The sequence below is a fragment of the Tauraco erythrolophus genome, chromosome Z (assembly GCF_009769465.1).
Source record: "Tauraco erythrolophus isolate bTauEry1 chromosome Z, bTauEry1.pri, whole genome shotgun sequence".
Taxonomy (NCBI): Eukaryota; Metazoa; Chordata; class Aves; order Musophagiformes; family Musophagidae; genus Tauraco; species Tauraco erythrolophus.
Genome location: NC_141496.1, coordinates 50,194,897 through 50,252,213, shown reverse-complemented (window position 1 = coordinate 50,252,213; position 57,317 = coordinate 50,194,897). Strand labels below are relative to the sequence as shown.

The window sequence follows — 57,317 nt, the reverse complement described above, 5'->3', positions numbered from 1 at the left end:
CTGCCTACAACTGCTGGAAGGGCAGCTGATGGAGCCAACATCTTCTTGGTAGTGCCCGATGACAGTATAAAAAGCAACAGGCAAAAACCGCAGTCCTGAGATGTAGATGCCCTGACCAAGCCTTGATGCGCATGAGGTTTGGTCAGTGAGCCCTGGAGGACACTGCAACCAAGAGGACACTTGGTCCTGGGGACAAGCAGCTGTCATTCTCTGGCGCACGCGATGCGTTTCCGTAGGCACCCACCTTGCAAATCTGGTTGTAGCCAACACTCAACTGTGTGGACATCATGAGGACACGTCCTGCAAGCTGCTCCTGGACCAACACCCAGCACAGTCCTGCATGAGGGCTATCATGGGCCTTTACAGTCTTCAACATTTTTACTACCAAAAAACCCACTCAAACACTAATCATAATGTCTCCAGGACCTCCACTGCAGAGAACCATGTTCTGCAGCCAGTCCCAAGCGTGGCCTGGCCACTGCCAGGCCACTGCCTTCACAGAGCAAATTAAAATGACATGCTAAGAGATGACAAAGGGGAAATCACCTCTTGCAAACTGGTTTTGTCTTTTCCTGCTTTTCTCTCAAGCACAGGCTTGCAGCCTCTGATGAAAGTCCTGCCTACCATCCTCCTCGAAGAAAGGCAGGGAAATTCTCTCCTGCCAGCAGCGGTGCAGGAGAGACAGGCTAGGGCTGCGTAGCGAGGGCGTGTTGTGTGCTCCAGATTGCTCTCCTGGGATGGAAGGTGGCAGGAAATGTCTGCATCCCTCTGTGTCAGAGGCAGCAAGTTGTGCGGTGCTGGGGAAAAGCTGTTGGCCCATACGAGGCTTGAACTTCCTCCACCTGGTTCCTCAGTGGTATTCAAATGCCACTGCCTTCACAGAGCAAATTAAAATGACATGCTAAGAGATGACAAAGGGGAAATCACCTCTTGCAAACTGGTTTTGTCTTTTCCTGCTTTTCTCTTGTCTTTTCCTGCTTTTCTCTCAAGCACAGGCTTGCAGCCTCTGATGAAAGTCCTGCCTACCATCCTCCTCGAAGAAAGGCAGGGAAATTCTTCCTTTTCCCTTCTTCCAGATTTTCTGGTGGCTGCTCAGCCTCATGTTGTCCATGCAGCTCCAGCTACGTCTGAGACAGTCATGCACTTAAACCTGGGCTTTCCTCCTCCACGCCACAGGTATCACAAAGAGGGGCACCCTTCTGCTGTCTGCGGTGGGTCCCAGGCTCCCACCAGTACAGCAGCACATGGAGCAGCTGCTCCCTCCCATCCTCTGTATCTGGGGCTGCCCTTAGACTCCTGTTCAGCTTCTCCTGGGGCAGAAGCAAGGGTCCTGGCTCTGCTGCCTCCTCCCTGCACCCCCGTCAGCCACAGCTCTCCAAGAAGGGCAGGAGGGGAAGGTAGGAAGGTGCCAGGCTCTTCTGTGGAGCCAATGAGTTAGTCTTACTGCCAGTGAGGCAGAGAAACTCTGCTGGAGACAGCAATGACAAAGAATGAGACTTCTGCTTCCGAAACCAATCTCACCCTTGTTGCCTTGTGGTGTGGCCCCTGCCTTTGCGCTTGTTCCCACACACTCACCAGCACCCACCCACCCGTGTCCATGCCACCCACCCGGGATTGCTCATCACACCGTGAGCCCTTATCACACCTTCGCCTCCCGGGTGACCGCGGTGCTGTTTGCCGGCTTTCCATTTGGCTGGGCACCGATGTCAAGAGGCCAAGCCGGATTGCATCACATCGCTCTTGCTCCACGTCTGCCTGGTGGCCTTATCTGTGGTGTGGCCTTGGTGTCGTCACCGCTCTACCCAGCACCTGCCGGTTCCTTGCTGTTATCTGTTGCTGTTCCTGGATTTCATGGCTGTTCTTGGCTTGCTGCACTAGCACCGATATTTTAACTCCTGTTCTGCTGTTCCTCCCAGGGCTTTTTCATACTAGGAAACCCCAGGGACCCACAAACACCACAGTGCCTTGGGCACACAGTACCTCATGCAGCCCAAGCCCACAAGTCCATCCTCCCGTTGCACAAGGGGGCAAGTCAAAAAAAGAAGGGCAAGTACCACACTCATTTTCATCCTTAGCTCCCTCCCTGCCTCCAGATGGGTTGTACAGAGGCGATGATAGTCTCCATTCTGCCTCTCCACTCACTTTGACGTCTCCCCACAAGTAGGAGGGGAGGACCGATTTGTTCCTTTCCTTCATACGTGAAAAAAAAAAGAGGTACAGGTGACCAGAGGTTTTCCTTTGGATATACAGGGAAGCCAAAATCTCCCATCTGAGGAGGTCTGCCTGCGTAACTGGGGCAGGGATCACCCATCACCGCTTGCTGGCAGTTTTGCCAGACTTTCTGGATCCAGACCACACCTTCGGCTGCCTCCCTCCTCTCTGTATTTCAGTGGGTAAATACTCCCACATGGCAGTGAGTAATGCTCGTTATTTCTTGGATGATTCAAAAATTTCCCAGTGACATCATCAGCTGCCAGAGGGTAGGACAACATGGTGAGTACACGGCCGAGCCCTCCTGCCTGCTGACGCTCCCAACCAGCAAAGGGGCCAGGGCCAAGGTGGCATTGATCTGGAGAAGATCAGAGCTTCCCACCAATCCAGGCTGTGCGCTGGGCCTGGGAGGTACAGCAGGCTGGGAAGCATCTGTTGCACACCTCTTTCCTCCATTTCAAATTCCAGCTGGAGTCACCACAGCTGGGTATAAGTCGCTGTGGCTTGCCTTGATCCAAGGACACCTGCATCTCCTCTCCCTTGGGTTTGCCTCTGCCTGTTCAGGCCTCAAGACACACTCTGAACGCATCTGTGGTCCTGCAAATGCCCTGCAGCAACTTGGCAGCTTAAGGATGGTGTTGATCTTCCTTTTCCCCGTGTGCTCCCACATGAGGGAGAGGTGTCCAAATCCTCAGTGCAGCAGATAAAACAACAGGAAACCGTGGATTTGCTTTTTCCCCAGTAAATGCTCAGCATGGAGTAAACCAAGCTGGCATAAGGGAGGGGATAAGGCTGCATGCTGGGGCTGGATGGGCAGAGGTCTGAGCTAGCCGGGCTGGAACCGCTGCGGGACTGTGCCCTCCTACTCTGGGCTGACACAGTTAACCTGGATGCTGGCAGCAGGGGTAGGTCTATCAGCTGTCCCAAGCATACTGATGTTCACTCTTATTTATCTAGAAACTTGCACCCACTGTAATTTACAAAAAATTAGGTTTCAGAGTCTCTTTCTCCCTGGAGTTTGCTTCCAGACAAACAAAGCTGTCCTGGGCTTAGTCTTTCATAACTTCTTCTTTCTCAGCATTGCTGGTTCCACCTTGTGTAGGACTGAATGCCGTCATCATCCTGCATTTAGCACCACGCTGGAGGAAAACGAGTAGCACATATGCCAGCTTTCCCCTTCCAAGTGACAGCTGCTCTCAGCAAGTATTTGTGGAGGAGGTCCCTTGGCTTTTACAGGAAAGGCCTGGTCTTGCCAGCCTGCCAGTTGCTAAAGCCCCCAAAGCTACCCCAGGATGAAATAGTCTATGGAAGGATGCAATGTGAGAGAACCAAGGAAGTCTTTTTGTTTCTTGCTGTGTTGAGGGGATGTTGTTCAGTGACTCTGGATCTGCATGGATCTTCAGCAGCAGGATCACCCGGTCATGCCCAGCCAGCTTTCCACATCACCACTGGAAACATTCACACTTGTCTCCGCTTTCCTCTACGTATCCAGGGATGCAGCATCCATCTGAAGAAAATTCAAGGAATGAGTGTGCAGTTTATGCAGTGAACATGCCGGCATACACAGTGCTCAGCACTTTGCCTTTAGCTACATTGCCAGAGAAGGAAGAAGGAGGTCTTACATATAGATACTAAAAGCAGAACTGTGTCCTTCAGGCTGCCTGCTACTTCTGACTTCAGAGCCCACCTGCTGTGTAGGTATCATTTTTTCCAGATGACCTATTAACTACTTGGGTATGTACAAATTAACACCAGGAGGGAGCCACAACAGATATCATGGAATGGGAGGGCACCGTCACCCCAGTGAAACCCATCCTGTTTCTTCCAGTACATTCCTGCAGCTTTTGATTTCTATTCCTCTTAAAAGTTGCAGAGCGACCTTTACAGTTTGCAGAGCAAAGTTCTGAGACACCTTGTTTGTGTTGAGATGGCAATATCCTCAGTTAACTCACGTCTTTGCTTTATTTTTCACTCTCAGACTATGGCCATCTACCTCTGTCCTGGTGGATCAGAGCAGAACTAGAAGCATTGCAAGCTGTTTTCCTTTGAGTAGCGAGATGCTAATACAAAATTTCTCCTTTGTGAACCTGCCAGGCAAAACGAGCTCCACAGCGGCACCAAACCACATCTGTGTGTGTAACCTTCATCCCAGATTCTGCTCTGGAAAACACACTGTTCAAGAGCCCAGCCAGGTCCTGGCACCCTTGAACAGATGCAATTCTTGTTCCTGTCTGTTCCAGGAGGCAAAGCAGAGCATAAAGAAGAAATGCACTGCAGATAATGACAAGCACAAAGCCTGAGCATCCTTGTAATGGATTGAGGTTAAAATTCTGTTACACATGATTTGGGGTGTATATTACAGGAAGTACTACAGCAGGAACCACCCAAACCAACAGCAGATGAACCTCGCAAGGAACTGGGCAAGTGCAGCATTGACCCAACCTGAGCTGGCTTTGGAGCCAGATTTTGGCAAAGCCTATTTAACCTTATTTTAGTGGCTAGAATGCAATGCGTATGGCACCACACCTTGGGTTGAGCCACGATGCCTAGCTTGAAAAAAATAAACCCAAAACAGATAAAGGAACTATTCAAGTTAAAAATGCCAAAGACTGTAACTAAGAAATGGTGGAAACTTCTCTTCACTTAGATGAATGTAACTGCAGGTAGAATGCAGCTTCTTGCCTTGCGATGGGTTTCTCTGCAGGTGACGTTATTTTTTTCTCTCGTACTCCTCAGCCCACCCAGAACCAAAGCTTTGCAGGCACCTCCCTGTACTCTGACCATGTGCCTCTTGCAGAGGATTATCCTCACTGCTCTGCCAAAATGAGCACACAAAATGGGACCAGAGCCATGTGACATGCTTAGTACCATCCAGTTAAAAAGAGGCACATGTGCATTTGTCACAGGATTGGCTACACCTGAAACAAAAAGGGGAATCAGCCCCGGAGGGCTGGTAGGGAGAAAGAGGCTCATGCTCCTTTCCTGTCACAAGCATGGGATGCCCTCGGTCTGCAGCAGGACCCACCAGCACCACTGAGGAGGTTAGCAGGAGCTGGTCTACATCAGCACCCACTATTTCAGAGCTGCTTGGCACCCTTCTCAAATTACCACGATGTGCAAAACCACCCCACAAAACTGCTTCACTGTTGGCAGCAGAAACTGAAGAGGAACTGTGCAAAAACACCTACAGGTTTGTAAGATGATGTCAAGTGTGAGTCTCGCCCTCTGCCAAGTTCCAAGCCTTTATTTATTTCAAGTTATAAGCATTGCAAATTGTAGACAAAGCTTGTTGTCTGGTCTCTCATGAGACTTCTTTCCACGGAGACAGTGCTGTCCCTGATTTGACTGTTTGGACTTTCAGCAAAGGGCAGCTGGATGTTGCTATTGGATCTCCAGAGCTTTCTGCCTCTCTTTGCTTTTTCCTCTGCTGTCTGCCTGCCTTGCAGGAGGCCCTGCTGGGACACTGAGCCTCATAGATCTGCGGCAGGGTGACCTGTGGGCAGCACAGAGCCATGCCCTTTCCTCTGGCCCCTACCCTGCAGAAATCCGCAGCTCCACACTACTGCCACGATGGCATTGGAAAAAAACAGAGGAATGTGCCTGTCTGGTGCAGCACCACGCACCAGTGATGCTCGCCCATCCACCCGCTCTGCATGCCCCAGAGTGAGAGAGAGACAGCCACTGGGGGTATCGCTGCGGTTTTGCATGCCTTGAAGGGAGCAATGACCTCAAAGAGGGTCCCCCCCATCCCACACTACTGGAGAAGAAGCATATGTCTGTGTCACTGGCACTCCTGGAAGCAGCGTTTCTATTAAGGGAGCTGCACTAAATTAACACGAGAGCACAGCTGCACAGTGCAGTGCACGGGCTGGAGTCCGGAGCGTGCAGGCACAAGCAGGGTTCATCACCAGCACTCAGGGTGCACGGTGCCAGCAGAGGGCACTTGTGAACAGAGGCACCCCAAGCAGAGACCCCCCACATCACGCAGGGTGCATGGCCCTGCTGCCACCCACCACTGTCCACCAGCCCTCTTCTCTGGCCCTTCCCCAAATCATAGAATCAATCATAGATCATAGAATGGTTTGGGTTGGAAGGGACCTTAAAGATCATCTAGTTCCAACCCCCCTGCCATAGGCAGGGACACCTTCCACTAGATCAGGTTGCTCAAAGCCTCATTCAACTGGCCTTGAACACTTCCAGGGATGGGGCATCCACAACTTCTCTGGGCAACCTGTTCCAGTGCCTCACCACCCTCATTGTAAAAATTTCTTCCTTAGATCTAATCTAAATCTACCCTCTTTCAGTTTAAAGCCATTGCCCCTTGTCCTATTGCTACATGCCCTTGTAAAAAATCCCTCTTCACCTTTCCTGTAGGCCCCCTTCAGATACTGGAAGGCTGCTATAAGCCCGTCTTCATAGCAGAGGTGTTCCAACCCTCAGATATCTTCGTGGCCCTGCTCTGGACTCGCTCCCGCAGCTCCATGTCCTTCTTTTGTTGGGGACTTCAGAGCTGAACGCAGTATTCCAGGTGGGGTCTCAGAAGAGCAGAGTAGAGGGGCAGAATCATGTACCTTGACCTGCTGGCCACGCTTCTTTGGATGCAGCCCAGGATACGGTTGGCTTTCTGGGCTGCCAGCGCATATTGCTCATCGAATCCCAACCTTACCTTCCTACCTCTTATCCTACCTGCTTCTTGCCCAAGCCATGCTCACCCCAGGCACTGCTTTCATGCCCTGGGGAGGTGCACTGCGGGGTTTTTGCTCTTGTGAGCAAGCTGGGGCTGTGGGCTTCACCTCAGAGTGATCCGAGGCTGCTTGCACGTGCGGGGCCTGCTGCTGTCCTCAGGGATGCTCAGGACTGCTGCAACCACACCAAAGAGCAGAGTCACAAGCCCAAACTCCCACTTTCCCTGGAGAAGCTGACAGCATGATGTGTGCTGAGCTTGGGATGAGCTTGTGGGAGAGCTCCTGCGAGGCTTGTGCTTCTCTGTGACCTCCCTGGCCAGAAAAGGGCTTGTGAGGCTCGACACATTGGTACTCAGAAGGGCCAGACCAGTTCCTGTAGTCCTGTTGTCCCAGCCACCTTAAACTCCACAAGGCCATGCACTCAGAGGGGCCACTATTTGCTGTGGACAAGGGGACAGGTAATTTCCATGTGGATACATCCCTGCACTGCTGGTGATGATCACACACTGCTCTTCAGGTGAGGAGTGGTTACCCCATGGCAGCTGTTGGTGCTATCCCCTTGGCTAAAACACTGATCTTAGCATGGACCAAAAAGCTAGATGACACTGAAATAAATCCTTTCATGAGCTGCAGGATTCATAAACCCCTATTCACATCCTTTCCTGGATTATGCCATGATCCTTGAGAACTTTACTTTTCATCTAACAGTACGGAGCTTACAACCTCCCTCTTCCCCCTCATACTTTGGTGCCTAGCTACAAATGCCTTGTCACATTACCAGTGAACTTTCACTCTGTTGCACCCTGATGGCTTGTTTCAGCAAGTATTTTGGATGTTTATGATCTCTTCCAACTGTCAAGTTCGATTAAAATCAGACTTACCATTCATTAGGCATGGTGGATGGACAGATATATTCATGTGCAGCAAAGCAGTATAGTCACACAGCAGGTTTTTGTAGGGAGAAAAAGGCTGAAAATTAGCTCCATCAAAAGAAGAACATTACCACCACAAAGAAGACAGGGAGCTAGAATTTGATTCGGGTGTGACTCGTAAAGTGAGGTCTCTGATGACTCTTCACAGATTGGGTTGGGGTGGAGATTGCAATGGTGAAAAGCTGGAGAGGGCTGACGTGCAGTGTGCGCAGCAGGACCTTGCCTAAGAACATACACGTATGCATTTTTCCTTTAAGGCCTATATTTCTACTTCCTCATTCACGAGTTCAACATTCAATAAGACATCTTACCTCTGTACCAAAAATAGGTGTGCTGTTACATGCTTAGGTTTCCATACCCATATTTACCTATACACACATGATTGCACGCTTGCGTCCATGCAAGAGTGCAAATGATCCCCGGCTGCAACAGAGGCTTCTTTCATCACAAAGCTCCCCTCTACTTCCAGAGCTGTGTTGAATGTGGGCAAGGCAATGGTCCCATGGAAAAAATGGCAATATTTTTATGCCCCTTACACAAAACGTAGCTGGCGTTCGTGTAGGGTGCTACAATGGACCTCTGGAAAAATGTTAGACACTTCCTAACCCACTGATGTTTATACTGAATGCTGTGCTGTAAATTCTTCTGCTATTGCTCACTAAATTTGAGACGTGACACACATAACAGTGTCACAGGAAATCAAATTGACTCCACTTGGAGTCAAAATTCGCGTCCAACTCTCAATACACCACAAGGAACTTTCCCTACAAGTGTCTAGTTTGAAGCTGAAAAAAAGGAAAGACAAATTTTACTAGCACAAGTCCAGGTAGCCTGGGAAGAATACAGAGCGATTGTCCGAGCAACCAGAGATCAGGTTAGGAAAGCTAAAGCCCTGATAGAGTTAAATGTGGCCAGGGACATCAAGGGTAACAAGAAAAACTTCTATAGATATGTCAATGATAAAAAAAAAACTAGGGAAGATGTAGGCCCTCTCTGGAAGGAAACGGGGGACCTGGCTACCCGGGATATGGAGAAGGCTGAGGTTCTCAATGACTTCTTTGCCTCAGTCTTCACTGGCAACAGCTCCAGCGGCATGGCCCAAGTCGCAGAAGGCAAAGGCAGGGACTGGGAGAATGAAGAAGCGCCCACTGTAGGAGAAGATCAGGTCCGAGACCATCGTAAGAACCTGAAGGTGGACAAGTCCATGGGACCAGACGAGGTGAATCTGCGGGTTCTGAGGGAACTGGTGGATGAAGTTGCTAAGCCACTATTCATCATATTTCAGAGGTCGTGGCAATCTGGTGAAGTTCCCAATGACTGGAAAAGGGGAAACATAGCCCCCATCTTTAAAAAGAGGAAAAAAGAAGACCCAGGGAACTACAGGCCAGTCAGTCTCACCTCTGTGCCCAGCAAGATCATTGAACAGATCCTCCTGGCGACTATGTTAAGGCACATAGAAAATAAGGAGGTGATCGGTGACAGCCAACATGGCTTCACTAAGGGCAAATCCTGCCTGCCTAATTTGGTGGCCTTCTATGATGAGGTTACAGCATTGATGGATAGGGGGAAGAGCAACTGACATCGTCTGCCTGGACTTATCCAAAGCATTTGATACTGTCCCACATGACATCCTTGTCTCTAACCTGGAAAGACATGGTTTTGATGGATGGACCACTCGGTGGATAAGGAATTGGTTGGATGGTCGCACTCAAAGAGTTGTGGTCAAAGGTTCAATGTCCACGTGGAGGCCTGTGACAAGTGGTGTTCCTCAGAGGTCAGTACTGGGACCAGTGCTATTTAACATCTTTGTTGGAGACATGGACAGTGGGATCGAGTGCACCCTCAGCAAGTTTGCAGATGACACCAAGTTGTGTGGTGTTGTGGACACGCTGGAGGGAAGGGATGCCATCCAGAGGGACCTTGACAGGCTGGAGAGGTGGGCCTGTGAGAACCTCATGGAGTTTAACAAGGCCAAATGCAAGGTCCTGCACATGGGTCGTGGCAATCTCAAGCACAAGCACAGGCTGAGCGGAGAATGGATTGAGAGCAGCCCTGAGGAAAAGGACTTGGGAGTGCTGGTGGATGAGAAGCTCAACATGAGCCGGCAATGTGCGCTGGCAGCCCAGAAAGCCAATCGTATCCTGGGCTGTATCAAAAGAAGTGCGGCCAGCAGATCAAGGGAAGTGATTCTGCCCCTCTACTCAGCTCTTGTGAGACCCCACCTAGAATACTGTGTTCAGCTCTGGAGTCCCCAACATAAGAAGGACATGGAGCTACTGGAAGGAGTCCAGAGGAGGGCCACGAAGATGATCTGAGGGCTGGAGCCCCTCTCCTATGAAGACAGGCTGAGAGAGTTGGGGGCTGTTCAGCCTGGAGAAGAGAAGGCTCCAGGGTGATCTTATAGCAGCTTTCCAGTACCTAAAGGGGGCCTACAGGAAAGCTGGGAAGGGACTTTTTACAAGGGCATGTAGTGATAGGACAAGGAAGGGGCAATGGATTTAAACTGAAGGAGGGGAGATTTAGATTAGATCTAAGGAAGAAATTTTCTACATTGAGGGTGGTGAGGCACTGGAACAGGTTGCCCAGAGAAGTTGTGGATGCCCCATCCCTGGAAGTGTTCAAGGCCAGGTTGGATGAGGCTTTGAGCAATCTGACCTAGTGGAAGGTGTCCCTGCCCATGGCAGGGGGGTTGGAACTAGATGATCTTTAAGGTCCCTTCCAACCCTAACCATTCTATGATTCTATGATTCTATTTGCTGACAGCAGTGAAACTTGGAAACTTTGGGCTGACCTGCAAGTTCTAAGAATGTATTGTCTGCTGAGAGTCACATTGCTGGGTTGCCCTTGCCTAGCTGAACCATAAAAGGTGTAGGGAAAGCCTGGAGGCTTTGAAAGCTGGGTTTGCTCACTGAAGAAGGCAATTTATGAGCTGGTCCTTAGTTAAATGTTGGCTGACAATATCAGCAATGATGGCATTAGTGTCATGGACAAAAGCATTGTCATCGTGATGCTCACAACATCAGGTTTAATCAAAGCAAAAGGTGATTATTGGGCTGACTTGCAGAAGGTGTCAGGAAAAAATGAGAAACGTAAGTGGACAGATAAGAGGAAGCAGACGTCTCTGGTCATCCAGGATAACTCTTTCCCCTTGAGCTTCCTCATGGCAAAAGCAATGCCCATCTTCCAAAGGAACTTTCAGGTGGTTAGTGGGAGCCACTTGGGAAGGGCAAAGAGTCACTGAGACCTGAAGTCATCTCCTTTTCCTGCCAGAAAAAGTGAACTCCTTTGTCCCAGGGCAAGGTAGATTTGTCCAGATTCAGGATTGCTCCTGGAGATCCCTGATTGTTTCAGTTTTTAAAGACAAGTGCAGGCTCTCCCACTGATGGCAACAGCCACGCTTCCTGGGTATCTCTTCCTGTTTCTGCTCTCTCAGCACAGTGTCACAAACCAAGACCAAGCCCTGCTGGTTCTCACCACGGCCAGTACTAAAAAAGCATGTGCACTTGCTTGTGCATAGCACTGAACAGCTGTAGTCTGCAGGATCAAATGACAGACAGAACATCGATCTAGTGAGGTCCACCCGGGCTAAACCTCAACATAAAACAAGAGAAACATCCACGTACAGTGTCTGATCTCACAGAAGAGTGTCAGTCTTGAGACTAAGAAACAGTGGTGTTGTCGGAGGTCAGAGGACGGGACATGGTACTCTTCTCCAAAGACCACAGACGGCGTATTAATCTGGAAGAGTACCTGTAAGCAGTCATTGAATGAACATCAAAGGAGCATCCAAACACGTTGGACGAAAGCCCAGCTCCACAGACCAGCACTTTGGCGGCCCACCAAGTGGCACTGGAGGCCGCTGAAATCAGACCATGAGGGCTGAGGGAAGTGGGAGTGGTGTGTGCATGTGTTGGGAAGTAGTTTTAACCAAAGAGAAGAACGCAGATTCACTTCTCCTTGTAGTGACTTTGCTTTCATGAGACAAAATAAACAGTAGCATTAAATAGCAGCATTAAGGACTACTGGCAGGAGTTACTTATTGCACTTGGAAACCACTCGAGTGTCACCCGGTGTCCCTGAAGCACTCTGAGGCTCGTGGGGCTAACCAGATATGCGCGCGTCTGCCAGACTGCCAGCAGGATTTTGCCTGGTCAGCTGTCGGACTCGCTTACCCCGTGAGTCACTGATGCCCGTGACCCCTCTCCAGTCAGCCGTAAGCAAGGTGCCCGCAGTGCCCAGGGCAACAGCAAGGTTAGTACTGGCTTCCTGACTGTGGCTGCTCTTACCGAAGGACAACACTAAACCCTCCCACCATCACCACTGCTGGCTGAGGCAGGGTTACAGGGCAGCTCCAAGGAGGTTTCTTTCCAGGTTCATGGACTCGCCACTTGCAAGAAACACGTGTAACTGTGCGGGACGTTGGATGGTGCCCAGACCTGTTTGCCTGGGCACTGCTGCTGTCTTGGTGACGGACGTAAGGAAACTCCTTCTTCAGGAATGTGAAACAGCTCTGGTACAGGGCACCAGAAAGGTGGAGATCCCCACACTGGGCAGCTTTCAAGGCTCAGCAGGACAAAACCACAGCTGACTTCACCTACTGCTGGCAATTGTCTTGCTCCGAGAAGCACGTTTGGCCGGAGACCTCCAGAAGGCCCTGCCGCCGGCACTACTGGGCTCCTGTGATTTATTCAATGGAAAAGCGGTCCTGGCCTTTTTGCTCTGCAGAAAACGCGTTGAAACGAGGTCTACCGAGCTGACGGAAACCTACAGTTTACGCCTCGTCCTGCCGTGTGAAAACTGCCCGCGGCCCTCCACGGGGCACGAACGCAAACACAGCCCGCGCTGCCCCGCAGCGGCCTCGTACGCCCCCTGCTAAGGCCGCCGAGCGTCTTACATGACGCTACAGCGACCTGCACGGACCTCACGGTGCCACCGGGTACCGGGCTGCGGAGCCAGCCGCAGGATACGGGTAGAGGGGCGCTGCCCAGGGGCCGGCCCCGCCGCCGGGCTGCCAGCTCCGGTGCAGGGCGGGGAGACGCTGCTTAGGCGTCGCTGGCGGAGGCGGGCGGGATGCTGAGGGGGGGGGAAGGGGCGGGCGGTCCCGCGGCAGGGGGGGATGCCGGGGGGCAGTGCCGCCGGTGCCCCCCGCGGTGGCGGCCGGGGCGGGGCGCGGGGCGGGGGGCCGCCCCCCGGCGGGCGGAGCCGCCGCCGCCCCCGCCCCCACTGGGTCCCCGTCCCCCGTCGGCCGCGCGGCGCGGGGCGGGCGGCGCTCCCCGCCAGCGCAGCGGCATGAAGGAGCCGTCGCTGCCCGGCACCTCGCTGCAGCGGGCCTGCCGCCTCCTCGTCGCCTTCTGCGCCCTCCACCTCTCGGCCACGCTGCTTTACTACCTGGCGGGCAGCGCCCTGGGGCCGCCCGGCAGCCCCGAGCCGCCGCCGCGCCGCCCGCCGCCCGCCAACCTCTCGCTGCCGCTCTCCCGCCCGCCGCCGCCCGCCGCCCGGCCCCGACCCCCGCCCGCCTCGGCGCCGCCGGGCCCCTGCCCGGAGACCTCCCCGCTGCTCGGTGAGTGCCGCCCCGTCGGGGTTTGGGGCGGGGGAGTAGAGAGGCTCCGCTTCCTTCCCTGCTGCCGCCCGCCGGGTGCCCGCGGGAGCCACGGCGGGGCGCGAGCATCGCGGGCGGCCGCCGCCCCGGCCCCGACGGCAGCGCCCGCCGCCGGGTCCCGCCGCCGCGCGCTGGGTCCCCATGTCCCTCGTAGGTGTCTGTCCCCGCGGGGCGGGGGCGGGCGTGACAGCGGCGCGGCTGCCCACGCGTGCCGGCGGCCGGCCGGCGGAGGGGGATTGTGGGAGAATCCCCGGGGAGCCGGCGTTTGGGGGAACCGAGGCGCAGATGCTCTGGCAAGGAAACGGAGCGGCGGGCGGAACGCCGGCGCTTTCGGGGAGCGCACCCTCCCCGTCCGGCTAGGTTTCTTTCTGGTTGCCGGAGAGGTTGGGCAATTTCCTCTGGGAACCTTACCCAAAATACTCCTCTTGCGCAATCTCGCAGGAAGGATCAGACGGGCGGTTTGTGCTGTGAGGGCTTTCACAGTCTTTTGTGCTCGCGGACCTGCCCGGTGAGCGGCATAGGTTTTAAAAAGCGCTGCGAGGCTGGGTCATGAATACAGTTGTTATGCATCCCAGCGGCGCTTCCCACGAATTCGGTCCTGTGATGCAGTATCCTGATACGTGGCAGCCTGGCGTGTGTGTTATCTGCGCTGGAGCTGTGCTCCCCACAGGCCTTTCCCAGGACTGCTTGGGTGCGATGAGGCGGGCAGGCTGCTTGCCGGTGGCCTAATTTTTACATTGGTCACCTGTCGCTGGTTTGACCCACTGGCTTTGTCACAGGGCAGAGGTGAGGGCGAGGTGAATTTCAGCTTTTTTCCTCCCCTTACAGGGCTCTCTCGCCCATCGTGCTGTTTGTAGCTGCTGCTGCTTGGATAGTCCCTCCTATGGTGTAGGTAGAGTTCGTCGCCATGACCTGCTGGCATCCCCGTTGACAGTGACCTGGCTACAACCTGTCCAGGGCCTGGAGCTTGGGGATCATCTCCCTCTTCGTCAGTGTGCCACGTTAGCACGGGCACCTTTAGTACTGGAGATCACAACGGGGGAAGAGACTTTTGAGAAGCTACCTGTGGTTTTCAATTTACGAAACCGACACACAAATTCATAGTTTCTCTCGGTGCTTGCTGGTCAGCTGTTGATGGATCAATGCATCTGAATAACAAATGACTGGTTTGTTATTTTAGGAAGGCGGTTTTGAGGTCACTAAAAGGAACTGTGCTCTTTTATTGTTGCTTTTGACTAGTATCTTTCACTTTTTTTCCCCTAGATCACTTTAAGTTGAAAGTGGCTGTGCAAGGCTGTCCTCATGGAGTGGATGTGGGAGCCCTTTATGAGCATGGCTTTGCTTTAAATGGTCTCCACTTACCCTGATCCTCTCAGGAGTAAGTCATGTGCTTTTGAAATGCCTGGAGTTTAGAGAAATGCTCTTAGTGTCCCCAAGATTCAAAGCGTTATCAGAGTTGCTCAACTGAAGGATCAACTAAAATACTGTATACTGTCTTTGTAACATCTTCAGTCCAGTTTGCGGAATCCACCAAAGACTGAGTGAGGCTGTTGGAAGTGGTTACAGATGTTCAGAGAGCTACAGTGCTATGCAGAAAGTAGCTCTTTACAACGCAGGAGGCAAATGGTTTCTAGCTGCGCTACCTTTAGTACTTGCAGAGCGGTGCAGCCAGATGCAGGCTGGCACCGTCACGACATCAAGATTTGTAGCCAGCGTGTAGGTGAGAAACCTGATGTGTATTTATTTTTCTCCTGCTCTTTCCAGGTTTTGGTAGCAAACAGCATTTGTAAAACAATCCTGTCGTGCCTCAGGTGTTGGTCAGAGCTGAGTCTGCCCTGATCAACATCTCAGGTATCTCTAAGGCCAGTGTGGGGGATGGAGAGGTGTACACTCCTCCACAGGCATTTCTGACACTTAGTTCATCCACCCAGAATTAAAAAAATCCCTTCTTTTTGTGAACAAAGCTCCTTATTGGTATGAACGTAACAAGCAGGTACTGGCAAGGATCTTTCTGTGATTCCTGCCTTCTCAAAGCCACGGAGAAGTGCTCTGATGGGAATAGGTAGCTCCAACTGCCCTTTTCCATCAGTATAAAATTAAATTTATTGAAACATGCCTCATCATTTTTTTTTTCTTTCCTGCCCCGCTCCTCCCACCCGTCGTTGGGAAGCATGTGATGAATCACACAGGATATGTGTGACTGAGCTGCTCCGGCTTTTTGAACAGTCAAATAGCCAAGTACTCGTTACAGAGGCCCAGAGTTTTCTTTCTAGCGATGTTTAAGAGAGAGTAGTTTACGATCCCTGCTGTCTGGCTCGGCAGCAAATGCATTAGCTGAATGAGGTTTAATCTCTACAAGAAGCTGCCAAATTTAAAATGCTTTTATGGTTCACTTGCCTTTATTTATTATTTAAAAGCATAAATCAGGGCTGGGGAAATAATACCATAATTCAACTTTGAATTAAAAGTCCTTAACAACTATGAAATTCTCTAATACAAGGTAATGTAAGCATTTTGGATTTATGTTCCAATTTAGAGCTGCGTGCCAATGAGTATCTTAAATGGAGTATTGAGAAGCAGAGCCTGCTTGCTGCAGTGAAATTTCAGCCTCTGACAAGCCCAAAAGCAAGTAAATCCGGATATATCCTGAAGGTGTCCGTTTCCCAAGCTGTTACATTCTTTAGGAACTGTAGAACAATATTGTTTTTCTTTAAAAAAAAACATTAAAAAGATCCTCTATAGAGGTAGTATATATGTTGGCCTAAGTACTTTCAAAATAGGCTTTTCTTTTACCTTTTCCATGAAGTCTTTGTGTGTTGGTGATGGGGTCAGTGTTGTGCCTGCTGTTTTTAGGAGGGAGTGTGGAAAGTGGCAGGTTCTTTGGTACAAAGGTCCCTCTCCAAAAGAGCTCATCTTAAAGCAGTGCTTACCTTCCAGTGCCAGAAGTCTGCAAAGCAGAGTCTCGTGGACAGGCTTATCTGTATTTCAGGGATGTCATTTTCAAGTCCTGCCCAATCGAAAGCACGGGTTGTTTATGGAGGTTATTTTAGAGTACAGCTGTCTCTTTAGCCATTTTTGACCCTCGTTTAGATACCAGATGTAGCTTGTAAGGGATGGCAGACTGACAAGATGTGTTCTTATCCTCAGCACCATGAGCGTCTCATGGCAAAGGTGACCCAACTGCGCTAAACATGTCACAGTCAAGTGTCTGGCTCAATAGCTTTTCAACCCCAGGTTCAAGTTTAGAAAACTGACAGCCCCAAACCCTGATAATTAATTGACAAAACAAAAAAAACCCAGGTTAATACATGAACCAGTGAAGAGTCCAAAGCACAAACCACTAGAGATGCACTCATTTTCACTAATGTTTAAAAAGGAATACAGTTTTGGAAGGGCTATTTGCTGGGAGATCTTGAGAATGCAAGTAAAACAACTGTTTCTTCAAGATGCCAGATAGTGAGGTATGTTTAAAAAAAATGCAGATTGAGAGAAATAAGCTCCTTTAGCTTGTAGGTGAGCAGCCGTCCTCGGCTGGAGGTGGGAGGACCTGTGGCATGGACTTTCTTTTGGATGCACCACTTCTGATGCCTCTGTAGTCAGTGCAAGCTGTTGCTCTAAACTGTAGATGTTGAAGATGAGTGATGAGGGTATTCTGAGCTTTGTTCAGAGGAGACGGAGGTAGCCTGTCAAATCGGTGGTGATGCTTAGTGCCTATATTAGGGAAGCTTTTACAAGTTATGTGCTGCCTGTGAGGTCGGTGAATCCACAAATAATCTAGTTTGCGGTTCCTCTATATGTGGACATTGCATGGGCGGGGGTAGAGCTCAGCTTAGCACTGGCAGAATCCTAGTGGAGTAATTTGGGGCGAGAAAGGGAAACCTAAGAGGTGCTGAAAACACCATTTCTTAAGAAGACTTCTGGTGGTGACTGCCGGAAGAGTTTGGTAGGTTTGGTAGGTTTGGTGTGCCCGGGGTCTGGTTCCTGCCACATTGCCCACCTGCAGTCATGGTCTCCTGTCTCCCTGTGGGGGGTTTCTGCCCCAGAATCTGGGGATCTCTGAATCTGTGGGGTCACTTACAGTATGAAGTGTTGAAGAAAGCATTTGCTTTACACGCAGCATCTCACTCCCTTCTCTCATCTGAGCTTGTTATTGTCTGCTTTGCTCTTTCATTTTGTTTTGATTTTTTGAACCTTTCCCATACAGAGGCTCTCGTGCCTCCCTCCAACCCGGGTGCTACAGGCATTACATCGTGCACGGCGGCAGGCTGGGGTTGGGCTGTGTCCCTCTGCTGCCTTGTTTTGAAAAAGTAAAACAGAAACTTGAAGAGAAGAGCATGGAGAGGGCTGGGGGAGGGGGAGCTAACACGTGGACCAGTTTGCACAAAGTTAGGCTTTCTTGGCCTCAAAAGAGAGGTTGAGGAACTGTGTTAAACTTCTCCAAAGAATATGTTTAAGATGTTTGGCAGGGAGCAGATGCACGATCCTGGCAACACCACCGCCAGCTCCGCAACTACCCGTGTGGTCGGGAGCACGTTGTATTTGGTGAGCATCCCTAGCATCCTCTTATCTGGTCAAAGTGAAGGTCAAGGGCTATTAATTGGACTTGCAAACAGACTTGGAAAGGTACCGTGCCTTCCTGGAGAGCAGCCGCTTCAGAGACACGGCACAGCAGACGGGATGTGGTGGGGAGAAAAGGAAAGTTTTCCGTCTCGTGTATCTAGTGTTTTATAACGTGCTTGTTTCTCTGCCAGCATTGATCTGAAGCAACAGCTAGTTTATTTGGAAATTGGGCCAAGTTTGTGTTTGGAAAGAGACAGACGCTTGCAGCTTCCCGAACTGCACTTGGATGCAGAATTCGGTTAAGCTCTCAACTTTCCTCCTCTGGTGTGCTGCTTCTCAGTCTGACTTCACTCAGCAGATGGAGAACATTGTCCCTGTGTTGAGGGCCACCCCTCCACCCCAAAGGGTAGTGTGCTAGGGGTGCACGGTTCTCAGCAGGGAGGTGCTCTGGGTCTGGTGGCCTCGCAAACAAGCCCAAGGCGCTGGACTGCTGGACTCCATCGCTCACCTCCTCTCCTTGCTGATGGACCCTCCTCTCTAGCCAGCATCCTGCAGCTACTGCTCCCCACCCTCCCTCCTGCGCTCCCTTTTCCATGGAGCAGGAGGAGTTTTGTTTGCAGGGGTCTGGGAGACAGACCTGGCCAGTCTACAGCAGTGGTGCAGTGGTGGGGCCACAGAGCTGGGGTTATCTCGGATGTGGATGGAGCAGTGTCAATGCCCAGTTCGCCCCTGTCTCTCTGGGATGGAGAATATCTCACCACTCAGCCCGTCCCCACCAGGACAATGTTTTCCTTTGTGCAAATCAGTGCCCAGAGCCCCTGCCTGCATGGAGAGGTGCTTGGTGAGCCAGGCGTGGATGCACCTCTGGAAGGGCAAGCAGTGGCCGTGGCCACCAGTGATGCCGGGACACAGCAAGCAGCCTTTCCAGCTGCCTCCTGACTGCAGCTGAGCTGCAGGAGCTCGGGGCAGTCCCCAAGCCCCTGCAGATGTTTGTCTGAAAGAGGGCTGCTTTTGTCACCTCCGGGACCGCCCGTGCCCAGGCTGGGGTGTCACTTGGCTTGCTTTGAGGGCGCTTATCTGCAAACGTGTCTTTTGCCAAAGCTGGAAGTGTCCGTGTAGAGACTTTACAGGACAAGTTTCCGAAAACCTGTGTGCTCAGGGGTGGTGTGTTTTTGGCAGCCATTTCCCCAGGCATACAATGCCCTGCTCCTGTCCTTGCCTCCCATGCTCCCTGCCACTGGCAGCACCCCTTGCCTTTTGGGGCGCATGAGCCCTGGCTGAGTTTCGGCCAGACAGACGCACCTCTGCCCCACCTGGCACCCAGCGCTCGCCCCTGCTATCTGGGGAGCGTGCCCCAGCCCTGGGGTGGCACTGGGATCCAGGTGCAGCCGCCACTGGCACAATGGGATCGGGCAGAGGGGCTGAGGGCTGCCTGCCATTTGAGGCTGCCCCTGGCAGAGCCACGTCCCTGGGGTGCCCAGGAGAACTCCTGTCACAGAATCACAGAATGTTAGGGATTGAAAGGAACCTCAAAGGATCATCTAGTCCAATCCCCCTGTCCGCCCATCCAGTCCTGCGGCAGGGTGGGGGGTTCCTGGCGGAGGGTAGCTCTGCCTTTTTCTGATCCTAGCCTCTCTGTTTGTTTGTTTTGAGTTTGCTGTTTGAGGGCCTGGAATTTAATTTCACGGCAGCAGCGAGCAGGGCTAATCGCGTGCAGATTGCCCGGCTCAAAGGGAGATGGTTCAAAGCTGCTTCAGTGAGCGTGTGCTGGATTTGTGCCACGGACGAGGACTTTGCTTCTCTCCCAAAAGTACCTTCTCATGGAAACAACAATCTTTTTTTTCTTTCTTTTTTTTTTTCATTTTTGAAAGGCACCATGTGCCAGTGTGAGACTTTGCATTGGAATAGGCAGCTTTGGGGTTGGATTAAGAATTTTTTCTCTCTGGCTGCAGTCGCTCAGTTAATCATGCAAACCTGCCATTGCACAGACCCAGTGTTGCTGGTGCGTGTGATCCATCCTCATTTTTTTGCAGCCAGTTTCCCTTTGGGGTCTACAGTTGCAGATGCCAGACACTATGAGAGGCTGCCCGAGACAGGGCATGTGCTGGTGTAGCAGGCTTGAGCCTTGTGTCGGCATAGCTGACATCTGTAAGGGGATGAAACTTTCCAAGTGCAGACCAGCCAAAGAAAACATATCCTGGTCCTTGGGAAGGCTTTTTTTTTTTTTTCCTCACGGGCCTATTTCTAGCCAAATCCAAGGATTTTTGTTTTTTTTTAAAAATGCTTGTGGGAGAGCGAGAGCTGCGGACAGCAAGGGGCGGCAGCTGCCAGCCAGTTTGCAAGGAGACATGGATGTCCCCGTGGCCGATGTGGCTGGTGAGTCCCGTGCCAGGACAAGAGGTTGCTTGGAGGACCCAGCTGGGCGAGAGGTGCTGGGCTGTCCCTTCCACTGGTCCTGTCCCCCACCACAGGGCTGAACCCCAGTTTGAACCTGGCTGGTGCTGCCTGCGTGGGTGCTGGCACAGCTCCGAAGTTTAGCTGACTTTAATAGGAAATACTTGCTTTGCTGAGCTGTGGGATGCAGCTACCTGCCTGCCCTGGAGCTACCACCTGGGTCTAGGGGCTGGAGCAACCCCTGCTCCACAGCCTGAGGTAGGGGGGACTCGCCCCCGTGTTTTCCGGTGTGGAGCTGGTTTTGTTTTTCCCAGCCAGGGCGGACTTGGTGCGGCTGATGGGCCCTTCCCTTTTCTGCTGTGCCCCTGCAAAGAGAGGTGGGTTTTTTTTCCCTTTCTGTGAGTTCTGCTTCTCTTTTCCAGCTTTCCTTTTGCCTGAGGTTTGTCTGAGTGTGGTGGCCTGGTTGTGCATATGGCTCGGCAGTAGAAAGCAGTGCCCACTGCTCAGCCAGGGTGATGGAAACGTTCTTTTCTGCTCTGGGGAGAGGTCCAACCTCTGTGCTACATGCTTTTGCTTTCATTCTCACCTGACATTTGTGCCTAGATCAAAGCATGCAGGTGAATTTTACCGTTTTTCCTAGTGAAGTGCTTGAGAGGTCAAGTCAGTCTGCTGGATCACCTCTCCAAAGCTTTCCATGAACCCATCTGTGCTCCTTCCCATCTCCTTCTGCTGGAGCTGCACCATGCTCCTGGGGAAAGAGTTCCCCCCTCCAGCCCTGTCCCACCTGAACCCCACCGGGGGCTGCCCTTTGTGGCTGCTGCCCTATGTTGTATCACCCACTACCACCTTCTTGGATGGAGCATGGTGCTGTCCCATTTGCAGCTCCCTTGGGGATGAAAGAGTACAGTTCTGGCTCTGTAGGGCATTGCTGCTTGAGATTTCCCACCACTTCTAGTTTCTGTCATCCAGAGAGGCTGGAGCAGCCTCTAGAGTTGTCATGGCATCAGGCTGAGCAGATTCTGGGCTTTTTGTGTGAGGGTCCTCTTGTTTGGGTCAGCAGGATGAGCACCATGGAGGACATGCGCTGGCAGCCTCACATGGCAAGAGCTATTGTGGCAAGAGTGGCCATTGGGAAGGAGAGGACAGGAAGATCATGAGAGCCACGGGCGTGTTCCTGAGGACTGAGCACTACGCTGCCTCCAGCTTTTTGCGAGTCCCAACTTCTGCTTCATGTGAGAAACAGTTTCCTGTTTGTGTGCACCACCATGGCTCCCCAGCATTTGACCGCACAACGCTCTTCCTGTGCACCTTCCCTTTGAGCAGAAGCGCTTCTGAATGTCAGAGATGGAGGGTGGGAGGGGGTTGGCTTTTTTGTGTGTGTGTGTGTGTGTCTCTCTCTTACCCTACCCTACCCTACCACTGCCAGCTAAAACCTCCTTTTACAATCTCTGAAGTGTTTGTATCTGATGCTGTGCTTTCGTGCCTTTTGCAAGCTTCCGGCAGTTGCTTATTCATGTTTTCTAGGTTTTCTTTTGCTAAAAATGGACAGCGGAGGCTCGTGAAGCTGCTTTTTTGGAGCTTTGTAACTGAACCCAAAAGGTGTCTGCCTACTAATCCCGGGCTCTATGGGTGACCGGAGCTGCAACTCCACATAGCTCTGTCGTGCATGTTTTTTTTTTAGCAGAGGCTCAATGTACAGTGGCTCCTATGTCAGGCAGTTGCCTTGAGCAGGAGCAGAAAAGACGGAAACGGAGTGAATCGGGCTGGAAAGTTTACCTAGTAAACACGGATAGGGATACAGTTATGGTGGGTGGGACAGCACTAGCAGCAAACTTCTCATGCTCTGTTGGCATTGGCAGATCATGTCCTGAGCCAGCATCCTTGGGGGACAACAGTGTTGGGGCTGCTTGCTATCCAGGTAGTCAAATTTCGGTCAAAATTATTTAGAATTAGTAACTGGAACAGTGACTCTGGTCACCAGTTGGAAAGCCTGTGTTTGCAGGTTTGGCTTTAGCCTCATCCCGCTCGGGAAGTGAACAGAAAGCGTCGATTTGCAGTGGGTGGTGTGTTGCCGTTGCCTTTGTCAGCCACATGGCTTTACAAAGTCTAGTTTGTTTTAGCCGTTCTGTATTTGAAAACAGCCTATTCAGGTTTTTTATGTTTTCATATTCTTACCGACACCAGTGAATGTATTAACCAGCTGATTTGCATCAAGCCTGTCTCAGAAGCAGCTGCCTTACTGTAGATGTATGGCACCGGTGCCTGGGCTCTCCTTGCGAAGCTGCTGCATGTTGGCTGCGTCCCTCCAGGCAGGAAGGTGTGCTGCCTTTACAACTGATCTGATTAACCGGAGGGGTTGGAGCAGTTCAGATCATTTCTCACTGGTGTCCTTCAGGACTCTGAAACTGTTAAATCTCTCTCTTCCACAGCTGTTTTTTGTCATTAATGCGTTTTCTTCTCCCATCTTTTCCTTGCTGACGTTCCAGCCTCCTGAAACCAAACGAGCAAGAGCTGGTGGGATGAGAGGTCTGTGTTTGGCCCAGGGGCTGACGGACACCAGCCTGCAAGGAGCCCAGCTCGCAGGGTCCAGGCACTTGTGGCTGTCCTTGCTCAGCCGGACCTCACAAGCCACCAGCGGGAGATTTCCCCCATAAATTCGCCTAAATGGCAAACTTTTGGTCGTGTCCCTCCCACCCTTAATGCTACGCGAGTGTGAGACTTTAAAAGAGCTTTTGTTCGTTAAACCAAAAAGCATCGCCTGGGCTGATGGGGCTCGCAGTTGTTCCTGGGGAGCAGCAACGGGGAGCAGGGAGCGCCGCCCGCCCCCGCCCCAGCAGGAAGGGGCTTGCTTGGTGGGACGGCAGCTGCCCGGCGCCGGGGAGCGGCCCGGGCCCCACGCCGGGATGTGTGGCTTCCGCCCCGCCGCTTCCTGCTGTGTCCCGCCGCGCCGGTGCCGCTGTGGGCGGCGGGCTGTGAGCCCGGGCGCAGATGCCCGGTGCGGTCCCGCTCGCTGGCTGTGACTGCGCCCAGGGCCGCGTCTTTTGCTGTTTTACATGTGCGAAAGTGTAGCGTCATCATGACTGTGGGTGCCGGTCTGCGGTGCCGCTGGGGGCAGAGGGATGGGGACGGAGGGGCAAGCATGGAAGTGGATCGGGGGCAGAGGGATGGCGGGGGGGAAGCAAGCATGGAAGTGGGTCCAGGCCAGAGGCGGTGTTGATAGAGCACTCGCCACCGTGTCGGGGAAGCGATAACCAAATTCAGAGAGGACAACGCACGCTGTCCCCCTGCCGCCCCCGCTGGCCTCGCTGCTCTGGCGCCTGCCCACCGGCTCGACCGTCGATCCTGCCACCACCGAGCCCCGGTCCCGGTCGTGCTGCTATATGTTCCTTCCTGCCGCAGTTCCTCCCATTCTTGCCTCTTCCTCCCGCTGCAGAGCACGCTGCCTGCTCTCCCTGCAAGCCACTTTTCGGGCAGAGAGGCTTTGGCTGCAGCCGTACAGACACAGGACCTGGTGTGTGCCGTGGGGCAGAGAGGGTGGGGAAGCGGGCAGGCACGATGAGGGTGCAGCTGGGAACCGCAGGAGCACTGAGAGTATGGGCAGGCCGGTCCCGGGGCATGGGCTCTAGAAATCACTGCCTTCGCCTTGTGTGAGAAGGAAACATGCAAAATGCCCATTTAACCTGTGCAAAATTGAGAGATCCAGAGATCCCTTTGCGTCATGCCCGTGATGCCGTTTTCTGCAGGGCCTTGCCTCCGCTGTACGGGCAGTGAACCGGGTAGCAGAGCTTCATCGCTGCCCCTGGGAGTACACTGAGCACCTCTGCTTGTTTTGCTGGTCTCCTTCTTGCCACCGCCAGCCTGAGCAAGCACAGGTTTGTGGAACAGCACAACCAAACTAAAATAGCTTCTTCTAGATAAATAGCCAGGGAATGAGCTGTGACCCTGGAGCATTATTTCTGCTTTTTTGTTAATTGTGTTGGGTATGCACAAGGTTGATTATGATGACCAGTGTCTTCTAGAGCTCTAAAAATCACTTGCCCCCTTTTCTCGAGGGGCTCCATAAGTGCGGCGTACCCACCACTGGCGTGTGCACACACAAATATGCACACTGTGTGTGCCTTCAGAGGGGCCTGGGGGTCTTTTCAGCAAACGCAAAGAGGAGGCGGTAGCTCCAAGACGTGTGCGTGAGTGTGTGCATGTGCACACGTGTGTGTGTGTTCACACCCAGATGGAGGAGAGGGGAAGGGTACAGCAGCCAAATCTTTTAAGGAGTGATCCCTATCCTAGTGTTTATGGTGAAGTCCTGCTTTATACACAGGGGCTTCACCATCTCCACCTGCTGCAGAGGTTTCAGTGGGAGCTGAGCGTGCACGCAAAGCCCAGTTTATTAGCTCACCATTGCTGGGGACAGGATGTGGCAGCAAGAGAGGTTCTTCTGTGGGTAGCTACCACGCTCGTTATGTTTTTGGAGCAAGTCTGTTTATCAGGGCTGCAGCAGCTGGAAGCAAATCTTGCAGAAGGGCCAGCCTGGATGTTAAGAGAGGGGATCCACAAAGTGGGGGTTGTCAGCGATACCGTGTTTAGCCCCGCACCCATGTACAGCTGTACGGGAGGGACTGCTTGGGAGCCAGCGTGGCAGAGCAGAGCAGCCCTGGGAAGCAAAGAGCCGCTCATGCAGACACGGCAGCTGAAGTCTTGCAACGGTCTTACCGGCTCTGTGGATGCCTGGGGCTGTCGCTGCCCTCTCTCCAGGTTTGGCCTTCAGCAGCTCAGAGGCTGCCCTCCTCTCTGTGGTGCCAGGGGGCCTTTTCAGTTCTACACACCAGTTTTGGCACAGATTATTTTGGTAGTTTCAAAACCTGTCACTGCTGAAACCCTCTGCAGGAATTGCCAACCTGCATGCAAATCTGGATATGTTTTTTTAGCAATTCTAATACAGGACTTTTAATAAATAATGGGCATGCCTACAGAACACTGAAAGTACCTATAAGAAAAAAAAAAAAAAGAAGAAAGGGGGTTTTGTTCACTTTGCATGTGGCTAGCCTTGGCATAAGTAATTGCGTCAGTAGGAGAGCAGGACTATTTTCGAAGGTCTCAACTCTCACGCTGTGCGAGGTGGGTGAGAGTGCAGAGGACAACGCTCTTCTCTAGGCTGGTTTTATGGTGCACGTGCCAGCGGGAGCACAGCTGTTGGTTTGCCACACAGATAAGAGGACTTTCAAGACTCGTTTGGTGTCAGCGACTTGGTCGAGTGCAATACCAAGAGACTACCGCTTTAGCAGGTTTGCTCTGAATGGTGTTGTGCAGTTGGCTCAGGTACGTCTAGTCCGAGCTTCAACACCTCCGTGCACTGTGGGGATTTTGTTTGGATCCAAAGCTCAGGTTTTAAGAAACAAAACAGAAAGCAAACGTGTAAAGGATGTGAGAAGTAGATTGATGTGTGCTAACTTGCTTTGTGCTTGCCTCTCTTCCAGTTGGTGCACTACGTGTGGAGTTTTCCCAGCCTGTGAACCTGGAAGAAGTGGCGAGAATAAACCCAGAGGTCAAAGCAGGAGGTCGTTTTGCTCCAAAGGACTGTATAGCACTTCAGAAAGTAGCAATAATCATACCGTTCAGGAATCGAGAGGAGCACCTGAAGTACTGGCTCTATTACCTGCACCCAATTCTCCAAAGGCAGCAACTAGATTATGGAGTATATGTTATCAACCAGGTAAGATGCTAAAGACACAGGGCTTTATAATGCTCTCATAACAGTGTCCATGCCCCCTAAAACAGAGGAGTGGTTGCTTTATCCTGAACGGCAGTGGGCTGGCAGGCAGGGATAAGCTTGCTTTAAAAAAAAAAAAAAAAAAAAAAAAAAAAAAAGGCGGTAGCAGCAAACAAAAAGTGAAAATTAACATGAGTAATTTTACTTTGATGATTTTGATGGAAAAGCTGGCGTCCCCTCCTCCGGTCAGGCATGATTCACTCTAAAGAGCTTCTGCTTAAAGAAACCACTTGGTGAGGAGGTAAAAAGTCTCTAATAGCACAACTGAATCTCATTTATCTTCCCAAATGTACCTTTTTCCCAGCTGCTGCAGGAATTGCATACAGGGGTCTTTAAGGTGACAAGGTAGCATTAATGCCTAATCTGGCATTGGGTGTGCCATAAAACTGTTGGATTTCACTTACTTTCTTGAGCAAGTTCTGTTCGTGTTAGTAATAGTGCCCAAAGTGTCAGGATGGAGAATGCAAATCTGTGGCAGTGGAGCAGGTGAATGATTGTCTTTGAGTGAACAGAACAGAAAAGAAAGAAGTAGTGACAGGGAGGGGGATGTGTGTTGGTTTTTTTTCTCAATATCTGATGGCGTTAGAACTCTCTAAAAAAAATAAAAGGCATGTTTCACTCCAAACAAACTGTCTTAACTTATACCATAATGGTGGTTAAATAAGTGGTTGCTGTTCACACTTGAGAAAGCTTAAAACGTGTAGGCATTTGCATGGGCTGCAGTGTGAAAGGGCAGATGTTGTTCGGAGAGCCCCAGCAGAGACTGCCGGCTGGACAACCTCACAGCACGGTTTCTCTCTAGGATATGTATTTATATCCTGTTTTCTCAGCTCTATTAAAAACTGAGATGAAATAACGTGCTTCTTTAGACGTAACCCCTTAAATTTGCAGGCAAGCTGATGTGTTCGGGCATATCAAACACCATGAATATTTAGAATGGTTGCCCGAGCGATAAACTTCCTCACAGAATTGAAAGTAAGGGGAGACCGTTTTCTAGAGAGAAAACCAATACCCCGTTACTACTGTTTCTCTTAACTTTGCTCACTTCCAGAGTGCCAGAGATCTGGGCAAAAGCGATTTGTGGGGAATTAGCGATAGCTCCCAAGCACAGCAGCCGGGATGCTCCAGTGTCCACCACTGACTGTGCTTGTGGCCTGGCGGCCACGTTGCTGAGGACACAAGCCGTTTCCATGTGTGCCCTAAAATTAAGGAGACCCTTCTTGTGTAATGCAACAACATTTGTCTGTGCGAGGTACTGGTGCCACAAAGTTGCCTGAGCCACGGTCCCCACTGGTCACCAGGTGCAGGTGGGTGAAGGTGGCAGAGCAGCATGCCCCAGTTTTCTGAGCGTGGCTCGAAAGCGAGCGTGTGTTGCGGCGTCCAGCAGCGATCCTGCGATGGGGGATGCTGCTTTCCTGGCCAGGTATAGCTCTCCGTCCGGCTCCGCGCAGGAGCAGGGAGAGCTGCCTGCCCGTGGTCTGGGGGCACCGCTTGTGGGCAGGTGGCCGTCTCCATTGCAAAGAGCCGGCAGTGCAGCTGGGGCTGGTGTTTCCCCACTGGTGGTGTTCGAGGGTAACAAAAGCGAGGGGCCCGATCCCATGGAGCTGCGCCGGCGCCCATAAAGGCAGGCGGTGTCCAGAGCCCGGTTGGAGTTCCTGCTGCGGCTGCAATGGTGCATGCTGGCTTGCATTGCCCTGCGTTGCTGGCTCCTCCTCTTCTCTGGTCCTGTCCTGCAGTGCAAGGGCTGTGGGGCTGTCTGTGTGCTCTGAGTCAACCCTCACAAATGTTTTCTTCAGATGCATCCCTGGAGCAAAGTTGGATTGGGAATGACGTCAAGTGCACAGGGTGTATGTGTCCTAGGCACATCCAGCAGCCAGACGTAGGGTAGCGAGTAGGACGACTCGATTTGTAAAATAAACATGCTCCTTCTGCATGCCTCTAACAAGCTGCGTCTGGAAGAGGCAGAGTGATCAGTGGTGGGAAACCCACTGGATGCATCTCTTGAGGGTGAGTGGGAACATTCAATAGAGAGAGTTGCAGAAAATTTGTTAATTCTGCCAGAAGTGCAGTAGAAAAACGGTCTTATTTCTCTGCTGTCTTGACAATTGCTTTTCTCTTTTTCTTGTCTGTCCTTCCCTTTGCATCTGCCCTCCTTTTTTTTTATTTATTTTATTTTTCCTTCTAGTGGGGAAATATTACCTTTACTTGTTAAACCTGTCTATAGCAAAGCAATCACTGAAGCAAGGAGAATTACTGTGTGATCTGGTTCTCACACGCTGCCTACGTGCTCTTCTGTGCTCTGCATCTCATAGAAAGAAAGAGGAGCGCTGAGCCCTGCTACTGCTGCACTGGTAATGTCAAACTTCTTCCTTTCAGCGCAATGTGTTTCCGTCACGAGTCCGTTGTGTCTCCACCATGCTGTTCTTGTGTGCCTGAATGCCTCCAAGTAGGGCTTGGGTGAAGTCAGGGGGTTGATGTTCATAAAATGTCCGGTGTGTAACTGGAGCCAGTGGAAAATATACATTTATGCTTCACCCTCCGCACCCCACCCCCAGCAAAACCCAAACATGACACATGGAGTAGCAGTCATAGGATCTTTCGGATAGATCTGAGGTGAGGATGTGCAGCTGGGCACACTTTTTGTAGCACCCATGCCATGCTGTGCAAGCTTGGCTTCATCAAATGAGAAGGCAGCAGCGAATTTGTGGCCTCCCCATCAGTCCCACTCGCTCCCGCTGTTCCTTATGTGCTCGCCAGTGCCTTCAGCCATTGCCACGTGGGTGCTCAGGTCTAGAAATAAGTTTTCTTGCTGCAGCTGAGCCTGTGCAAATGCACATGCAGCCAGACTGCAGTTTGGGGACAGGGAGACTTGGCAAATTCCCTGAAAACCGTGCAGTTGTTCAACAGTTTTCCACTGGCCCCTGGCGTTACCTGCAAAGTCCTCGGTAGCGATTTTCCAGAGTTCATGTGTGTGTGTGTGTGTGTGAGTGCGGAGCGGTTGGGGCATCGCACTTATCCATGTCATTCTGCAGGGGGTATCCAGACCCCCCCAGGTACACAGGCAAAGGAGGAGGGGGTTGTGCTTTGCTCCCGCTTACCCTCGCAGCGGTGGGGGAGGACAGCTTCCCCTGCGGCTGCTTCTTCCGGCTGCCCCATATAACAGTGCTGAGGCCTCAAAACACTCGGACAGAGAAACAGCAAAGTGTCTCCTGGTGTCTCTGTATGGCCCTAGAAGTTTGTTTCTACCTCCTCGAGTCTGCTGGAGCATGGACTTTCACATGGACGTGGTGCGTGTGGCTCAGGCTGTCTCAGGGAGTCCCTGATCTAGCTACCAACCTCCTGTTGGAGGTGATGGCTCTCTCCAAGCTGGCCAGAAACACATATCCTCATTGTTACCTCTCTGAGATCCGGCGAGTTTAGGATCCAGGTGAGAGCGATGCAGCCACAGGTCCTCTGTGCTGCCATGCTGTCTGCAGGAAGAATTGCAGAGCTGCCTCCTACATGGAAGTGGGAGGCAGGACAAAATTGAGACAGATGGCTTCTTGCTGGTTTGCAAGCCCTTTAGCTTGAGTGACAGTTCCAAAAACGTCAAATTTTATCTGTCTGGCACTGAAAAAAGGTAGCATCCTTTGGTAGGTCTGGCTGAGCAAATCAGATACAGCAAAGGTAAGGGATGGGAAGTCAAAAAGGATGGATGTTCTTTTGCTCGGGCTGATTGTCTCCAGGTGTGAGAAGGAGTCGGTGTCAGAACCTGCAAGACTGAGGCAGCAGTCACCCTTCAGCCAGTTTCTTGTGGAGAAGGGAATGGAGATGGACTTGGGACGTGCTGAGAGAGACACAGGGAATAAAATCAGGAGCCAGAAATAGGTGCTGGGCACCAGCACTGAACTCAGACATGAGTTAAGTTTCAGGACAGGAGAACATAGGGGAAAAAATTGTCAGGGGAAAAAAAAAATAGCAAAAAAGTGTTGAACTACATCTTTTCTGGTTAAAAGCCTAGGAAATAAGCGTGGTTGCAAAGCAGCAGTCCCCTGTGCACTGCCTAGCTCTTCAGGATGATGCTTCTCTGTCCAAGCAAGTCCAAACTGATCCATTTCCTTGTGGCAAATAACAGGGAGCCTCCATGGCATGTGGAGCTGCCAAGCAGAGGCGAGGGCTGGAGGTTTCTTCAGTTGTGCTTTATCTGCTCTCTCAAGGGTCACCTGTGGTACTGTGCCTTGTGTCCCTGGAAGGGCCAGCAGCAAGGAGATTTCCCAACTCTGCTTTTTTTTTTTCTTTTCCTTTCAAAAAGTTGGGGATCAGTTAAAGATGGAAGCCTGCAGCACATTTCTGAGTTTTGAGAGATTCAAATCTCAGATACTGTGCCAAGCCAGTGCTTCCACATTGCCTTAGGTAAAGAAACAGAGCTTTCTGCAAAAAGCAAAAACACTTGTCAGTCTTTTTTTGCTCCCATACATGCTTTAAAGCCCCGCATACCTGCTGGGACAGAAAAACAGACTCCTGACCTCAAAGGAGTCGCGACTGATAACAGCATTGCAAGGTTTGCTGCATAAGGTACCTGATTGCTGAAAAGTTACTAAAAAACGTCTTGGAGAGGGGTTTTTGATTTCCTTTTTGGTTGTGATTCCCCCCAGCCCCCCGAGCCTTTTGGATCCCGTAGGGTGATGATCTGTGGCCACTGGGGAGGAGAGTGGCAGTGCCCACGTGAGGCGTGTGTCTTGTCCCTCTCCACTCGCCGGGCTCCCGCATGGGCTCTGCTGGGGTGTAGGGGAGGGGGGTCCCGCATGCTCTTGGTCCAGTCACTGCTCTGTGCTTTGGGGATTTTCAGGGAGAGGTTTAAAACACAGCTCCTGGTAGCATTGTTAATCCCTAAGTGTCACTTGGAGGAGTTAGAGGCTACCCGGTGTGAAGTGCCCTTTCCCTTGAAATTTGATTATGAAAAGAGCAGCCAAAGAGTGTGAAACAAGGACACTCTCCTAGACTGGACCCAGCAGGTGCTTTGAGGTGTGAGCAAATTGCGCTTTGCACCAGCACTGGAAAAAGTCCCTCTTGGGACTACAGAGCCAGCCCTAGGTTTGGCGCCGTGGGACCTGAGGAGCACTCCACAGCTGGGGCTGGGCAGCCCCCTTTGCCAGGGGAAGAAAATCCTCCCATTCTGCAGCCTCAGCCACTCCCTCTCCCCAGCCTCTTTGTTCAACTTGCCTTCGTTTTCTGCACTCAAATTTTCCCTACTTTTGCTTATGCATGATAGCGATTGTCTTCCCACCACCTTAGTTATTGTGTGAACCCTTTTGTTTTGGGGGAGGATGCTGAGAATTTGCTCAGATCCTCCTCCACGAAAGCTCACTCCTCCCTGTGAAGTCATTTATGCCCGAGGCAAGTGATGAATGCTTTTGAAAACCTTGCTTTGACACTTGCCCGTTAAAACCTTCCTTTGAAAGATATTTGTGGCTGTTTCAAGAACCTGCCTTGACTCACCAGCCTCAGGTCCATTAACCAGTCTGGATTAAACAGTTTCCAAACTCAATATTTATTAACCAGGCAAAGCCATTTGGGAGGTGGTGATGTTTTAAGCTGCTGCTCCTAGGGCATGGTATTTTATCCGTCCCACGCCAGGTGTTGGCACTGCAGGGTGGGGGGATGGCTTGCGTGGCGGGGGAGTCTTTTGGCTCGACACTGCTCCAAGAGTGTGGAGGGGGAAAGGTGGGATGCGGTAGAAGACAAAGGATTTGGCAGTCTTGGTTTTCAGGCTGCCAAAAAACTTGAGCCTCCTTCAGCAAGGCCCTGTGTGTTCTCTTCTCCCCACTCCTGCACAGGGCTTGGGTTTGAAGCTGCTGCTGCAAAGTTGGGTCCTGGGTTGGAAATCCTTACTTTCAAACCACGGGTATTCTGAAGTTTGTGGGTATGGTCCTGTTGTTTCTTGAAAGTACTCAAGCAATTTGCGAGCCTGTACTTGCACTCAAAGCCACATGTGCTTTTGAAATGTTTCTGCCTGAGAGAGGCCAGACCGATTTCTCCTCCGGCGCCCCATTGCTCCAGGAGGAGGGTGGAGGGTTTCCTGCCCCCTTCTCTGCAGATCCCTTCATTAACTGCATCTGCCCTGGTATAAACATTGCCTGCTGTGGTGCCAGCTCTTTTCAGGTCCTTCCCATCATGGTGACAGCCCTCCTGGTTTCGTTTTCCTGGCAAAGCTCCGGGGACAGGTGGTGGGTCGTGCTGTGCTCCAGCTGGCAGAGGAGCAGTGAAGAAGGGGCTGCACACCACAGCCGACAGCGATGTCTGGCTCGCGAGACAGCTGGCACCGGCCTGCCATCTGGCAAACAAGGCTGCGTGTCACAGCCTCATGCCGAACCAGCAGTTCCCTTTCCGGGGCCTGGGGAGCGTCCTGGCTCCCACGCGTGCACAACTGCCCGGGGCTTGGCACGGAAGCAAGCACTGGAGCATCAGACCCTAGCTTCTGGTGCCACCCTGTGCTTTGCTGATGAGGTCTGGTGTGTCCCACAGCCATCATGTGGCAGAGCTTAGGAAGAGGGTGCTGAAATCCTGGCCATAGGAAGGTTTCGGTCTGCGGTCGCTGTCCTGGCTGTAAACTAAAGCACTGCCAAGGTTTCTCTCTGTAACAAGGGTCCCTTCTTTGCTCTTCTGCACTGCTCCGGCAAGCCCCAGCTGCTTGTCCTGGCGGTCTGTAAGCTTTATCATAAAAACTCAGTCCCGAAATGCCTGTGCATGGGGTGGGATGGGAGGACCGCTCAGCATCAAACCTGCCCTCTTGGAGCCTCCCACCAAGAGAGGGGAGCTGAGCCGTGTCCAGGCTTTCCTCAGGCATTCCAGCTGCCCCCGCAGTTTGCAGCTGGCCTAGATGCCATCGTCCGGGTGGTGTTCAGGGGGACTCGCTGCGGATGTCCTGTGAGTGCTGCGAGGGAGTGCTCAGGCTGGAGCTCAGTATGTCACAGGCACACCAGCCCAGTGCGGCAACACCAGCAACAGGTAAGAAGCTGCTGATGTCAACTGTTAAATTTAAGTCACTTAACTGTTTTTATTTCTTTTTAAATTAGGATGGAGAAGAAGAATTTAACCGTGCTAAACTGCTGAATATAGGATTCGCAGAGGCTTTGAAAGAGTATGATTATGATTGCTTTGTGTTTAGTGACGTAGACCTCATCCCAATGGATGACAGGAACACCTACAAATGTTACAGCCAGCCACGGCACCTCTCTGTATCCATGGATAAATTTGGATTTCGGTGAGTTGCCTTTTGGAGGGGCATTTTGTTCCTAGTATTGCCGTGAGCCCAGCAGGCCAGGCGCAACGTCGCACATCCCCACCCACCATCCAAAGCATGGGAGAGCGTCTCTGGCAAAAGCTGGTCTTGGCATGCACGTCCCTGTGGGGAGCCTGTGGCTGCGAGCGGGATCAGCTGGAGGGGAGGAAGGAGGCGAGGCACGACTGGGCAGTTTATTAAAATTCACAGCTCCTGGAAAGTGAAATGTAGGGCAGGGAAAAACGAAGAGCCCGTCGTTTTGCAGATGCCCGTGTATCCCTTCTTGTGTTTCAGCCTGGAAGCTGGAAGACAGCTAGTGTTTCCACCCAGTCTGAAAAGTGAGACACTCTCACACAGTGAGAATTATGTGCAGCTTTAAAAAGACTGCATAAGATGCTATTTTAAGAGCAAAACAAAATATTTTTGGCTGTTCGATTTCGGGCCACTGAGGGACCTGCCCTGGTATCCGCAAGCAATACAAAACGAAATGCCTTTCTGTATACGTTTGGGTTCAGCAAGCTGCTGCAAACAAAAATGTGTCTTGCTGTTCTCCAAGGGAGAGTTTTAAAGCTCATGTATAAAGTGAGAACCAGTTGTGACCCCATGGTGGCCATCAGGGCTAAAGATAACAGCAGTGGTGCTGATGGCAGGACCCATACACGCTCCACTCCAGACCCATGCCCCGCTTGGAGTGGGACTGTCACCGGCACCGCAGCACTTGCAGTTTTTTCCTGCAGATAGGTGAAGCTTAGAGCAGCACTGCAGGCCCCGGGGGGCTTCTTCTGCTTGCTGAAGCAGAGGCAAGGTCTGTGGTAGGTCCTGGTGATCCCTGCATGGACCCTCCCCTGGTGCAGTGGGTCTGAATTTCTTCTGTCTCCGATCCCTTGCTGGATCGTTCCCTGTTTTGAGCAGGAGCTGGTTGGCTTCGTGTGTGCAAGGCTGTGCTGCCAGCTCAGTTTTGGGCTGCAGGCTTTCCTTTGGGGCACTGGGGAGCATGGAGGCGAGTGGCAGAGCTGCAGGAAGAGAAGGTTCTGTGCCACCTCTGATGCCTCGCTGAGCTCTTGTCTCTCCTGGGACAGGCATGTCACCATCTGATATTCGGTGAGGTGATGTGCATTTCACCGGTCTGTCCTTTGAGGACAGTGAACTTCTTAGTGAAAGGCTGCAGAATACTTTCCAATGATATTTGGGACCAAGCCCACCAGCTCCCTCTGCCTCAGGTGAGTCCAGGGCACCAAAGCAGCTCCCTGCTGCAGGGAGGCACCTTGCAGCAGGTGCTGGCTCGCCCTGGGCTGGAGTGAAGGGCAGCAGCAAGCCCTTTTCGGGTGGGCAGGCTGCTCCGTGGCTAGCACCTCTCCTCTTCTCATGGGCTTTTCTCCCTGCTTCCAGGTTGCCTTACAATCAGTATTTTGGAGGCGTGTCTGCATTGAGCAAAGAGCAGTTCACAAAGATCAACGGGTTCCCAAACAATTACTGGGGCTGGGGTGGCGAAGATGATGACATTTATAACAGGTAAGTAAATGCCTTCCTTGGCACCCAGAGTGCCTCCAGGTTGGGATGAGCACAGACCAGGTTGGGAGGCGGTGGAGGGCACAGGGTGACTTCACGCCAACTGTGGGAACCTCCCCTCCAGGTGGGGGACAGAGGCGGTGTGTGGGCAATCTGCTTACTCAGCCAAAGTGTGTTCCTGCCAAGTGCTGGCACCCCCATTCCGCAGCTCCCAAGGTGTGCTGGGGAGTGGGTCTGGCTGGAAAAACTCCCACCCCTGCCCCACACACACGTCTCTCATTAGCTGCGCAGCCTTGCAAGCATCCACACCGGTGCACAGGTTGGAGCAGCGCAGGTTGGAGCAGCACCCTTCTGGGTCTCCCAGGGCTGGCCAAAGGAAGGGGATTTGGGGTGCACAGCAGGGTGAAGACCTATGCCCACCTAGCCCAGTGCAGCCTGAGGCTTGCCTGTGTCTGCAGCAGATCCCTTTGTTCCCAGGAGAGCTTCATTTTTCAGGCTGTAAATGGCTCTAAGTAATGCTATTTGAGCTGTCACTTCGTACCCAGAAAGAAGCCAAATAAGGCTCAGAACTGCAGGAGAGGGGGAAGGTGTTGGCAGAGGACAGGCTGGGACCACCCCTGCCTTAAGACTGGGGCAGAGAGTGGACATGGGGTTGTGCTACCTTATGGCTTCACGTCCCCTGGGCGGTTGCTGTGTGAAATGATTGTGGGGAGCTTGGATTTGGGAAGCCCTTTTCATGTTTCTCGATGGCAAAACCACTCTGCGTGATCTTTTCTCTGGGCTTTCCGAGCTCTTCTGTGCTTCCGGAAGGGTCTTCCTAAAAGTGCTTCTAACTTCCTGAGGTTCAGCACTTTTGTTTAATAAACCAAGCAAAGGACAACCTTCTAGTGGGGTGGAGCATTCAGAGCAAGGTAGTAGTCCTCTCTTTTTGGGACACTCAGGTTTTGAGGAGCAGAAGATGCTATATAGAAATGAAAAGGGAGATGCAAAGAGAAAGAATCTGGCTACTTTTCCATTGAAGATGTCCATGAAGTGCAGGTGCCTTGCAGAGAGCATGTGAACAAAGGCGGGCTGCTCCTCACCTGATGGGTCCCAGTGGACCGTTGTGGCCCTGACCATGTGTCCCCTCCGTGCTGCTTCACCATCGTTCACTTCAGCTTCTACCAGCACTGCAGCTTTCACATCCCGAAAGATGAATCTTCTCCTGGCACCTTTCGAGATGGGTTAAAAATTAGATGCCTCTCATTCAAATTCCAGTCTACAGCCCGGAGCAAGGTTAATGCTCTGGGGTGTTGCAGGAGCTGGTGGTGCATTTGAGGGTGTGGTGAATTGGCAGATCCTTGGTGTGGGCAGAGGGACATCTCTTTGCCCCATGCTGATGTGCTCATGTGGAAGGGGACTGGCTTTCCCGCCTTTTGGCGTTAGCAAGCCTACAAAAGCACTAGTGACATCCTCGGGAGGAAAAAAAACCCAAACAAACAAAAAAACAACAACAAAAAAACCCCAACCAACCAAACAAAAAACCCCCAAACAAACAAAAAAGGCAAAACCTTCAAAACCAATGGCTGTTTGTGGAAGGTGTGGCAGAGCATCCCACATCCGTCACCTGTCACGCATGTTTAATGTACTCACTTTTTACAGGCTGGTGTTTAAAGGCATGGGGATATCCCGTCCAGATGCCATCATTGGGAAGTGCAGAATGATTCGGCATACCCGGGACCAGAAGAACGAACCCAACCCTGAGAGGTGCGTCTCCCCCATCCCGCAGCTGGACGCCTCCCGCCCTTGCTGCTCCGGCTGCTTGGCTTTCTCTTAGCCGCGCAAAAAGCCCAATCGCAGAAAGCCTGTGGCCATCTCCTCCCGTGCTGACCCCTCTGTCCCCTGCGCTGTAAACTGCCCTCTTCCCCTCACCGGTTTGTTACCTTATTACAGATCTTTTCCCCAAGATTTCACTATGGCACGAATGCATCTCACCTTTTTTTATTTTATTATTATTTCTTTTTCTTAAACGCAGCAAATTAAGCTCTGAGCAATTCTTTCCAGCTTGTCTTTGGCATATAAAACCTGTGCTCTAGTGCAGAGCTGGAAAAGGACCTGTGTGATTTAAAAGTTCGGCTGCTTTTTCTTGGCTAAAAATTGAGTCCACAGGAATGCCTTTGCCCGTTGCTCAGGCTGGCCTAATCTGGGAGTTTATGGGACCTGTCCCGGTACTCAGGGTACTCAGGTTCTACCTAAAACACCGGAGATGCCACCTGAGAGGCTGTGAAAATGTCATGAGAAGTTCGAGTTGTTTAAACTTTTTTTTTTTTTCCTTTCTTTTCCTCCCCTCCCCTTCTTTCTTTGGTTTGTTTTTTTTCTCCCCTTTGCAGGTTTGACCGAATTGCTCACACAAGGGAGACAATGAGCTCTGACGGCTTAAACACACTATCCTACAAGGTGTTAAGAACTGACAAGTACCCTCTGTATACAAAGATCACAGTGGATATTGGCTCACCAAATAGCTAACATCACAGACACAAGAGAGACCTCGCCTATGTTGCCCAGAACATCTGGCCTCACTGATGCTTTATATCTGCTGGTTTTATAACAGTTGCAATGAACTTAAAAAAAAAAAAGGCCTTTTATGGCATGCCAAAGTGTCTCCAAATTGGTTGGACAAGTGCTTTTTTTTTTTTTTTTTAATTCCAGACTTGACTTCACACAGCTTTCTAGCTCTCCATTGTTTAGTAAGTCCAGAAGCTGTACATAAGAGTTGTAAATATTTACTTTGCCAGAAAATGTTGAATCTGATCTATTTGATACAGTGCTCCCCATATTGAGTTAATAGCTGGACCCAAATTTTACCGATTACAACTGTGATGTATCAGCAGTTACTGCCTATGATATTTTAAATGTGGTGGATGAAAGCATTCCTTTTACTTCATTCCTGGTTTTACTTTATGAAGGATGTAAAATGCTGCTAAAATTGTACAAGTTTACGCTTTGCGTCAGATTATTTTTTTAACGGAGACAATATAATATTTTTTTTTCTCATAGTGACCAAAACAAACATCGTCTCTGTGTGCAGAGCAAGTGTTGAACAATCAAGACTGGATTCAATGAATATCATTATTTCTTTTAGTCTCAAGGGCAGTTTTGAGTGAGTTGAGCCAGAGTTTGCCAGGATTTGCCAGTGAGCTCTCTGCGTTGGGTGAGAGCTACGCAGGTGGCATCTGCATAAACCACTGGCTTCAGATAATCTTACTTTTGGATTTGATAGTGACTTTTTGCCTCAGCGAAACAACAGCTAGGGTTTTTTGTGGGGCAAGTGGGGGTGGTTTTGTTTTTTTTTTTTCCCTGAAATGGTTGAATTTAATCACACGATGAAATTATGGCCTTAAAATGTGCTGACACTTGTTGACAGTGGCAGAAAGTTACCATGCTATTTAATCATTGTCCCAAGCTTCCTAAACCCAGATTTCTTCTTGTAAGGTCATGCATAAAACTTGAATTCACTTATTACTTTTGTTGTTGTTGTTGTTGTAACATTTTAATAACTTTTTAAAGTAATTTGTATATCATAAGCAGTATATTTAATACCAATTAAACTAGGGTGCAGCATAATAGGATATGATTCAAGGCCTCCTTTATCTTCAGACTAGTAGGCTTTTTATGTGCGTCATTATGTGTAAGCCATGTATTGTATCTGCTCAGCGTACTTGTGCGTGAAATCTCCTGCGGTGCTGAGATACTCACAGCAGGGCTGACATCCAATTGATTTTTCTTTGCCTAAAGCCTGTTGCAACGTGTGTCCTCTATCAGGAGGCTCCCTTCTGATTTTCTCAGGCTTTGAGAATCATGCACGTTTTGGAGTACTACTTTTTGTCAGTGCGCCAGGACACCACCTGTACAGACACCCTGCTTTTCCTTCCTGTGACCGTACGAAAGCCTCAAGCGCTGACACTCTTGGAGCTGGTTTAAATGTTTTAAAGCTCTCAGCCAGAACTGAGAACTGAGAACTGAATTCCTTCTGGCCAGTGCTTTGCCACCAGCTCTGACCACAGCAATTTGCACTTCCTTGGCCTGTGCTGAAGGCTGTTGAAATCAGGGACACTTGTCATATTGGGGATCATCTTCAGCACTGCCTCCTTTTTTTTCCCCCTTTTTTTTGTTTGTTTGTTTTTGTTTTTTTTTTTTTTTTGTTGAGACCTGAAGGTTTTGCTGAACCCTTGTGCTGCAGGGGTGGGATCCTGCAGGGGCTGGGGACAGTGCATTTCTTCTTAGGCCACCAGTGGCTGAAAGTATGCACGGAGACTTTAATTACCAGCGAGACACCCAGATGCCTTTTCAGTCTCACTTTGAGAAAGTGTTCGCCCCCTTCGCTTAAAAGCTCTTGCCGGCCAGACTTGCTGCTCCATTCGTGCTGGGTGCTGAGCGAAGGTGGGCTTGCGTGGAGCAGGAGCGAAGCGCAAGGAAACCAGGGCTGTGTTTAAGAGCCGCTCTCTTGCGCTTATTGTTGCATTAAAAAAATGAGTCCTTTTTGGCAGGTCAAGCTCCAGCTCTTGCAGATACAAAGGGGTACAAGAAGAGGATGTGTTACAGGAGTCAGGTCAAATGTCTGCCTGTGAAACATCGGTGTGGCTGTAGTCTGCACCAGTAACGGAGACGCAGGCGAGGACTTTGTTTTTATTTTTTTTCAAAGGTGCCTTAGAAGCAGGGCCCCGCTCCCACAGGTGTCAGATCAGCACCAACACTCACCGAGGCTCCACTGAAAATCCCAGGTCTCTGCAGAGAGCACCCCGATTTTGTGCTGAGCCTTTTGTAGGTTGAAGAGTCAGGACCTCCAGCGGCAGTGGTGTCTGTCTGCTCACATGCTATGCAAAGGGGCTGCCTGTTGTAACTCAGTGGTTAGTTTTGGGGAGGGGGGTGGTCATTGCCTTAGAATTCTCTGAAGATTAGGAAAAAAGTGAGTGTAACAACTTGTCGTTTCGCTGCGTGCCGAAATCATTGAGTATCATGGAGGTGGTCTGCGCACTTGTTTCTGGCTGTTGCAATCAAAGGTTTCTACACATGTGCCTTGAAAGAGGAGAGCAATGGAAACTGGAAAACCAGGAAAAGTGAAAAGCGTTTTCGGCCGAGAGACACTAGCAATGCAAGAAACTGTCGCCTAGTTTCTACTGCTAAAGCCACAAGCCACGTAAAAGCCGAAGATGCCTTTCATTGCTTGTTTCACCCTTCCATGCTGACCCGTGATTTCTGGATCTCATTGTCCCTGTGTAAACTGTTATCGGTCAAACTCACAAAACACTCTTGACTCAACTTGGCCATGAAATTTCTCTCCCTAGGATTTTTGGGGGTCTTTTCTAAAAAAAAAAAAAAAAAAAAAAAAGCCTTTTCATCTTGCACAGAAGTGTTTTGGCCATGATCTGTGGTGGATGGTGTTTTAGCCTTTCCCGTACTGCTAGCAACATTCAAGTGATACTGTGTTTAACAGTTGAAATCCAGAACAGATAGCTGCAAAGGAAAGCCCAGTGCTCGGTTTCTTCAGGATTACTGTTTGCTTGTTAGGAGGAGGGAGGGTCCTGGCATGCAGCTTTTCCCTAGAATGTTACTTGTGTACTGGACTGCTTATGGGTTTCCTGTAGATGGTTTTGCTTTTGCATTTTATCATTTATATATTGACAGATGTATAATCCGATGTTCCTACTTTACTATTGATATCGAATAAAGTATTTTGAGTTATGACGTCTGGCTGTGTCACTGTGAATCACCACTCCAGCTAAGTGGGTTTCTGGCTGATGGGGTGGATTGGGCCATGTCTTACCTCCTTCTGTTAACTTTTTCCAGCTTCTCCCCCCGTCTCTGGCTGCCCCTCTGAGGGAATTTCTCTCTCTCACTGCAAAATTTTTACTGGCATTAGAGAAACAGATCCAAGAGTCCCCACATGACACCAGAAAACTGCAGGATGGTCCGTTTACCTGCGGGTAGGGGGACAGCGTGCAACCCCCTCCTGAAACCAGGCAGGAGATGCAAGCTCTCACCCAGGCTGTCAGCTGCTTGGGGGAGACAGGTCACTGCTTGCTCCCGGGTGCTTGAGGGTTTCGCTAGAGCATGGAAATGGAGAACTCATTCCTGCAAAACTGATGAAAACATTTGCCTATGTTCCTTGGCACTTTCACATGGAAACAGTTTCCATGGAAGAGATCTTTCTGGCTGCAAGGCTGTGGATGAGGCTAGGGCAGTTGATGTGAGGTCCCCAGTGCTCTATCCAGGGAGAGGTGGGCTTGTTCTCAGCTGGGACCAGCTACCAGCCTTTGAGGCCCAGGCCGGAACAGTGGGCAGGACATCCCCAACCAGTACAGTTGCTTGGAGGCATGCCCTGAAGACCAGATTGACAGAGGGCACTGGCCTCTGCCTGTTCCATCCCCCAGGGCTGGCTACTGGGGCACCGGGCATAGTGCAGGAGCATGGTTGCATGGAAGTTGCCAGCAACTGGGGTACAGCAGAGGGCTTGGACAGGGACATGGTGGGGGAAGGTGGGTGGTCCCTGTGGCATCTTTCATTGGCTTTTAGACCTTGAAAGGTGTTGCAGTGGTATCTACAGGCAGAAAAATGGTGCAAGAGAGACTTTCCACCTTCTTCTGCTTCCATCCCCAGAGTATTGAGCTGTTCCTCCCCTCTTCTGCTCCAGTGGGTGAGGACTGGGTGTGAGTCACACAGCTCGGTGGCTGGAGGAAGCCCTGTGTGGAAATTTTATCCCTGCTGAAAGAGGCAGCTGAGAAGCGTCAGTAGGATTTCACCCTTCTCCACACTGTTTACCAAGGCTCCCCTGGACCAGATCAGCATGTGGCTTGTAAAGGATCTCTTGACTGTTGCTGTGAGACCATGCTTGCTCTAGCAGAGCTTCCGCTCCCACCTCCAGCCCCACCTGCCTGCTGACGGCCAGGATGGGTGAGCAGAGGTCTCTGACATTTATCCCACATTTACTCTGCTACGCCTTCCTGTTCTCCAGCCCACGGGGAAAAGAAAAATAATGAGGCTGTTGTTAGAAGGAGGAAAAGGGCTAAGCTGGAGTTTACTAACCCCTTTCACCCCCTTGGAAGGAATCTGAAGTGGGTGTGCTTGCCCTTTACTCTTGCTCTGTGTCTTAGCACAGCAGTGCTGACACTGGATCCGTTCTTACTTGTCTGCGTCCAATTTGCAGAATATCTGTACACTCAAGGACAATGCACCTGTACGAGACCTGTCTTCTGTCCACCCAAGGCAGCAGCCCCGCTGCTGGAGCCTGCTTTCCTTTTCCGTCCACTGCACTCAATGTCACTACCAGCAACACAGATGTTAGCACACAGAGACAAGATCTCTGCAGAGCCAGAGGTGACTGACTTCTCAAGCCTGCACTAGATCTTGCAGTGAAGAACTGAGTGGCGAAAACAAGGGACTGGGCTTAACTCTAAAGCCTGGTCCTATGGACTCTTCCTGGTTACCTTCCTGCCCTTCACATGCTTGAAAATGATCTCCAAGAGGTCTTGCTCCATGATTTTTCCAAGAATGGAGGTGTTGCTTACAGATTGCTATTTCCCAGATACTTCTCCTTGCCTTTCTTCAAGGTGGGCATAATATTAGCCTTTTCAGTGAGCCCTTTCCCAGTTGCCATGATATTCTACCATGACTGACGACAGCTTCATTCACATCAATCAGCACTGTTAGCTCCTATGAGTGAGTGCTATCTACTCCGGAGTATATGAGTGTGTCTAGTTTCTCTAGGCAGTCCTTAAATCCTAGGTTTGTCCCTCCTATCTCCTTCCCGAACCATAGAATCATAGAATCATAGAATGGTTAGGGTTGGAAGGGACCTCAAAGATCATCTAGTTCCAACCCCCCCTGCCATGGGCAGAGAAATCTTCCACTACACCAGGCTGCCTGCAGAGATCTGGGAGCAGGCTTTGCTGGTGAAGATGCCACAAAAATCCATTGATCATTGTAGTCTTTTCCATATTGTCCAGCACGATGCTGTCTCCCCCATCCGTCCATGGACATGCGTTTTCCTCAATTTCTAGCATGCCTGCAGAGCCCCGTTGTACTACCCTTGATGATCCTCGCTAGCCTGAGCTGTAGGTGGTCTTGGACTTGCCTGATACCAAGTAACCAAGCAAGCAATGTTTACCACATTGTTTTGCTGTCTATTGTATTTCCCATACTTACAGGCATATTTTTTTGCATTTTAATGCGAGAACCTTCCTTTTTAGTCAAGCAGGACTGCTCTTGACATCTCCTGTCTTCCTGCAGAAGGGAAGGCCTGGGAGATTCAGGATGGACACTGTGAGAAACCCCTTCCTTGAGAGGGTGGTGCAGCCCTGGGACAGTGGATGTCCTTAATACCTGGGAGGTTCCAAGGGTCAGTCAGCGGTTCCCAAGCATCTAACTGATACAGCAACAAACCAGACCCTGAGAAGCACCAAGCCAGAGCCAGTGGAGCAGCAGGAGAGCACAGTCCCTGTGCAAAAAGACACTGCTGCTTTGGTGGCGAGGAGCTAGGGCCATGAATGACACCGGCAAGCCTGGAGAGGCTTGCAGGACACTGCCAGGGAAAGAGCATGGAGCTGAATAGTTGCCTCTGCTTTCAAAACCTGCTTCGCACTGTGTTTCAAAAGCCAAAACTTGGCATGGTATCTACCATTGCGAGCGTCTGCCTGGATGCAGGAGAGAAAGGGAGGAGCTGTGGAGCTTTTCCATGCTTGGGTCCAACTCATCCAGAGCTGGCAAAGGGATGCTGAGCCTATGTCTGGGAGCATTTCTTCCAGGCGTCTGTGGAAGTGCTGGCTTCTGGCAGGTAGGACATCACAATAAGAGCTCACTAATGGGTTTTTTTTAAACCCTCCAGCTTTCTCTTGAGATGGAGAGCTTGGTCAAAAAATGGCTTTTTGACAGCTTGGTCAAAAAATGCAAAACACTGGCAGACTCCCATGTGAAGCAGAGATAGGCTGAAATGTCATCCCTCTAGCAGCACTCCACCTATCAAATGCCCCAGTTCTCTTTTCCAAACCACAATATGGAGCAGGAAAAAACCTTACTTAAAATAAAATAATAAAAAAGAAGTCATCATCACCATATCTCTTTGCCATGGGATTCAGTGGCTGCTGTAAGGGAAGGGCACTGGCCAGTCCTCACAAGGAAAAGCAGTGCTGACAAACAGGGTCTGGGGTCCAAGCATCACTCCAGGGGCAGGATGTTCTCAGGCAGCCTGGGTCGAGATGTCTCTACAGTGTAACTATTGTCCTCCCCATCCCCAGAAATACTCTCAGAGATATGTGAGCCCAACGAAAAGTGTGATGTCACTAAGCCTCACTGCCTGGGGACATGCTTGAGACAAGGAAGCGCCAAGTGTGTGTGAGGACACCAATGGCACAGGTGAGATGGGGTGTGGAGGTGAAACAAGCCCCCGGATGCCGTTGTGCTCTCAGAATGTCTGAGTTTTGCCCATTTCAGGTGGAATACACTGACTTTCCACCTGTGTCTGTACAACTCAGTCTTTCACCTAGCTGCTAAAAGTTTGCACCACATATTTTCCAGATCTGGGTGGTTTTCTAAAGTTTAGTCTAAGCTGAAGTCTTACTACAGAGCACAAAGCTGAAGGTATGGGTTGGGTGTTTCTAAAACAATAGGAAAGGGAAAACTACAGCTTCCACCTCACCTGGACAAACCCCCGAGTGACCTAGTGTGAACTGAGATTTACCTCAGCTTTGAGCAAAGGCATTGAGCAAGAGACCTCCAGAGATCCTTCCCTGCTTAAATAATTCTAAAACATCATTCATTCCCTTAGAAAACACAGTTGCTGAGGCAGCGATTGAATGTGGTTTGGCTACCTCTAACTTGCATGAACACTGTGGTACTTCTCACTAGGAATTCTACAGAAACAAGGTCTCAGCATGCCTCGTTGATATAACACAGCTTGCCCAGGTAACGTGGCAACGTGAAATTGGGATTGCTCAGGGAGGTCCACCTAGCAGCCCTCGAAGTTGTGATCTCATTGAAATGAGAATTTCTGAGGGACAAGCAGCCAGGTGATTGCAGCACTGGTGTGAAACCAGTGAGGGTGCAAGTCCTCAACACATAAAGGGCAGACGGATATCAGAGCCAGTGGTGGCAGCTGCAGATCACAGGGCTGTACCCAGCCGACACGGCACTCTGCCTGGAGTTTGCCCTCTTCAAAGTCAGCTGCTTCGAAAATGAGTGTGTCTGAAACACTGCCACCAGCCCACCTTGGAAGTGTTTCGCTAAGGAGTGCTCTGTCCCACCGACGCTAGACTATAACACATCAACTTGATACATAACAGAGCTTCACTGAAGACAGGAGCATTAAACAGGAGAACTGTGCACAAAAATCCTTGCTCAGACACGTTCATAGCATTGTGCACCCGCCTGGGTGACACCAGCAGCTCAAAAGAGTTTTGTCAGGTGTGATGACAACCTGGCAAATGGTGAGAATCTCCATCCTAGGAGATGTTCAAATGCCGTCCGGACATGGTCCTGGGTGACTGGCTCTGGGTGGCCTTGTCTGAGCAGGGAGGCTGGACGAGATGATCTGCAGAGGTCCCTTGCAAGGCTGGATCAGACAATCTGCAGAGGTCCCTTCCAATCTCAGCTGCTCTGTGGCTTCATGTGGTCCCCAGGAGAGTGGGGCTGCATGGAGCAGGGGCACTCACAGCCCCACAGTCATCCTGCAGCAGTGATTCTGTGAGCAGAAATCCCCAGAAACACACCACATGCAGCATCCTGGCACTTCTTCGAGGTGTCTGAGTTTCTAAGCAGCAATTTGCTGCCATCCTCCACCCCCTTCCCTGCACGGTGATGGCGGGTGTTGCTTTCCCACGCTGCAGCAGGCGCCCGACCCTGTTGCGCGAATGTGTTTCTCATTGTTCAGCTGCTGCTGCTTTTCTTTGGTATGCTTAACTCAGGCTTTTCCCAGCTTTTGAGGCTGCACACCTAATCGACCAACAGTGAGTTATTTATAGCCTTGGAGTCTCTGATTTCGACCTGTTCCAAAACTTTCAAGGCCTCTACCGCTATTGCACTCACATTGCACGTTAATAATAAGAGACACCCAGTACTGCAGCCCATTTCACACACCAGCACTTGTGACAAGCTGGCAACAAGTATGACAGGCATGGTCCTGGTGCAGTGAGCATCCGCTGTTTTAGCGTAAGGACTGAGGCCGTTACCAGCAGTGGCAATGTCCTTCCTGATGGAACCCTGGCTGACAGCAGCAGGTGATAGAAAAGCAAGTTAGAAGCCTCAGAACACCACGAAAAGCCTTTTGCTGGCAAAAGCACATCTTGCAACAAGGCACAAAGCTCACTGGGGGACCCTGTGGGAAAATGGAATATTTATTTTGAAACTAAGCTGATTTCCTCACTGCCAGACCCTATGTCCCATTACTCATGAGGATGTCCAAGATGGGAGCATTCGAGTGCTCTGTCCAGGATGCAAGCACCAAAATGCAAGCAGTCTGTCCAAGGACGCTTAACGATGACACAAGAGTAAAAAGGGACACTCACTACTGAGGTTTTTGCCATGGATCCTGGGTTGTTTCCTTTGGAACTGTGTGCTGCTTTTGAGTCTTGCCTTTTTGCACCCGTTAGGAGCCGATAGTGATCCTGATCTCCTCTTTTTCCACCCTGCTCCTCTTCTGGGAACCACTAAGATGCACTCACTGTTCTTTGTCTCCTTATCAGGACATTTATTGTTTCCTACCCTGTTCCCTGTCTTCCCATCACTATATTTAACAGCTCCAGTATGGCCTGCTTTAGGCTGTTGCATGTTTGAGACCATCCTTGGTTTTGGGGTGGTCTGGAAAGCAGTGGAACCCGTGTAATTAGCTAATGCAGGTGCCGTCCACGGCTGCCCACCCTGCGGCTGCTCCTGCCGCTTCTTGCAGGTGCTGCTGTACCCACACACTCTCCATCCACACCAGTCAATGTTTTCTTTGCAATCTCTTGCAGAAAAAGAAAACCAGCAAAGTAATTCCAGCATGAAGATAAAAGAAGTAAGGGCAAGGGAACCGTTGGCCACTTATCCAAGCTCAGGATCAACAAAGAGACAGAAAACTGCTATTGAAGTCAGCCGCAAGGCACAGCATTGTCAAACTCACTTGTTTTCTTCTATTCTTCTTCCTTCAAAAAAACCCAGCACAGGATTATTGCTTCAATCCAATAAAGGGAACGGTGTTTCTGTTACATAATCTGATTTCCTCAAAGCATTTTTGACTTAATATCACTTGATGCTTTGGTAAGACCCATGCCTTATGCAAAAGAAACAGAGCCTAAATGTGGTTCGGTGACCTTTTGAAAAGTAGCTGTTACAAAACCTTCACGAAGTTTGCAGATGGCAGAAACATGGTGGCACGGCAAATAATGGCTCTCTGTTACAGGAGGGTCTGGATCTGAATAAATCACTACAGTCTGGTGAAATTAACTTTAATAAATAAATGACAGAAGTGCAACCGGAGGCCAATAATGCCAGATGTGAGATCTGCCTTGGAAAGCAATGTTGCAGAGAGACTGAAGAGTATCTGTGGGTAACACCATGAGCTCTTTGTGCTGCAGTTAATAGGGATAATGCAACCTCCAGCTGTAAGCAAATGGGTAACGGTGTCAGAAACAGAGGGAACTTGCTTCTGTGCATGGCCCTGGACAGAAAACCACTCTGTTGCTGTTTGTATTTCCAGAGGAACAAGGAAACGTGCATATTCAAAGAGGCTGTAGCAATGAGCAAGGAGTGCTACAGCAAGAAGACTGCCTTGTGCAGCACACGCGAAAGGAAGAGAGTGTCTCTGAGCCCTGCTCAGAGGTACAGCACAGCAAAAGGGAAAGCTTTGATAGTTCCCTCTGGCCTTTGGTCTTTCCATCAATAAGGTCCGTGCTTTGCTCCTTTTTTTCCCCTCACACTGGATATGTCTCTGGGGAGGAGGTATCAACAGCTTTGCAGGTAACTTCTGTGGCTCTGCGTGGTGACAGAGACTATAAACCAGGGCTCAGGCTGTGGAGCTGGTTGTCTGTGGGGGTCAGGTAAAATATCCCCTTTCCTGGCCAACTGCATTTTCTTTTCTAAACCCTCAAAACTGTTTTATCAGAGATGAAAGCGCTGAGCAAGTTTGGCATGGCAGTGAGCGAAAATGACCAACATGTGCAGAGTGGTCTAATGGCACAAGGTGGACAAGCAAAGCTCAGCACACCCGTGAGCTGGGATACACCTGCACGTCTGAGGCCATTCACCTGGGTGGATGACCATCTCAAAGGGCTGAAATTTTTAATTCTTAATCTTCTCTGTGCAGGCTCTTGCCAGATCTCAACACTCAGGGTATCCCCTTTGTTTGTAGGTGCACAGCAAGAGCCCTGTGACTTGAGTGTATCGAGAAAGCTGGGTGAATGCCGTGCATCCACCTGCCCAAGCACTGTCCCTCCATCTTTCCTTCTGCAGATTGTCCAGCCAAAGGTCCTATTTTCTCTTACCGTTTCTTTGCCAAGCCACAGCTGTGCACAGTCCTGGGAGAGTAACCTCGGCTCTGCCAAATCCCTTACCGCCTGTCAGCAAGAGAACAGCCTCTCCGTAAGCATCAGGTGCAAAAGCCCCAGCGTGGGGTCAGCAAAAGTGGATGCAGACATCTGGTTTTAGCAAAGCAGTTCTTCCTGAACTCCCAGTCAAGAGAAGCGCAGTTTTTCCTCTGTCCCTGGGAGGAGGGGACTAGACCCCGGACCTCAGACGTTTTCCAGCCGAACATTTACACAAGGCCTTCTGCAGTCTGCCAGAGGAGTCCCACGTGGCCAGATAGACATTAAACAGAGCTGGTCCCCAAGGGGAGCGGTGGCGAGGACAGGGGAATCTTGGCAGCTGAGTGCAACACAGCCCAGGACAGGGAGGAAAGCAGATAAGCCCCCAAAAGTCCTGCTAGGAGGACGGGTCAGGATAGCTGCACGGCTCTCCAAGGAGACACCTGAAACCCACGTGCGCTCTTGGCAAAACAGCCTTGGGACCACAAAACCAGAGGGAAGCCCAGTGGATGGCTGCCCAGGAGAGGAGCTGGGGTGGCTCATATGCGGAGGGGAGTGGGGGCAGAGGCCGTCCTTCGGCCCGACCCCTCTGGTGTATTTCTTTTCTCCCTGCATCTGCCCCAGAGCTGCCTCCCCAGCCCCCACCAGCAAAGCTGATGTTAATGCAGCACCAGCTGCCCAGGGGTGGGGGAGGTGGGCTGCAGAATCCCGTCCAAAACCAGCCGGAGCCAGAGGAGCTGGCTTGGTGCAGCTGCCAAGTCGACCAACTTCTCCTTATCTCTGTTGTGATTATTTCCTGCCCCCCCTCCCCGCACTGCATTCCTCGAATAGCAATGTTTGTTTTGGAAATTCTTCTCCCAACAGTTTCAGGCTGGAAATCGGGAGGATGCAGGAGCAGGATGGGGACAGAGGTTGCACTTGTCCTGGTCCTGTGCAGCAGGTTGCCCGTGTTTACTCACGTTGGTCCCACCGAGGTGGCTGGGGGAATCAATGCCCCAGTCCTGCAGCTGCTAAGCATGTGGTTTGTGTTGTCCCATCACTTAGGTTCCCTTTGTGGTTCAGCACTTTGCTGCACAGCAGTGATGGCGCAGCAGAGCAGCCCACTCCCTCCACCCTGCTGCCCCAAATCCCAACCCCTGCCCTGGCTTCCGGACTCTGCACACCAAAGAAGAAAGTGATTCCTATGGCAAAGGACCACAGCTTGGCAGAAGGGATCTGGCAGCAACGCTGCCAAGTCCCTTGGCACATTTTGCTCTCTCTGGTGGCTACCATACTCTATTTTGTGTTATTGCCCATGAAGACATTCATAGCTGTGCTGGTTGAAGCAAGCCATGCAATCAAAGATGAGTTGGTGAGCACGCTGAGGACAGCTCATCTTTGACAGCTCCTCAGAATGCTGAGCATTGGAGGACAGCTGGTGATGAAGGGTTTCATTGGCTTGTGTTTGAGCAAGCTGAAAGGGAGACTAGTCTTTGTGCTGAAAACTGCATCCTGTGAAGTGAAGAATCAAGGGAGGGAAAGGGGCTGTGGCATGGTTGTATATTTTTCACCCCTGGACAGCTGCTTGGCATCTGGCCCCCTTGAGAGACAATTGCAAATCAAGTACTCAGGGAGCATCCTGACCCAAAGAGGTCTCAACAGAGGAAAGGGTTGCTGGCACCGAACTGAGCAGCTGTGCTCATAGCCTCAGTCTGATGGCAGCAATAGCTTGCCTGCCTAGAGAGGGGATCAGTGTCACAGATCAGGGACTCATCTGCCACGTTTCTGTTGAGCAGAAGACACTTGAGTGTGCTCTTGCACAGGGCAAAGCCGGCACAGAGTATAAAAAACACTTCTCCACCTCTGAAACCCTGGGCAGGCTGAAGAAGGGACATCCAGGCCTGTCACTGTGCACGTGCAATGAGCGCACGCCTCTTGTCAGCAGAGACTGCAGATATCTGTATGCCAGAAAGTGTGGAGACCCTGCTGCCAGGATCCCCAAAATCCAGCTGCTATAAAGCTGTGCTGCTTTCAGCAGGCTGTGGGCTTTTCCTTCAGCCACAGAGGCACTTCATCCACCAGGAAAGTCCTTAGAGTAAGAGGGCAAGTTCTTTGAACTGCAGACTGACCCATCGGGTGACCAAGAGGAGAAGGAAAACAGCCTGCAGGATGCTCAAAAAGCTGAACAGCATAGGGATGGATCAGAGGCTGAAAACCCTGGGTCATGCCCACACTCTCACCTGCCCAAATATTGCATTGTGCTGTGGGTCCACACTGTGCCTAGAACAACATCTATGTGTTTCTTACCCTGGATCTAACTGCCTGGCAAAGCTTCATTCTGAGGACCAGGTATGTCTCTGTTTACGTATGCATTTCTGCAAGGTCCTAGTATATGAAAAGGTGGCAGAGACATCTTGCCTGGACCATAGGACAGAGAACAAGGCTGCTGGGCTAGGGAGCTGCCATTGTAATGGCTCCAGGCTAATCTGGATAGTTGTGGCGGGGTTCAAATCCCCCTACAGGAGGGTCAGTCCTGTGGGTCAACGCATAGAAGAGAAACAATACTCTGCACACCACCAAAATCCTAGGCAGGGAAAGCCTGAGTTGCAACATTTTTTTGGCAACCTCCGGGAAATATATTAGCCTTGCTTAACTGCAAACACAGAGACTTACAAACAAATTGTGAGACAGCTGATGAGTCCCAGGAGCTGTGGCTGTACTGGGGAGAGGAGCTCGCGCTGTCCTGGCTCTGCTGTCGTTTGGGACAGATGCCCTTGGTGGCAGACAGGGCAAGGAGACTGCTTGCAGGTTACAGGAGTTCCAAGCAGTTTGGCCAAAGCTTTGGACACAGGGAAGTGTGAAACCAGCAGGCTGAGGGCAATGGTCCCTTAAAAGCGAGGTGCCAATGCATTCATAGCAGAGAGGGGCAGGGACCACATGGCCAAGAAGGATGGCAGGGGGTGGGAGGCAGCAATGCCTTGGGGGATGGTGGTGGGACAGGTTTTTCCACCTTGCCCTTCATTTGGGCTGGCTCCTGCTAGCAGTCCTGAGATGCACCCGGAGGAAGCACACGACCTTCCTCAGAGGAGTTTCATGTTTCAAGCACAGCTTGCTCCCAGCACACCAGTATTTACACAGCACTTACTGGTCCCAAAACAGAGCACTTAAGGAAACGTTGGGGAACTTACCCATATCCTCACAGCACCATTTGTCACCCAGACCTGTCACCCAAGTGGGGACAATGGACTGGTAATTTGAATCTGTTCACACAGTCTGTGAGTGGGGACTGAATTCTTCAGCTCCCCCCCACCAGAAGAAAACATATTTTGCTGCACATGTAAGACTGAAGGCTGCCTTGAATGCCAGAAAGATTGAATGTGCTTGCTCACATGATTGGTGGCCTTACGCATTTTCCTGGCCCGGGGAGGGGGAATACTCTCTCCATTTCTTACTGGCTTGACTTTGCCTCCTTGCACATCCAGAGCAGAGACACCAAATCTCTTCTGGCACCTAAGCCCTGCACAGTGTGACTGCTGAGGATACTTGCTGGCTGCATAGCCTGGGCAGGGTGGCCCAGCTCAGCATGCTGGTTGAGGTCCTGCCTTTCCAGCCAGACTTTCTCCTAACCCTCCTGTTCCCTCATTATGAGCAGATGCTCACAGGCCAGGGCTGCACGGTGAACTGCCTGGGAGCTTTTCTGCCCTCTGACTCCCAAAGATGGAGAAGGTAGAGTTTGCATTGCTGCTGGTAGTGGTAATCTGCAGCTCCCTGCTCTGTGCTTCAGTGTGTCATGTACAGAGCACACAGTGGTGCTTGCCAGTCCTTCACACCGGTGGCTCCTGCTCTCAAGTCGCTGCTGCTCTTGCCTACGGGTCTGAGCCACTGCGTTTCTGGACACAGCATTTTGCACACTTGCACAGCCCCCACCCGCAGATGGCAAGAACACAAGCAGATATGTTTGGAGGAAGCTAAGAGTAGCTTCATGCTAAGCAGAAGACATGTCCTTCAGGTGGGCATGGGCAATGCCCATTCTGCAAAAGGGATCCCCATATTTAGCCGGCAGAAAACTGACTTGATCCTCCCTTTGACGTATTTCCTGTTCTCAGGGTAGCTCGGACCTGACGCACAGTCCCCTCCCCTGCCCCAGCATCGCTATTTCGTGTGCTGTGCGGAAGGGAAGCTGGGGACAGGCAGCTCTGCGCGCTCCCCGCCACTGCAGCAGGGAGATGCTGACTCACGCCTGCAGGTTGCCATGGAAACCGCAGTCGTGGAAACGGCAGTCATCACGCCTGCAATGCCGTCATACTCCCTTCTGCCAACCAACCTCTGACAGCCCTGCTAAAAATCAGCCGTGGGCCAAAACATCGCCTGGGAGACACCGCTCAACCCCATCGCCAGCAGCCGAGACCGCAGGGAAAGACTCACCCGGCACTGCAGCCTCCGCAAGACAGTCTGAAAGCCCCATCCCCATTGCTGTCCCCCCTGCCAGCCCCACCGAGGCAAGGCAGAGCAGGAGGGCAAAGGAGGCTGGCCTGAGCATCAGGAAGCCCTGTTTTTCTGTTTCGGCTCCAGCCCCACCAGGGACTCGGGGACCGGGTTTCCTTGGTGTTTTCCTGTGCAGTCAGACAGCACGTAGCTGCCTCCCCGCCCCAATGACCACTTCCCAATGGGTGCATGGTGCTTTGTGGCCTTGTGTCTCGCTGCTGTCCCTGTGTGCCCAAGGAGGAGGAGGATGCCCATGGGAAGGTGGAAGAACATGCTTACTTTACCATCGTCCAGCCACAGGGTAAAAGCTGTTTGGATGCAAGGGAAAGCTGCTTCCCTGCAGGAGGCGTGCAGCTGGGGACCAGAGGCCTGGTAGGGTTTCTGGTCTTGGAGATACTTCAAACTCAAATAGATAAGGCTCAGAGCAGCCAGACCTGATGTTGGGGTTAGCCTGCTTTGAGCAGAAGATGTGTTAAGAGCACTCCAGAGCTCTCTTCTGATTTAAGTGTTCCTTTGACTTACTGCTGCATGAGCCAGCTGGTTGTCCAAGTCTCGCAGGACCTCTGAAGGACATGTCCTATGGAAGATCTCCATTCTCTACCTTCAGGACTGTAACTTGCGCAATACCCAGCTGTGTGGTCCCTCCCACTGCAGTGACTAAACTTGTCACTTGTCACAGTGACTGCCCTGTCACTTGCAGCATTTCACCACTGCAAAGATGCAGGACACCTCCCACCAAGTGACTGTTATCTGGTGGCTCATGAAGATGCTGGTCACAGTGAACCTACCAGGAGAGAGGCCCTCATGAGGGGCCATGATTTAGCCTGGTGGCCTTCCCCAGACAGACAAACGAGAGACAACAGCTGATGTCAGATGAGTTAACGTTTCACTGTATGAGGATGTGGCCAAGAAAGAGAAGTGGCTTACAGTGACTGCAAAAGCCCAACACGCAGGGCCCCCATCTTTAGGACCTGAGATGGATCATTAACACCAGATTGGGGTGGATCTGCGGGGGTGGATTGTTAACACCAGATGGATTTAGTCTTGGCTGCCTCTGGGAAGGGCCCATGAACGATCTGCAAAGGTGAGGGTGGAGGGAGAGGCAAAAGACAACAAAACATCACTCCCAGGGGCTGAAGCTGTGAAAAGGCCACCTGGGCACCTCCCACAAACAATTCATCTGAGATGCACCCTTAGGGCAGACTGAACCTCCCCCTTCCCATTCTCTTCTGGGTGTAATTCATTACTCATGTTGATTATGCATTCCCAGTTGATGGACATCCCCAGAAATAAACGCCCATTTATGTCCACATTTAAACACAGAAATGTTTTTCAGACCTGGTGTTAATAAAGGTACTTCTGTGCATTTGGGAGAACAAGGGGAGAACTGAAGAGGAGAAAAGGGGAGGCGGTTCTTGAATAAGCAAAGCAGTCTGTCATAAAAGTGCCTGGATAACCCTTGAGTCATCTTGGGTCTGAGAGCAGAGAGGAGACAGATGTTGCTGATGCTCTGCTGAATTAGCTGTTGGTCCAAAATTTGTGCCTGGACCTGATTAAACTGAAATCCTTCTCATATATCTTCTTCAAAGTATTCCATCTACGGTAATGTGAATGCACTAGACAAATAAGTCCAAAGAGGAAAAATCTTCCCCCTTCTGACATTTCTAGACCAGGAATAATTACCTATAGGAAAAACTTCAGACCAAGGTCCTTATTCTAATACAGAAGTCCCACATCTTCTCTCCATTCACTGGGGTTGCTTGTAAGTGAGAGCAAACACAAAAACCAGAACAAAGGAAGAAGTTTAATTACTTTGTTTGGGGAATTTTGGTTTGAAAAATAAAACAGAAAAGCGTTCCTTTGTTAGTGAAGGCTGTGGCTTCTTTTGTGAGTGACTTCCATGTGGTCGTTGGTTGCACATGAGTAAGTGATTATCCTGTTTCCAGTAACATCCAGGAAACTCTGAAAAAGCACCAGACATAATGACATTGCAATGTCTTAACAAATCAAATTTCTAACCCCTGCTGTCAGAGTTACGGTATTGCTGGGACTACAATACAAAATAAAGGCAGAGCTATAAAGACGCTCCTTTAGGGGGAAATAAGTAACTTCTGCTACTGTTTAACTCCATGGCCTGCTGTTGCACCAACCACTCAGGGCAGAGACTGCTCCAGCGCTTCAGCAACCCCTGCTCTGCCAACACGAGATGGTACGATAGTCAGAAACCCACTCAGCAGAAACCACAGTGATATCGGCAAGAGCAACACTGGAAACATGGCGTGGCCAAGGAAGGATCCCAGGCCTCCAGAGAAAACAACGCCTAGCAGAACCAAAATTAAGAACAAGCTGAAGGACGGCAGACAGTGCCAAAACCCTCCCATTTTGACTGAGAAAGGAACAGGCTATGTCGCAAGACCCACCCTAACCTTTGCCTTTCCAGTGTGCCAGGAGCAATGTCACTGGGAGGAAGAAGAAGGGATGGTGGTGGTGGCACCCTGTGCCCCGGCACGGCTCTCACGGCTGCCTCATCCAGGCAATGAGTTATTTAGGCCACGTCAGCAAGCTGCATAGTGTTCACTCCAGTGCCTAACACACAGCAAAATGCCTTGCCTGCTGTCTTCTGTCAGCATGCCTGCCCTCTTTGGTCTCCCTGCCGAAACACTTGGGCTTCCACTGGTCTGACAACCTGTGACCTTGGCAGGTCTGCAGAGGGTTGTGAAGGAACCTTCCTTGCACTTTGCCAGCATCATCGCCCATTTCTCTTTACTACAATGCATCATCTTGAAAAGCTTCTTGGACTCACAGAAGAGTCTCCAACATCCCTCCAGTGGGCTGGCCACGGTCCTCCTCGGACAGCCCAGTAAGCACTTTGCATTATTCACAATGAGAATTAATTTTGGCCCGTGTTCAAGCTCATGTCCACAGTTACATCCAAGTCCTATCCAGAAGCTCCACCAGTCACTTCCCAGCCTGGACCAATACTCAGGATCATCTCTCCCTTACTGCTGTGCACCAGGCACCACTAGCACTTCTACTTGCTGGGCTTTGTGAGCACCCTGGTGGCCCAGTCCTCTCATTTAGAGATGTCCCTCCGGACTGAGGCTCTGCCTTTCACAGTGTCAGCCACTCCCTCATAATGATTATTTCCAGCACCGTCAAATAAAACCCCAACTATGTAAACATACACATACATTTATATGTATGTGTGTATGTGTGTGTATATCTATACATCTATACATACAAAATTCCTGTTTTCTAGAACTTAATCTTTTGTCTGCGGACATGCGTGGGCTGCACTTCTGTTTTCTGATGTTCACTGGCAAAGGAAGACTTTTATTAAAAGTAATAAAAATAGAAATGTCCAATGTACAAAAGAGGAAAACAACAGGAGCCAGAGCCTTCTTCAGGATCTTACCTGTACACTCTTTGTGATGCTTATAATCATTCCCCTGACTAGTCAAACTTTGAATAGCAGGGTTTATCCTGAGATGTGAAGCTGTTGGCAATTTATGTAAGCAAGTAAAAAACAAGGAGGTTAATTATTTGTGAAATGGTTACCATAATAGTTTTTCCAGCATTTGCTATCATGCACCCTGAAGCCAGCCTGTAGCTGAGCAATGTCATCACTGGATGTATCCTAGGTAGGGTTTGTTTTGTTTTGTTTTGTTTTCATTTTTACCCCACAAAAGTATCCACAGAGTTTCCCCAGATGAGGGATGGTTCCTTATTCAGGTTTTTTTGTTGCAGTCGTAAAGGCTCCAGTAAAAGCATACAAATCGATGCCTGAAGCTGAAACGTGCCTTGAAAGAAGTCATACTCCCGTCATAGGGAAGTGCAGACAGCATAGGGATTTGTCGTAACATTTTTTCTTGGTTCAAGCATGTGAAGGACAGCACAGCACTGCCTTCAGAAAACAGCTGTGCATCTTGGTTGTGGAGAGGCTTTCCTCAATTCCTGGGGCAGAGTTTTGGACCGTCATGGTGCTATTTGTGAGAGGAATGTCAGGATGGAGATGGTCCAAGCCCAACTCTCCACACACCCCATGGCAATGTGGGCCTGGGAGGGAGGAGAGGCTCCCTTTCACATACGTATCACCACAGAGGTACAAAACTCTTCATTAAATTCCAGCAACGAGTCACCAGGACCATCCCTGGATCCTCTGCCAAGTCCATGGCCTCTGTGTGTTGGCATGGTGCTGTGACCTAGCCAACAAGTCCAAAAGGCCCAAGGTGGCCAAGGGTCTGACATTGGGTGGCAACCTGCCCTTTTGGTATAAGCCAGGAGAAAAGTCTCCTGGGGCAGCAGTCAGAGGAAGAAGGCTCTGTTTCAGCCTTCTCACCACAACAGTGCTTGAGCTTCGGCAAATTTATTCTCAACAAATTCTTGTTTAGAGGAATGAGAATGAAAGC

At 50.8% G+C, this 57,317-nt stretch overlaps 1 protein-coding gene across 1 annotated transcript; it reads left to right on the top strand.

Moving 5' to 3' along the window:
• Nucleotides 1–13,102: 13,102 nt before the first annotated feature.
• On the top strand, nucleotides 13,103–39,318 carry B4GALT1 (beta-1,4-galactosyltransferase 1). Its single transcript, XM_086628845.1, has 6 exons — nucleotides 13,103–13,388; nucleotides 25,856–26,091; nucleotides 33,204–33,391; nucleotides 34,799–34,921; nucleotides 36,560–36,664; nucleotides 37,288–39,318. Exons 1-6 carry the CDS (start codon nucleotides 13,118–13,120, stop codon nucleotides 37,421–37,423), a joined length of 1,059 nt encoding a protein of 352 aa, XP_086484971.1. The 5' UTR covers nucleotides 13,103–13,117; the 3' UTR covers nucleotides 37,424–39,318.
• Nucleotides 39,319–57,317: the final 17,999 nt, after the last annotated feature.

Bases quoted from the DNA above. Each gene is read 5' to 3' on its own strand.
- B4GALT1 (XM_086628845.1), top strand. From the start codon at position 13,118: ATGAAGGAGCCGTCGCTGCCCGGCACCTCGCTGCAGCGGGCCTGCCGC. The intron at 26,092-33,203 runs GTAAGATGCTAA...TTTTTAAATTAG, and splicing joins GAGTATATGTTATCAACCAG to GATGGAGAAGAAGAATTTAA. The intron at 33,392-34,798 runs GTGAGTTGCCTT...CCCTGCTTCCAG, and splicing joins ATGGATAAATTTGGATTTCG to GTTGCCTTACAATCAGTATT.